The sequence below is a fragment of the Nannobrachium achirus genome (assembly GCF_963921795.1).
Source record: "Nannobrachium achirus genome assembly, chromosome: 9".
In the NCBI taxonomy this organism is placed as follows: domain Eukaryota; kingdom Metazoa; phylum Chordata; class Actinopteri; order Myctophiformes; family Myctophidae; genus Nannobrachium; species Nannobrachium achirus.
Window position 1 is genome coordinate 55,332,865 of NC_137818.1, and position 67,169 is coordinate 55,400,033.

The 67,169-nt window shown below is 42.3% G+C and overlaps 2 protein-coding genes across 8 annotated transcripts; both read right to left on the reverse strand.

The window, feature by feature from the left end:
- Positions 1–21,252: 21,252 nt before the first annotated feature.
- On the reverse strand, positions 21,253–27,043 carry LOC308291654 (uncharacterized protein). 7 transcript variants are annotated; one of them, XM_080733727.1, is made up of 11 exons: positions 26,710–27,043; positions 25,546–25,668; positions 25,288–25,359; positions 24,985–25,041; positions 24,765–24,836; positions 24,564–24,638; positions 24,371–24,450; positions 24,133–24,219; positions 23,948–24,025; positions 22,293–23,716; positions 21,253–22,182 (listed from the first exon to the last, which is right to left on the reverse strand). In XM_080733727.1, the coding sequence occupies exons 2-7, from the start codon at positions 25,652–25,654 to the stop codon at positions 24,434–24,436; spliced, it is 402 nt and encodes a 133-aa protein (XP_080589853.1). In that variant the 5' UTR covers positions 25,655–25,668; positions 26,710–27,043; the 3' UTR covers positions 21,253–22,182; positions 22,293–23,716; positions 23,948–24,025; positions 24,133–24,219; positions 24,371–24,433. The 7 variants fall into 5 exon arrangements, 6 of the variants coding, with proteins under 6 accessions (XP_080589852.1, XP_080589853.1, XP_080589855.1 ...); XM_080733725.1 differs by having other exon boundaries at positions 24,564–24,641; XM_080733726.1 differs by having other exon boundaries at positions 24,564–24,641; positions 24,985–25,038.
- A 4,331-nt stretch (positions 27,044–31,374) lies between these two features.
- On the reverse strand, positions 31,375–60,252 carry LOC308290989 (cadherin-4-like; the record flags this gene model as incomplete). The annotated part of the gene is made up of 9 exons (XM_080732903.1): positions 31,375–31,441; positions 39,154–39,397; positions 40,028–40,187; positions 40,496–40,508; positions 40,683–40,887; positions 41,331–41,385; positions 41,851–42,013; positions 59,063–59,279; positions 60,198–60,252. 9 exons carry the CDS (start codon positions 60,250–60,252, stop codon positions 31,375–31,377), a joined length of 1,179 nt encoding a protein of 392 aa, XP_080589029.1.
- Between the last annotated feature and the right edge of the window lie 6,917 nt (positions 60,253–67,169).

A 67,169-nucleotide genomic window follows, 5' to 3' on the forward strand; every position in this document is an offset into this window, starting at 1 on the left:
TACTCAAGTAACACACTCAAACACACACATTTTACTTGTAACAGAGTACTTTTACCTAAGTAGACACATTTCAGTACTTTCCCACTCGCAGCATTAACGGACGCTGCCGTTGTTGTTATACAGCGATTCGTGACCTATAGAAAACGGTGTCTGCGATGTTTTAAATAATGTTTCTGTCGTTTCTACACAGATGTTGTTTGTTTTCGGTAATTTCTTCTACACACGTTGTTGTTCATAGCGTAAGAGGATAGGATCGAGTGCAGTAGGCCATGGGAGTGAGAGTACTTTTACCAGGGAGAGTACTTTTACCTATTAAGTAAAAACATTGTGCCGTTTTGGTTTTAGAGAGCAGATAGTGGGACAGTGGGGACATGCACACAGAGACTACTTTTGTGCTTTTACTCAAGTAACACACTCAAACACACACATTTTACTTGTAACAGAGTACTTTTACCTAAGTAGAGACATTTCAGTACTTTTCCACTCGCAGCATGAACGGACGCTGCCGTTGGTGTTATACAGCGAATCGTGACCTATAGAAAACGGTGTCTGCGATGTTTAAAATAATGTTTTTGTCGTTTCTACACAGATGTTGTTTGTTTTAGGTAATTTCTTCTACACACGTTGTTGTTCATAGCGTAAGAGGATAGGATCGAGTACAGTAGGCCATGGGAGGGTTTACCTAAGTAAAAACTTTACTTGTAACAGAGTACTTTTACCTAAGTAGACACATTTCAGTACTTTTCCACTCGCAGCATGAACGGACGCTGCCGTTGGTGTTATACAGCGAATCGTGACCTATAGAAAACGGTGTCTGCGATGTTTAAAATAATGTTTTTGTCGTTTCTACACAGATGTTGTTTGTTTTAGGTAATTTCTTCTACACACGTTGTTGTTCATAGCGTAAGAGGATAGGATCGAGTACAGTAGGCCATGGGAGGGTTTACCTAAGTAAAAACATTGTGCCGTTGTAGTTAGAGAGCAGATAGTGGGACAGTGGGGCCATGCACACTGAGACAGCAGCAGCGCGTGTACTTTTTTACAGAAAGAAATTGGCAGTAGGGGCCTACCTTTTTGTGCTGTAGTTGGGCTCATGGTCGTCATTGTCACTGGTGAAGAAAAAGAGTGTTGATGATGCTCTTCTTGTAGCCGCGACTGTACTGTAACTTTCCGTTTGTGCGGTGGAAGTGTAGAGCGATGTGTTCACACCCCCGGCCCTCCCCCTAATAGCCCAAGGAAGATCCCCTGCAGTACACAGCTCAGGGTTGTGCTCCCGGCTCTACAGCACAACAGCAGCTAAACAATTGACTTAAGTGAGGGACTTTGCGAGAGAAAAACAACTGCTTAACAATGTCAAACTGTCATAAATCTAACAGCTGAAAACTTCCTATTTGGATCTTCTCTAAAAAAGTATTTTTTTTTTTTTTGCAAAGGATTAGCCTATAACTTATTGTCCTTCAGAACAGTATGGTTACAGGGGCTTCTCTCTTATTTGAATGATGCCTAAGCAGAACAGTATGGTTACAGGGGCTTCTCTCTTATTTGAATGATGCCTAAGCTTGAATTGTCTATTGCTTGCTGGATATTAAGTGTTACTGTACTGATCCCATAGCCTTGCACTGATCCCATAGCCTGGGAGTGCGGAAGGTTTATTCTATTGGCTGGCCCCATGCTGCCACCATGGCGAATCAGCGGACGGCATAGAGTTAGGGGCGGTATTCCTTACGTCCTAGACGACTACCTATGAATTGAAGTCGATGTAAAGGGGGCGTGGAAGTGGGATGCGGCTTTTGAAGGAATGTATATATAAGATGGCTTGTGTTGGAACATGTTTGAGGTATAAGATTCTTGTCTGTACAAAAACTGAAAAGCAATCAAAATAATCAATAAAAAAAAAGAAGAGAATTGACAGTCACAGACGGTTTGAGGAACAGCCCAGGAAACAGCAGGTATAGAAGGGATCAATTAGTGCTGACCTGACAGTCCAGAGTGAGATGAGATGACCTCCAGGTGTGTTTCATCACTACAGGTCAATGAACCAGCCGCCAGACTTCATCTCCTCCTCATCGATTGGCTGACAGAGTCTGTCAATGTGCGGTCAGACAACATAACCCCTGCTGTGAGAACACTGTCAGGGACCATACGCTGCATGTGCTAACATGAATGCACACATACAATAAATGCACACATGTTGCTCTTCTTGTCGCTCTCTCTCTCTCTCTCTCTCTCTCTCTCTCTCACACACACACACACACACACACACACACACACACACACACACACACACACACACACACACACACACACACACACACACACACACACACACACACACACACACACGCATGACATCTACAGTCCTTTCCTATCTGAAACACCTACAGTACAGTATATGAAATCAATACAACCCCCTAGAACAGTCTGATCCAATCTTCCCACCTTCTGTAAATGTGTTGCTGAAGTTTGGAGTTGCCCAGGTTAGGCCTTGTCCTCGAGAACAGAAAAACAACTATACCGGTTGCCTGATTGGAAGAGTTCTTACGTTATCAGCACTGTGCACCCTGCAGCATTTTGACCCTTTATGGATTATACATGTGGGAGGTTTTCAATCTGTATCGATCCCAAAAAAGCAACTTTATTTCCCCCTAATGCCAATAAAAACTATTTTGCAGTTCATCAATGCGGAGTGCAAGAGGTCATCCTCTCAATAATTCCAAAGGGAGGTATTTAACCAATGAGAAAGGTCATAAAGATTCTACATGTTCCATATCTATCTATTGCTACACCTTATCTGCTGCTATTTTTAATCATACTATACTGTATGCTACTACTATTTCACTGCCTCATACCACTTCCATAATTGAATCTGCCTTTGCACCCTGTATGCAAATTTTTTCTCTAATAGTATCAAGAATATCTGGAATATCTAACCTGTTTTCCTTGTTTCCTTGTGCCTGCCATGCAATGGGGCTTTTAAGCTGTGACATAATTTTGTAGTCAGACCGCAGATTTATTATCAATAAAAAAGAAAGATTTATTATCAATATCTGTCCCTCGCTATTTCAACAGTTCTGAGACAAAAAATGACGACTAAAGTATAATTCTACCACTTTCCTTTCAACAACAAAGAGAATGAATTAATTTCCACGCGTTCGTCTCGATGAGCTATACAACATGCTAAAAGACGGGCGCTTAAAACCTACTGATTTCCGAGTTATCGCACTTTGATAAATCTAGGATTAGATTTAGAATTAAAGAAAACATTTCTAAGACATTTTAAGTGTGCCTGCAGCTCGCTAAGTGTGTGCAACCTTGTGTAGCGGTAAGTGTTAGCATTAGCATTTTTAAATTAGCATTTGTTAGCATTAGCATTTTTTAGCATTAGCATTTGTCAAAAAAAAGTAGGGTTCCAGGGGTCGCACAGCAATGTGTCACACATCCACATGTTCGTCTCGACGAGCTATACAACATACCAAAAGATAGGCACTGTCGGAAATTTAAGACTTAAAATCTATGTTTTGATGCCTTACTATAGTTTTATGTAATTTTGGGGGGTTTGAAGACAATCTGAAAAAAAAGGATTAATTTCATATCCGCGCGTTCGTCTCGAAGAGCTATACAACATACTACAAGACGGGCGCTTAAAACCTATTGGTTTCCGAGTTATCGCACTTTGAAAAATGTAGGATTAGATTTAGAATTAAGGAGAACATTTTCAAAGACATTTTAAGTGTGCCTGCACCTCGCTAAGTGTGTGCAACCTTGTGTAGTGGTTTGTGTTAGCATTAGCAGTTGTTTGTTAGCATTAGCAGTTGTTAGCATTAGCATTTGTTAGCATTAGCATTTGTCAAAAAAAAGTAGGGTTCCAGGGGTCGCACAGCAATGTGTCACACATCCACACGTTCGTCTCGACGAGCTATACAACATACCAAAGGATAGGCAATGTCGGAAATTTTAAACTTAAAATCTATGTTTTGACGACATATTATAGTCATATGTAATTTTGGGGGTTTTGAAGGCAATCTGAAAAAAAATTGATTAATTTCATATCCACGCGTTCGTCTCGACGAGCTATACAACATACCAAAGGATAGACACTATCGGAAATGTAAGACTTAAAATCTATGTTTTGACGCCCTACTATAGTCTTATGTAATTTTGGGGGTTTTGATCACAATCTAAAAAGAAAATTGATTAATTTCATATCCACGCGTTCGTCTCGAAGAGCTATACAACATACTACAAGACGGGCGCTTAAAACCTATTGGTTTCCGAGTTATCGCACTTTGAAAAATTTAGGATTAGATTTAGAATTAAGGAGAACATTTCAACGACATTTTAAGTGTGCCTGCAGCTCGCTAAGTGTGTGCAACCTTGTGTAGCGGTTGGTGTTAGCATTAGCAGTTGTTAGCATTAGCATTTGTTAGCATTAGCATTTGTCGGAAAAAAGTAGGGTTCCAGGGGTCACACAGCAATGTGTCACACATCCACAAGTTCGTCTCGACGAGCTAAACAACATACCAAAGGATAGACACTATCGGAAATGTAAGACTTAAAATCTATGTTTTGACGCCTTACTATAGTCTTATGTAATTTTGGGGGTTTTGATCACAATCTAAAAAAAATTGATTAATTTCATATCCACGCGTTCGTCTCGAAGAGCTATACAACATACTACAAGACGGGCGCTTAAAACCTATTGGTTTCCGAGTTATCGCACTTTGAACAATTTAGGATTAGATTTAGAATTAAGGAGAACATTTCAAAGACATTTTAAGTGTGCCTGCAGCTCGCTAAGTGTGTGCAACCTTGTGTAGCGGTTGGTGTTAGCATTAGCAGTTGTTAGCATTAGCATTTGTTAGCATTAGCATTTGTCGGAAAAAAGTAGGGTTCCAGGGGTCGCACAGCAATGTGTCACACATCCACAAGTTCGTCTCGACGAGCTAAACAACATACCAAAGGATAGACACTATCGGAAATGTAAGACTTAAAATCTATGTTTTGACGCCTTACTATAGTCTTATGTAATTTTGGGGGTTTTGATCACAATCTAAAAAAATTGATTAATTTCATATCCACGCGTTCGTCTCGAAGAGCTATACAACATACTACAAGACGGGCGCTTAAAACCTATTGGTTTCCGAGTTATCGCACTTTGAAAAATTTAGGATTAGATTTAGAATTAAGGAGAACATTTCAAAGACATTTTAAGTGTGCCTGCAGCTCGCTAAGTGTGTGCAACCTTGTGTAGCGGTTGGTGTTAGCATTAGCAGTTGTTAGCATTAGCATTTGTTAGCATTAGCATTTGTCGGAAAAAAAGTAGGGTTCCAGGGGTCGCACAGCAATGTGTCACACATCCACAAGTTCGTCTCGACGAGCTAAACAACATACCAAAGGATAGACACTATCGGAAATGTAAGACTTAAAATCTATGTTTTGACGCCTTACTATAGTCTTATGTAATTTTGGGGGTTTTGATCACAATCTAAAAAAATTGATTAATTTCATATCCACGCGTTCGTCTCGACGAGCTATACAACATACCAAAGGATAGACACTATCGGAAATGTAAGACTTAAAATCTATGTTTTGACGCCCTACTATAGTCTTATGTAATTTTGGGGGTTTTGATCACAATCTAAAAAGAAAATTGATTAATTTCATATCCACGCGTTCGTCTCGAAGAGCTATACAACATACTACAAGACGGGCGCTTAAAACCTATTGGTTTCCGAGTTATCGCACTTTGAAAAATTTAGGATTAGATTTAGAATTAAGGAGAACATTTCAACGACATTTTAAGTGTGCCTGCAGCTCGCTAAGTGTGTGCAACCTTGTGTAGCGGTTGGTGTTAGCATTAGCAGTTGTTAGCATTAGCATTTGTTAGCATTAGCATTTGTCGGAAAAAAGTAGGGTTCCAGGGGTCACACAGCAATGTGTCACACATCCACAAGTTCGTCTCGACGAGCTAAACAACATACCAAAGGATAGACACTATCGGAAATGTAAGACTTAAAATCTATGTTTTGACGCCTTACTATAGTCTTATGTAATTTTGGGGGTTTTGATCACAATCTAAAAAAAATTGATTAATTTCATATCCACGCGTTCGTCTCGAAGAGCTATACAACATACTACAAGACGGGCGCTTAAAACCTATTGGTTTCCGAGTTATCGCACTTTGAACAATTTAGGATTAGATTTAGAATTAAGGAGAACATTTCAAAGACATTTTAAGTGTGCCTGCAGCTCGCTAAGTGTGTGCAACCTTGTGTAGCGGTTGGTGTTAGCATTAGCAGTTGTTAGCATTAGCATTTGTTAGCATTAGCATTTGTCGGAAAAAAGTAGGGTTCCAGGGGTCGCACAGCAATGTGTCACACATCCACAAGTTCGTCTCGACGAGCTAAACAACATACCAAAGGATAGACACTATCGGAAATGTAAGACTTAAAATCTATGTTTTGACGCCTTACTATAGTCTTATGTAATTTTGGGGGTTTTGATCACAATCTAAAAAAATTGATTAATTTCATATCCACGCGTTCGTCTCGAAGAGCTATACAACATACTACAAGACGGGCGCTTAAAACCTATTGGTTTCCGAGTTATCGCACTTTGAAAAATTTAGGATTAGATTTAGAATTAAGGAGAACATTTCAAAGACATTTTAAGTGTGCCTGCAGCTCGCTAAGTGTGTGCAACCTTGTGTAGCGGTTGGTGTTAGCATTAGCAGTTGTTAGCATTAGCATTTGTTAGCATTAGCATTTGTCGGAAAAAAAGTAGGGTTCCAGGGGTCGCACAGCAATGTGTCACACATCCACAAGTTCGTCTCGACGAGCTAAACAACATACCAAAGGATAGACACTATCGGAAATGTAAGACTTAAAATCTATGTTTTGACGCCTTACTATAGTCTTATGTAATTTTGGGGGTTTTGATCACAATCTAAAAAAATTGATTAATTTCATATCCACGCGTTCGTCTCGAAGAGCTATACAACATACTACAAGACGGGCGCTTAAAACCTATTGGTTTCCGAGTTATCGCACTTTGAACAATTTAGGATTAGATTTAGAATTAAGGAGAACATTTCAAAGACATTTTAAGTGTGCCTGCAGCTCGCTAAGTGTGTGCAACCTTGTGTAGCGGTTGGTGTTAGCATTAGCAGTTGTTAGCATTAGCATTTGTTAGCATTAGCATTTGTCGGAAAAAAGTAGGGTTCCAGGGGTCGCACAGCAATGTGTCACACATCCACAAGTTCGTCTCGACGAGCTAAACAACATACCAAAGGATAGACACTATCGGAAATGTAAGACTTAAAATCTATGTTTTGACGCCTTACTATAGTCTTATGTAATTTTGGGGGTTTTGATCACAATCTAAAAAAAATTGATTAATTTCATATCCACGCGTTCGTCTCGAAGAGCTATACAACATACTACAAGACGGGCGCTTAAAACCTATTGGTTTCCGAGTTATCGCACTTTGAACAATTTAGGATTAGATTTAGAATTAAGGAGAACATTTCAAAGACATTTTAAGTGTGCCTGCAGCTCGCTAAGTGTGTGCAACCGTGTGTAGCGGTTGGTGTTAGCATTAGCAGTTGTTAGCATTAGCATTTGTTAGCATTAGCATTTGTCGGAAAAAAGTAGGGTTCCAGGGGTCACACAGCAATGTGTCACACATCCACAAGTTCGTCTCGACGAGCTAAACAACATACCAAAGGATAGACACTATCGGAAATGTAAGACTTAAAATCTATGTTTTGACGCCTTACTATAGTCTTATGTAATTTTGGGGGTTTTGATCACAATCTAAAAAAAATTGATTAATTTCATATCCACGCGTTCGTCTCGAAGAGCTATACAACATACTACAAGACGGGCGCTTAAAACCTATTGGTTTCCGAGTTATCGCACTTTGAACAATTTAGGATTAGATTTAGAATTAAGGAGAACATTTCAAAGACATTTTAAGTGTGCCTGCAGCTCGCTAAGTGTGTGCAACCTTGTGTAGCGGTTGGTGTTAGCATTAGCAGTTGTTAGCATTAGCATTTGTTAGCATTAGCATTTGTCGGAAAAAAGTAGGGTTCCAGGGGTCGCACAGCAATGTGTCACACATCCACAAGTTCGTCTCGACGAACTAAACAACATACCAAAGGATAGACACTATCGGAAATGTAAGACTTAAAATCTATGTTTTGACGCCTTACTATAGTCTTATGTAATTTTGGGGGTTTTGATCACAATCTAAAAAAATTGATTAATTTCATATCCACGCGTTCGTCTCGAAGAGCTATACAACATACTACAAGACGGGCGCTTAAAACCTATTGGTTTCCGAGTTATCGCACTTTGAAAAATTTAGGATTAGATTTAGAATTAAGGAGAACATTTCAAAGACATTTTAAGTGTGCCTGCAGCTCGCTAAGTGTGTGCAACCTTGTGTAGCGGTTGGTGTTAGCATTAGCAGTTGTTAGCATTAGCATTTGTTAGCATTAGCATTTGTCAGAAAAAAGTAGGGTTCCAGGGGTCGCACAGCAATGTGTCACACATCCACAAGTTCGTCTCGACGAGCTAAACAACATACCAAAGGATAGACACTATCGGAAATGTAAGACTTAAAATCTATGTTTTGACGCCTTACTATAGTCTTATGTAATTTTGGGGGTTTTGATCACAATCTAAAAAAAATTGATTAATTTCATATCCACGCGTTCGTCTCGAAGAGCTATACAACATACTACAAGACGGGCGCTTAAAACCTATTGGTTTCCGAGTTATCGCACTTTGAACAATTTAGGATTAGATTTAGAATTAAGGAGAACATTTCAAAGACATTTTAAGTGTGCCTGCAGCTCGCTAAGTGTGTGCAACCTTGTGTAGCGGTTGGTGTTAGCATTAGCAGTTGTTAGCATTAGCATTTGTTAGCATTAGCATTTGTCGGAAAAAAGTAGGGTTCCAGGGGTCGCACAGCAATGTGTCACACATCCACAAGTTCGTCTCGACGAGCTAAACAACATACCAAAGGATAGACACTATCGGAAATGTAAGACTTAAAATCTATGTTTTGACGCCTTACTATAGTCTTATGTAATTTTGGGGGTTTTGATCACAATCTAAAAGAAATTGATTAATTTCATATCCACGCGTTCGTCTCGAATAGCTATACAACATACTACAAGACGGGCGCTTAAAACCTATTGGTTTCCGAGTTATCACACTTTGAAAAATTTAGGATTAGATTTAGAATTAAGGAGAACATTTCAAAGACATTTTAAGTGTGCTTGCAGCTCGCTAAGTGTGTGCAACCTTGTGTAGCGGTTGGTGTTAGCATTAGCAGTTGTTAGCATTAGCATTTGTTAGCATTAGCATTTGTTGGAAAAAAGTAGGGTTCCAGGGGTCGCACAGCAATGTGTCACACATCCACAAGTTCGTCTCGACGAGCTAAACAACATACCAAAGGATAGACACTATCGGAAATGTAAGACTTAAAATCTATGTTTTGACGCCTTACTATAGTCTTATGTAATTTTGGGGGTTTTGATCACAATCTAAAAAAAATTGATTAATTTCATATCCACGCGTTCGTCTCGAAGAGCTATACAACATACTACAAGACGGGCGCTTAAAACCTATTGGTTTCCGAGTTATCGCACTTTGAACAATTTAGGATTAGATTTAGAATTAAGGAGAACATTTCAAAGACATTTTAAGTGTGCCTGCAGCTCGCTAAGTGTGTGCAACCTTGTGTAGCGGTTGGTGTTAGCATTAGCAGTTGTTAGCATTAGCATTTGTTAGCATTAGCATTTGTCGGAAAAAAGTAGGGTTCCAGGGGTCGCACAGCAATGTGTCACACATCCACAAGTTCGTCTCGACGAGCTAAACAACATACCAAAGGATAGACACTATCGGAAATGTAAGACTTAAAATCTATGTTTTGACGCCTTACTATAGTCTTATGTAATTTTGGGGGTTTTGATCACAATCTAAAAAAAATTGATTAATTTCATATCCACGCGTTCGTCTCGAAGAGCTATACAACATACTACAAGACGGGCGCTTAAAACCTATTGGTTTCCGAGTTATCGCACTTTGAAAAATTTAGGATTAGATTTAGAATTAAGGAGAACATTTCAAAGACATTTTAAGTGTGCCTGCAGCTCGCTAAGTGTGTGCAACCTTGTGTAGCGGTTGGTGTTAGCATTAGCAGTTGTTAGCATTAGCATTTGTTAGCATTAGCATTTGTCGGAAAAAAAGTAGGGTTCCAGGGGTCGCACAGCAATGTGTCACACATCCACAAGTTCGTCTCGACGAGCTAAACAACATACCAAAGGATAGACACTATCGGAAATGTAAGACTTAAAATCTATGTTTTGACGCCTTAGCAGTTGTTAGCATTAGCATTTGTTAGCATTAGCATTTGTCAAAAAAAGTAGGGTTCCAGGGGTCGCACAGCAATTTGTCACACATCCACAAGTTCGTCTCGACGAGCTATACAACATACCAAAAGATAGGCACTATCGGAAATGTAAGACTTAAAATCTGTGTTTTGACGCCTTACTATAGTCTTATGTAATTTTGGGGGTTTTTAAGACAATCTGAAAAAAATTGATTAATTTCATATCCACGCGTTCGTCTCGAAGAGCTATACAACATACTACAAGACGGGTGCTTAAAACCTATTGGTTTCCGAGTTATCGCACTTTGAAAAATCTAGGATAGATTTAGAATTAAGGAGAAAATTTCAAAGACAATTTAAGTGTGCCTGCAGCTCGCTAAGTGTGTGCAACCTTGTGTAGCTGTTCGTTTTAGCATTAGCATTTTTAGCATTAGTATTTCTAAGCATTAGCATTTGTTAGCATTAGCATTTGTCGAGAAAAAAGTAGGGTTCCAGGCGTCGCACAGCAATGTGTCACACATCCACGCGTTTGTCTCGAAGAGCTATACAACATACTACAAGACGGGCGCTTAAAACCTATTGGTTTCCGAGTTATCGCACTTTGAAAAATCCAAGATTAGATTTAGAATTAAGGAGTAATTTTCAAAGACATTTTAAGTGTCCCTGCAGCTCGCTAAGTGTGTGCAACCTTGTGTAGCGGTTGGTGTTAGCATTAGCATGTGTTAGCATTAGCAGTTGTTAGCATTAGCATTTGTTAGCATTAGAATTTGTCGAAAAAAAGTAGGGTTCCAGGGGTCGCACAGCAATGTGTCACACATCCACACGTTCGTCTCGACGAGCTATACAACATACCAAAGGATAGGCACTATCGGAAATGTAAGACTTAAAATCTATGTTTTGACGCCTTAAGCCCTTTGCACACAGGCGCGTTTAACCGCACGGATAAAACGGACAATATCATTTTTTGAAAAGAAAACAATGATTCTCTATGACCACATGCACACCGGCTCCGAATTAGCCGTGCGACGAGTGGCTGCCGCCGTGCGTTTTTTTCTCGATCGAACCCAGTTCGATTCGTGCGTCTTGTCGCATGCGGTGAAAAACTCATCACTCCTTTTATGACTCCTTTTGGGATCCGCAGCGCCGATTCCGCACAGCATTGCACACCAAATCCAATGCGTTTTATTCATACAGCAAACGGAAGAAACGCAACTGTCCTGTGTGCAAAGGGCTTTACTATAGTCTTATGTAATTTTGGGGGTTTTGAAGACAATCTGAAAAAAATTGATTAATTTCACATCCACACGTTCGTCTCGACGAGCTATACAACTTACCAAAGGATAGGCACTATCGGAAATGTAAGACTTAAAATCTATGTTTTGACGCCTTACGTCTTATGTAATTTTGGGGGTTTTGAAGACAATCTGAAAAAAAATGGATTAATTTCTTCTCCACGCGTTCGTCTCGAAGAGCTATACAACATACTACAAGACGGGCACTTAAAACCTATTGGTTTCCGAGTTATCGCACTTTGAAAAATCTAGGATTAGATTTAGAATTAAGGACGGTTGGTGTTAGCATTAGCAGTTGTTAGCATTAGCATTTGTTAGCATTAGCATTTGTCGAAAAAAGTAGGGTTCCAGGGGTCGTACAGCAATGTGTCACACATCCACACGTTCGTCTCGACGAGCTATACAACATACTAAAAGATAGGCACTATTGGAAAATTAAGACTTAAAATCTATGTTTTGACGACATACTATATAGTCTTATGTAATTTTGGGGGTTTGTTTTGCAGAGAATGATAAAATGTTCCGGTGTATGAGACCTTGTGTTGCGGAGGATGATAAAATGTTGCGGTGTATGAGACCCTGACCAGTGTGTTGCAGAGGATGATAAGGTTTTGCGGTGTACGAGACCCTGTGTTGCGGAGGATTATAAAGTATTGCGGTGTATGAGACCCTGTGTTGCGGAGGATGATAAAGTATTGCGGTGTACGAGACCCTGTGTTGCGGAGGATTATAAAGTATTGCGGTGTACGAGACTCTGTGTTGCGGAGGATTATAAAGTATTGCGGTGTATGAGACCCTGTGTTGCGGAGGATGATAAAGTATTGCGGTGTACGAGACCCTGTGTTGCGGAGGATTATAAAGTATTGCGGTGTACGAGACTCTGTGTTGCGGAGGATTATAAAGTATTGCGGTGTATGAGACCCTGTGTTGCGGAGGATGATAAAGTGTTGCCGTATATGAGACTGTGTTGCGAAGGATGATAAAGTGTTTCTATGTATATCGAAAAGCAAGATGTTCCACCTTTTTTTCAAAGTCTTCGAAAAAAAAGATGACATGTGGAAACGAAAGATGTTCCACCTTTTTTTTCAAAGTCTTCGAAAAACCCCTTATGTCGAAACCTCCAAAAGATGATAAAGACGAGGTTTCGACATAAGGCTATAGCCATATAGTCGTCCAAAAGATCACATACTATATATAGACTTATGTCAAAAGTAACCCCCAAAAGACAACATACTATATGTCGAAACCTCCAAAAGACTTTGATGATGCTGATAAAACGTTGAGGTGTATGTGACCCTGTGTTGCGGAGGATGATAAAGTGTTGCGGTGTATGAGACCATGTGTTTACTCACTCTGCCTGACAACACAAAGATGATAGTTTTCATAACCGATAATAGATGATACAGTTTGATAGACAACATGACAGATAGATCACTATCTGACAGCAGGACACCGCAGGGAATTGAACCCCGTCCCAGTGAACCAGGAGTTCCATACCAGTGTCTTTTTGAGGTTGTCTTAACGTTGCGTTTGTGTTCTCTTTCTATTAGAGCATACTACAAGTGTTAAATACAGTAGCTCTATGTTGTGATAGTAATCATTGCTTTAGAGTGTTTGTTCAGCTCTATATTGTGTTGAAACCTCCAAAATACGACATACTATAGCCTTATGTCAAAACCCCCAAAAGACGACATACTATAGCCTCCTGTGGAAACTAAAGATTCTCCACCTTTTTTCTCAAAGTCTTCGAAAAACCCCAAAAGACAACATACTAATAGTCTTTTGCCTTTTTTGGGGTTTTGAAGACGATCGAAAACATTTAAACTTGAGCTATACAACATACTTAAAGACGGGCGCTTCAAACCTACTGGTTTCCGAGTTATCGCACTTTGAAAAATCTAGGATTAGATTTAGAATTAAGGAGAAGATTTCAACTAACTAAGTATGGCGGATTACAATAAGTGTTTTGCCATTGCATGGCAGGCAAACTTAATTACTTAAGTATGGCGGAGTACAATAAGTGTTTTGCCATTGCATGGCAGGCACACTTAATGATCAGCACTCGATAGATCAACATGCCGCCATCGCAGCCGTCTCTACTACGGCAGGAGCTAGCTTTCCATGTGTCGCCATGGGAACCAAAGCGTTCAGTAAAAGGGGTGGGACCCCGTCGCCGACGGCTGGTTGCTTAACGATTTGGACCACAACGGCAATTGCGTCATAGCAGCCGTAGTCCCGCCTCACGTTACGGTAGTAGAAACGGGTTCCTTAAATTCCCCATTGGTACCTAGGAGAGATGACCAAATACAAATCGACATTCTTTAATAGCGTAGACTTCTTGTCAATTGAGTAATGCTCAAAGTTTAACATTAATTAAGTGTGCCTGCCATGCAATGGCAAAACACTTATTGTAATCCACCATACTTATATAATAATAATCACTTCACAAAATTTCGGCATGTAATAACTGCCGCAAGATTTACACCATCCCCGCAATATATACATCAAAACGTGCGGCTCGGCCGGGAATGGGTTGCTATCACTTTTTTTTCCGATCCGCGTTACCATGGCGACGTAATTCGCAAAAAACGACGACCAAAAACCCCATTGACTTTGAATGGGGGAAATGTCGGCAAGTAATTACTGCCGCACGATTTGTGCCACCCGCCCAATATATATATCAAAATGTGCGGCTCGGCCGGGAATGGGGTGCTATTACTTTTTTTTCCAATCCGCATTACCATGGCGACGTAATTCGCAAAAAACGACGCCCAAAAATACCATTGACTTTGAATGGGGGACTAAAAATAAAAAAAACTTTGGCACCACTATGGCATACTTTTGCCTAGCAACGTAATTTAAACTTTAAGACGCTCACACGACTTTGGACTTTTTTTCTGGCCAATAGGGACGAGCTATAATTGATTAAGCCCCGCCCCTCTGTATTCCTATTGGCTGGGCTTTAAACATCCATAACTCCACTTCACAGTATGGTACCGTCTTGAAACTTGAAGCAAGAGATTGAAGCATATCTCCATATACAGTACATGGATCTCCATATATGGGTACTAGGGGTCTCATATGGGTAACTGGTCCGATATACATCACTGGCCAGATGGCCAAGACATGGCTTGTCGCCCTTAGGCATCTTACTAGTAGACTGTAATATTTATTTATTTATTTGAGAAACAAATAGGATTTGACTTCAGGCTGAACAAAGACTTATAGATCCCCATTTGGATTTACCTTGTGTATCCATGTGAGCTTTAGGGGGCTCTGCAGACAAGGCACGCCCAGTCATCCATCCATCCATCCCTCTATCCTTAAAGTTTACCCATAATTCTTCCACTGTGCTTCTCATTTCCTCTCTGATGGCCTGAGGATAGGTGGGACAGAAGGAGAGGTGGAGGGAACGGCCCAGGCCAGATGGGATCTGCATCTAATGGTCCTTTTAGAGGACTGCCTCTGGACCCAGACCAGCAGACTATAATAGTGAACAGTGGGGGAAAGTAACCAAGTACATTTACTTAAGTACACTTTTGAGCTATTTTTACTTGACTTGAGTATTTCCAATTTCCAATACTTTTACTTCTACGCCGCTACATGTAGAATCCAAATATTGTACTTTTACGCCACAGCATTTATTTGAAAACTTTAGTTACTAGTTAGTTTGCAGATATAAATTATAATATTATAAAACATACATTAAAGAAGTAGTTCACCCCCAAAATGTTTTTTTTCTATTGATTACTCACGCCAACTTGAGTTCAATAATGTTTTTTGTTTTTTGTCACGTTCCTAAGACAAAAAATGTTTTATAGTAAAATTACCCTGATGGTTTCCCCATCCAGGGCCATGCATTCAGGTCCCCTTCCGGAATCAATGGGGGTAAATTTACTATAAATACAATTTGTGTCTTAGGAATGCGACAAATACAAAAAAAATAGTGTCTATATGGCATGAGGAAAAGAAATTGCCAATCTACAAGCTCACAACGCGCCGCATCGCGACACATTGTGAGCAAGTAGACCTGCTATTTTCAAACATTTTGTACTTTTACTTTTGGCACTTTAAGTACATTTTGAACACTTTTACTCAAGTACAATTTAAATTACATTTTGACTTTTACTTGTACCAGGATATTTCTATATTGCAGTATTGATACTTTTACTTAAGTAAAATATGTGAGTACTTTTTCCACCACTGATGGTGGGCAGGGATGTGTGTTCTGCCACCATTCATTCCAACTGATCTATAGTATATCTAAAGATGCCGTCTGTCTAAATAGCCGCATTGCATTCCCTTTTATCGTCGTACATCTGCGTTGATTTATTCTGTCTCTATGCAGATTGCCAATGCCCCCGCAGTGAACCTGACGGGGTAATGCACTGCAGGGGAGAAGTGGGCTCTCGAGACAAATCATTGGGTTCAAAGAGTCAACGAGACCCACAAATGGTGCTAGTCAGACGGGCAGTGGTTCTCAAACGTTGTTCCAGGAAGGAAGTGTGGGGCCATGTTTTGATAACAGCTGCTGATAGTGTGATAGGGCCATTTAAACCTGCTATGAGGGAATCTGAAGCCTTGCGCCGGATGAGATCCATTTATCCGCCTGAGATCCATTTATCTGCCTGAGTCACCAACAGTAGGCCGCCCAGGGGTGTCATACCAAATTCTGGGCCCTGGGAACAAGGATTCACTCACATTTTGTGCTTTAACTATTGAAAAATAGCAGATATACAGTAGTATTTTAAAACAAAAAAAGTTTTTTTGAAAAGCTTAAGTTTCTATGTCAGTGGTGCTCAAATATTTTCATGTGAAGGACCCCCAAAATGGCCACGGACATCAAAATATTTGTTCCAGGGACCCCCCAGAAGCAACATTTGAGTTACAAATGTTCGCTTAAAAAGTACATATTCAAAGATTTCACACATTTTCACGACTTTTCAAAAATAGCAGATCTACAAGCTCGTAGCACGGCACTCGGCCACGCTGTGAGCTTGTAGATCTGCTATTTTTCAATAGCTAAAGACAGGCCCCTCCACCTTGGGCCCTAGTAACTCAGTCCCACCCCCCCCCCCCCTGTGATGCCCCTGAGGCCGCCTCACCCAATGGTGAATAACTGGAGTTGACCACATTATGGCTGGTGAGGGATAGAGGTGGAGTGGAGCACTGGGCCCACAGTACTGCCCAAAATGAGATTTACATTCCATACTTACATTCAAATGACATTAGGTTCCACAACTATAGAGTTGCCATCTATCACTTGCACACTCACTGTCAACATTAGCCAACCATCTGTCTGATAGGTCTCCAAAAGAGCCTCTAGTGTGGACATGTGTGTGTGTGTGTGTGTGTGTGTCTGAGAAAACAGGTGGGCAGGCGGATGCGTTGCTTGTTGTCACATGGTGGTGCTGTTCAAACAAAATGAACAGTCATAGACGTGTGTGTGTGTGTGTGTGTGTGTGTGTGTGTGTGTGTGTGTGTGTGTGTGTGTGTGTGTGTGTGTGTGAGTGTGAGTGTGAGTGTGCGCGTGCACGTGCGTGTGCGCGTGTGCGTGTGCGTGTTTAACCCAGAATCTAGTGCTCCTATTAACCCTTTTTAGCCTTGTTACTCAGAGTGCTAGACTGGCTCATAATCTTTGCAGCCTTTGAGAGATGGGCAATGTCAAGATATACAGTAGAGTAGACATCCCTGCCTTCTGACCTCAAACTGCTGAGATGGAACTTGGCGAGAGCCTTTCTACCTTCTGATTGTGCATAATTATGCAAGACATGCACTTCCATTAGAATTAGAATTTGCGAGTGAGTGTGTGTGTGTGTGTGTGTGTGTGTGTGTGCGTGTGCGTGCGTGCGTGAGTGCGTGTGTGTGGCAAAAACTTTAGAACAGTCTGCAGCACCAGGCATCACCCTAGCCAAAACAAAACAAGTCAAATGCTTACTCTTTGCAGATGACCTGATGCTGCTGTCTCCAACCAAAGAAGAACTGCAGCAGCAACTTGATCTCCTGCACAAATTCTCCCATGACATGAGCCCTTACAGTAAACCTAACCAAAATATAAAATCATGATATTTCAAAAGAGATCCAGCCGCCAAAACCAGCAATTCTTTCTAAATACAATCCCATTTAGAAGTACAAACAAAAAACTACACCTACCTTGGCCTAAACATCAGCAGCACACAACATTTCAACCAAGCTGTAAAAGACCTGAGGGACAAGGCAAGAAGGGCTTTCTATGCCATCAAAAGGAACATCAATATAGACATCCCAAATAAAAACCTGCCTAAAAATACTGGACTCCGTGATAAAAACCAATTTCCCTCTAGTTGTGAGATCTGGGGATCATCCGCAAACCAAGACCTTGAAAAATGGGACAAACACCAAATAGAGATTCTCAGAATCCAGCGGAAAACACCAAAATGCATGCAGGGCAGAATTCGGACGATACCCCCTCTCATAATCAAAATAAAAAAGAGAGCATTCAAATTGTATAACCACTTAAAAGAAAGTGACCCAGATGCACTTCATAACAAGGCACTCACACACAGAGAAACTCTAGAGAGATGCCCCCTCAGCCAACTGGTCCGGGAATTCTGTACACAAACACAAGCAGAGCCACCAGACAGACAATTCACTGGACTAAACCAAATTATAAAACAGCAGAAAGAAAGTTACCCGACACATTGGAGCAGGGATGTGCTGGCCATTGGGAAAAGCGAGACAATTCCCGAACGGCCGGTTCATTCCCGGCCGATCCAGGCCGGCCATTAGGAAAAAACACAAATAAAATGTCGGCCTTCGTTCCATTTTGGGGGCTGGGCGGCCAACAAAGTAAACTGTCACTGTTGGGCAGAAACCTCGTATCTCCAAGTTTCAAATGTACAAATGTTTTTGCAAAGCAAAGCCCTGCTTCATCATACAACGCCGTTGCACAAAAGTAGTGAAAACAGCAGATCTGCACACAACGCCTCGCGGTGCGAGGCGTTGTGTGCTTGTAGATTGGCTGTTTTCACTAGTTTAAATCATTTTTAAAATGATAAATACAAAACAAACGGCTTTGGACATACAAGGTTTCCACCCGGCAACGACAAAATATAACTCATGTACAGTAACTGGCCCACTGGCTTGTCACTTGTCATGATCTGAAATGGCAAATCTTTGAGTAGCAGCAGCGCTATAGAGAGAGTTCTCTCTCTATAGCGCGCAATGAGGGCCTCTCCAACTTTTTTTCCCGGGCTGAATCAGGGGCCCAGCACGTCCCTGCATTGGAGAGAAGCAATCCAAAAGCAGAGCAAACTAGAATGCTATTTGGCCCTACAGAGAATACACCGTGGCAGAATACCTGAGCAAGGTGAAGAACAGACTCACTTTTGGCAATGTAAACGTATGTTTTCTCATGCCAATAAAGCCCTTTGAATTGAATTGAATTGTGTGAGGACCTGTGCCGTTGTGTTGCTGTTGTGTTGATGTTGTGTAGTTTGCTGATGCTGTGTAGTTTCTTGTGCAGTTGTGTTGGTGTTGTGTAATTGTGTTGATGTGTGATGGCCAGTGTTGGAAGTAATGTGTTACTGTAACACAACTACTTTTGGTGATACATAACATTACTTCTTCCAACTCAGTAATGTCTTTCAGTTACTGATATTTAAATGGGTCTATTACTCGCTTTTATGTGAAATTATTCAACAACTTTAGAGAGGAGTATTTATTATGATCCGACTTCTACATGTCACACAAGCTGTCTGACTGTGTCTGTGACTTCCCTGGCCCTTCTCTAATGGATGAACACTTGGCATGCTGTGTGCGCCTGGCAATTTGTAGATTCCATAAAAAAGAGATGTCAACATAATTAAGTTTGTCATGATATACTGAGAGCAGGAATGGGAAAAGCTAATCAGAATTGCTGACAGCTGTAGCATGCAGATGCTATCAGGCCTCTTGTCCATGGCGATATAATGAAAGCGGGTCATTTCAACAGGTAACAGCTGTTCATGGTTAATTTGTTCAATTATGGGGAGGAGAGGATGCAGTATGGGGTTAAATTAAGGCCAATTCAAATTCGTATTCGTACTTTGCCTTTTTTTTACTCGTAAACATTTTTACCAAAAAAACTATACGTAAACAAATTAATTGGAAAAAAATATCTGTAAAAAAAAAAAAAGTATGAATGTTTTTGGGGAAGCTGCAGTGATTATAATGCCAAAACAAAAAAACAAGACAAAATACGAATATTTTCTTACTGATTTACGAGTTGTTTTGTTGGTTTACTTCATCACGAATGCTTTCATCATCTCACGCACACGAATGAAACGCTCACGCACACGAATGAACCGGCCAATAATCACGTGATCGGCAGAGAGCCAATGGGGGTGCGGCCTTTCCACTAGCCAATCATAATTCTCCATTCTTGGCAGCAGTTGCCATGTCTGGTAAAAGTGAGTAATCTGTTGTTTATGTTCCTCACATAATATACCTATATCCACACGATATTTGTTTTTAAACTATTGACTAAATTGACTAATCAATCATTTTTATACATTAAATAAAATAGAAATGCATATATTATTAATACACACGATAAAAGCACTGATAAAGGTCACTTACAGATGCTGCAAATCAAAACTAGACAATTAACCTTACCTCCGGCCCTGACCTTTTTACTGTAAATACAATATTTATTGTTTCTTATTTTTTTCTTATGATTGATGATACAATGTGCACAATAGCCTAATGCATTTTATTATTCTGTCATTTAATGTACATAGCATCCATGAAATGTGAAATGGATGATTACAAAAACAGACCATTTGGCCAAAACAAACTAGTTACTATGATGAACAGTGTTTCATAACAGATTACAGTACAACTTTGACTGTACAACCTGGATTAATGAACATTTTGCTAATAAAGAATGCAATCAATTCCTAATGTAATTTATTTACTTACCAGCAGACCCTCTGATGTTATAACCAAGCTAAATAAGTGTTCATGTACAATAGGTTATTTCACATTGATGTTAGCAGACAGTGATGACCAAGATCAACTTTAGGCTGGAAGGAAAAAATGCTACAATAGTCAAATACAACTGCACAGAATTATATTTTATTAGACAGTGGCTCCACAGTGTGTGGCAACCAAGTTAATCAAACAGATTTTCCTGCTGAGTCCCCGTTTCAATGATGTGTTCAATTGCTGAATCTTATTTGTTAGTTTCTTTCTACATGAAAACTAATTATAATAGAACTTGCAGAATTAATTGTACAAAATTATCGATGTGATTGTTTAGAGATGTAAAGGATGTTTGGAGGAGGGTTTCAGTATTTCTAATGTAGGTGTTGTAACAGTAATACAGTGCCTGGAAAGGGCATTACATAGAACTGAAAATGGAAGGACCATAGGTTAAGTGTCTGTTCAGCTCTACAACGCTCTTCAACCTACTAAGGCTAGACTCATTGGCTAAGTTGACCTCAACAATGAAGATAGATGTCCCTACTGTGGTGTCAAATTTCAACATCTCAAAAGTGCATTCTGCTGTAATTATATTAGAAATGGGCAAATAAATAATACAAATAAGCACCTAAACTATTTTCAAACAGTAACAGAGCACACATGAAACACATTAACCACTGTGTGCTGGATTCCAGGTAGTGAAGACTGTACGAGGGAGAAGGACACTTTGAGCAGAACACTTGTCGACATAACACCTGTCCAGGCAGGGAGGAACATGAACCCAGTGGGAATTAGGAACTTTGGTAACGATGCCACCCCAGAGCAAGAATATCATACAAGGTTTCATAATTTTAGATTGTAATTAGGGAAAAGCAAAGATGGGAGAGTTAAATGTTTTCATTTAGTTCTATTGTTTTAGCGATTTTAAATACTTTATTTCAGTGCATGTGTGCAAGTGCCTAAATGTGTCCTTTTAGACACAATAAGCTGGCAATTTATTTTATTACAATTTACAGTGACACTACTAGCCCCCATAAGTAACATCTGCCCATGAAAGATTGTGGTGCCTCTTTTTGAATGGACTTATTGTATCTAAAAATACATATTTAGCCATTGTACACATGTCCCCAAGCACTGAAAGCAATGTAATCAAAATCGCTAAAATTATAGAAGAAAATTAACACATTTTAACACTCATCTTGTCTTTTCTCTAATTACAATCTAAATATGAAATCTTGTAAAGGTGTCCATTCAGTCAAGTTTGCGATTCTATGTGGTGATGTCAGACGGAGAGAGAGAAAAACAGAGAAACCATCACTCCTCGTGCTCATAGCGGAGGGCGTTGTAGAAGCCATGGAAATCACTGGGCAACACCTGCTTCATTTCTTGCAGATGTTTGAAGTTCATCGCTTTAATGGTGCGGCGGCAAGTGTAGAGTGGGGACACTGTGGTGATGTTGCTCTTCTTCCTCAGTGATGGGGACTCGTAGGGCTTCCAGGCGTCTGAGTGGTCGATCTTGTACTCCATACTGCCATCAACGTTGTACCTAGGATGAATACAAGGACAGTGACAGGGGAGAAAAGTCAGGTTTTAATACTCATTAAATAATGTTTGTTTTGGTTTCCGCAGCTATGTCATTATTATGTATTCAAATACCTGATTGCTCGGAGGTCATGCACGGTGGGATCCCCAGTGACCTTTCCCGGGCAGATGGCTTTGCAGAGGTTCACCTGGCTGAAGTTTTTGAAGAAAGTGTGGTCTACATACTTCACTTGGTATGGCCTGGGATTGGTACGGGCTTCCCGGATGGCAACGACATACTCAGCTGGAACGCAGATGTCTCTGTTCCTCAGTCTTCTCTCAATCACACTGTGCACAGGATGTACTCATCATAAGAGGGATGTTCTTCGAGGAAGTGCACGATGCACGAAGCAAACTCGTTGGCAGAGAGACCAGCTTCACCCTCGTGCCATAAGTAATTTGATGCATCATGTGAAGTCATGTCATACATGGTAAAGTTATGGACACAGAGCTTGGTCTTGAAATAGAGGGATGAGGCCTGTAGCTTGGAGCAGAGCAGGAGCCCCTGAAGATCCATGCATGTCACCAAGGTCTTCTCACCTGCCTCGTCTTTGTCCTTCTGCTTCATGGCTTGTGCAGTGTCCTTTTTGTTGCAGTGCTCCTTCCATGTGGCAGCCTCAATGTTCCCAGCCTTGAACGCACAGCAGGTATCACACTGGTCTTTCTTCGGGTGAAAAAGAGAGTAATTCAAACATTAAACATTCTGGTGAACACTTGCCTTGACAGCGCCTGGATGCCATGGTCTGCACTGGAACGGATATTCTGCATGGAGGTGATTGATGGACTTGAACACAGGCTCCAGGTACATCTTAGTAGCCTGATCTCAGACTCAGCTCACTCTGAGAGTGGGCGGGGTCTCTGGTCTGGAAGCAGGCTAACATCTTAGAGGACGAGGACCGGCAGTAGTGCGAGGGAACTTTTGGAAGGTCCAGAAGGAAGGTCTTCAAGAAGTCAGACTCCTCTTTCCTTACCCTCACCCGCTTCTGCTTATCTTCCTCAGTAGGGCTTTTCCCTCTTCTTCCTACCCACTTCAAAAAAGACCACTGCTTCAAGCCTAGGGTTGACAGGAACATGCGTTGGCACACTCCGAGTCTCCTGCCATCTACGACAAGGTGACAGAAAATGGATGCCGACCTCCTGGATTTCTCTGCTCCTGTCCTCCGTCGCTTTACACTGCTCACCTCTACCAATGATGCAACATAAATCTTCCTCTCACGCCAGTCTAATTTCTCCCAGAAGTACTTGAAGATCTCTTCTCGCTTCGACTCTTCCACTTCTCTGCAGTGCAGTTTACTGGACCTGTGGCCGGCTGCAGACTGACATGACACACCCATTTTTCTTCCCTCCTTTAACACTGACTCTCTATTCTTCCTAGGCCAGATATGACTGGCCTATCATTCTACGCCTCTTCTGGATGTTGTTCTTCCAGCCCTCTGGATTTCTCCTCTTCCTACAGAGACCAGCATCAACACCTGAGGAGTCTTCTTCCACCTCAAGTCCTATATTGTGTCACAAAAAGAGAGAAAATTTGTCATTCAGACCATTAGTGTGCGAGTCTCTCTGTGTGTATCTGTGCAGCCCCTTGCGTGCACATCTGTGTGGGTATGTACATGTGTACTGTATGGATGTGTAGTTGAAAGAAAAGAGTTAAATAGCAAACATGCACCATGCAAGATACTACATTACACACATGTGCATCAATGTGTCCATATTAATAATGACAACAACACCTTCATTTCCAGATTCCGATTCACCAGGAGAATCACCATGTTGGTCACGTTCAGGTGTCCAGTTTCGATCAAGCGGATCTGGGAAAGAAAGAGGAACAAACAGAATGCACACGTTGACATAATTCAGTGTTGCTAGGACTTTGCATTCTTTGCTCTGGCTGACTTAAGCCTGGTTGTAGACAAACCTTCTTCGTCCCCACTTGTGTCGTCATCCTCAACTCCTTCAGAATCTTCATCCTCCACATTTGAGTCCGGCTCAACTCTGTCTGCACCTAAAGAACAGAAAAGAAATATGAGATGTTCTCACATTAAGTGTGAGGCGCTTTCTGGTCATGTACAGTATGATTCTGAAGGAAAAAAATGAAAATGCAACATTCAGCAGTCACTATTTGTGTTTATTACAGTGATTATTAATAATAATACCTTCATATCCAGATTCAGCAGCACCAGAAGAATCACCATGTTGGTCACGTTTAGATGTTAGGGTTAGTGGTCGAGTGGATCTGGGAAAGAAAGAAACAAAATGAATGCAATGTTAACACACCTGCAATTCAGTGTCAGGCTTTGCTCTGGCCAATAGCCTCGGTTCCCTGGCACTTGTTAGTTTTACACCAACCTTCTTCTTCCCCACTTAAGTAGTCATCCTCAATTCCTTCTTCGCCTCCCTCATTTGAGTGAGGCGCAACAACTTCTGCTGCAGAAAAAGAGAAGAGACTGAATGTCAAATAGAAAACATGCAGCATTGACAATAATGCAAAGTGTCACATGTGTGCGTCATGTTTTTGTATGAAAGACTCTATACAGCTATTAATATTACCTTCATATCCAGATTCAGCAGCACCAGGATTATCCAACTCTAATTTAAGGTTCCATGATGAATCAAGCTCATCTGGTAAAAACATAAGAGGAACACAATGTACAGTGAATGCAAAGTAGAAATTACATTGCCAAGATGTTGCATCCTTTGCCCTTAATCTGTTTTACCACAAACCTTACTTCTCTCTCAGTGGGTGTGTGTGCGTGCGACAAAGACAAACCTTCAATCTCCTCAATTGATGAGTCCTCCACAACTGCTTCTCCTGCTGCTTCTCCTGCTGAAAGGGGAAAAAGGTCACACGAATTAATGAAATGGCTACTTTTTAAGATTGTGATACTACAGCAGATACTGATTAACAATTTGTGTTAAGGTAATAATACTATGTTTGAAACTAGTACAGCAACAATTCAAAATGGGTACTTAGTGCATGTTTAGGGATTTGTAACTAGGACAGCAGGTACAATACAAAACCACACATATGTGTTTCTATGCACTATAATTCATAACACACCACACCACATACCTTCACTCCCAGATTGAATCAAAACAGCTGACCCAGCACTGGCAGCATCAACTTGGTCACAATCAAGTGCATCTTGGAAAGATACAGATTATCATTAGAACACTGAATACAGCAGCTAATTATTGTAATTCATGATTAAAACACTTTGATTTCCAAATTAATCACACAAGTTGCACCACAGCCAGAATCACTACACACATCATTAAACTGAGCTGACTTATTCCTATTTTTCTTTCTATTTTTTTTTATCGCACAAACCTTCTTCGCTGCTTTCACTGCTCTCTAGTACAGTCTCTGCCTCGTCATGTCTGCCCCTGACATACTTGACGCTAACCAAAGCACACAGCTCCTCCATAGAATACATCATCCTGAAATGTTATACTGAAAATAAAAGGAGAATACAGGGTTAAAATCAAGGGTAACACAATGGTGTAAAGTAATTAAGTACATTTTCTTAAGTACTGTACTTGAGTACAATATTGAGGTATTTGTACTTGACTAGAGTATTATCAATTTCCAATACTTTTAATCCACTATATCTCAGATCCAAATATTTTACTTTTACTCCACTACAAGCTGAATTATTTCCAATTTCCAATACTTGTACTCCTCTATATCACAGATCAAAATTATTGTACTTTAATACACAACAAGCTGAGTGCCTTTGGAGTACTTTTACTCCAATGCAAGCTCACAGTGCGACACATTGTGAGCATGTAGATCTGCCATTTTCAAAATATTTGAAATGGGACATTCTGCATAGAGTACTTTTACTTTTGGCACTTTAAGTACATTTTGATGCCAACACTTTAGCCATTTTATCAAGTACATTTTGAATTCCAGACTTTTACTTGTAACAGAGTATTTCTACATTACATTATTGATATTTGTACTTAAAGTAAAAACATTTGAGTACTTTTACCACACGTAATGGTACGTTTTTGTCCAGATGGAACCAAATGGACCCTTTATGGACCCGTTAAGGGTCCATTTGGTTCCATTGACACTCCATAGAAGTTGTTGTGCTGGCAGCTTAATGTAATGGTACGTTTGTGTCCAGATGGAACCAAATGGACCCTTTATGGACCCGTAAAGGGTCCATTTGGTTCCATGGACACTCCATAGAAGTTGTTGTGCTGGCAGCTTAATGTAAGGTATAAGGTAAAGGTAAATGGAAAACCACATGGCAAATTATTTGATCGATAACGCCAGTTGCGGTGGGTTGACGGAGGCGAACCATGTTTGAAGCAAAATCAGTGTACGACGCTGCTTGTTCAGAGAACAAACAGACAACACAAACATCAGAGAACAATACTTTCCTTGAATAATAACAATTCACACGACGCCAAGCACAATCGTGAACATGATCGTTGGTATAACCTAAGCATACAGTTCTCAACAAGACATTTGGTGATACTTTACCTTGTAATAATGTCGAATTCCGTGTCGTTTAGTGAAGAAAAAGTTTGTTGCTCTGAATCATTCCCCTCCTCCAGTCCTTCTTCTCCCGCGGTTAGATACGCGTAGTGTGATGGACAGGTTGAACATCCAATGGTGATGTCGTTTCGGAGCGTATCTCCGTTGGCTGTTGGATACGCGGTGTGATGGACAGGTCCCACATCCAATGGTGATTACTGTTTCAGCGTATCTCCCCGCCCATTACATACGCGGTTTGAGGGACATGTCAAACATCCAATGGTGATGCGTGTTAAATAGCTTGGTCAATAAAACAACTTTCCATTGGCCATTTACACACCAGCTGATACTAGCAGAGAGGAGAGTGAAAAGTAAAAATCCATAATAATGGATTTACGTGGTTTTCATTGGACAGCGACGATATTCTGTACTACTAACCATGTTCATCTTTTTCGATTAAAACACATGAATCATGACATGTTTACGTCTTGTGAATTATATCAGCTTTATTCAAATGCATTCAGACAATACAGGCAATATCATTTCAAGGCAATTAGCCTTTTATTTAGGAAAACAATAGAATGTAGTCTTGTATCAGCTTTATTCAAATGTATTCAGACAATACAAGCAATATCATTTCACATGCAATTGGCCTTTTATTTAGGAAAACAATAGAATGTAGAGTATTGTATTTTGGGCGGATTTTGTTTGCATATTGTAAATTAAATTGAATAAGGTTCTGAATAATGTAGGTGTAGCTATAGAATAGGCAAAGACAAATGTGTGTTGTGAATAGAATCAATAGTTTCCTTCCCAATAAAGTACAGGGGTGTGAGTTTTCCTGAACCAAACAGTCGTCAACCTCCCTCACCACGAAGGACCACAGAAAGTTTGTTGTTCCTTCTTGGAGCTCTTTCAAGAGGTTGAATTCTCAAATCTGATTGCTGCTACATCCTGCCATCGGAACCCTGATCGGCTGATGTGGTCCATGTCATCACAGTTCCTGAAAGAAAAATAAATGTACCCAAGACAAGACTATGTATATTATTAAATGTATTTTTATGTATGGTAAGAACAGATATTTACTGTTACTATAGCTATCATTTTACAATGTTAATGAAACTGGACTTAGTCAAAAGTAAAGTTGTTTATTGCGACCGTAGGTCGCATCTTACTACAGAAAGCTGCTCGAGGTGTCCGTGCGTCCGTCAGTCACACCTCACACGTCACACTTTTGGCCTGCTCATATCTCGGCCACCGTTGGCCCGATCCATGCCAAAATTTCCACACAAACTCCTTGCCTGCCAAACTACAACCTCCAAGGACCCCCGGAGTTCCAGGGACCCCCAGGTGTAAAAAAAATACCAAATGTGCAAAAATGACCAAATGACCACCCCAACGGAGCTGCTCACGGGGAATTCCTGGGGACCACCCACTCCTGGTGCTCCAGAACGGATGCAAAAGTGGTGGCGCCCCCAGTGGAGGACCCCCTGCCACTGCAGCTCACATAAAATGCCGTAACTCAGGCTAGGAGCGTCCGGGAGAGCCGGGGCCAGTACCTATTCGTCCGCCAAGGCAACGCGGACAGCCCACCCCTCATTTCTCACATGGCCCTCTTCTAGCGCCACCTACAGGCCGATTTTTAAAACACATTTTTGGCCACTGCTCCTACAGTTTTGGCCCGAAAATCACTACACAGTATGTCTACACTCATGTCATCAACATGGATCAGGAAGTTTATGGAATAAAAAATGTTTGCCCTATTTGTGGAGATAAGTGACCTACGGTCGCTTATCTCCCGATTAGGGAGTCTTACTGGTAACATGTACTGTGTAGACTATTTTTACTTTAATTAAAGAATACATTTAACCAAATGAACCTGTAAAGGTCTACACTCAGATTGAAATTAACATTGAGGATTTTTACTCTATTTGTACAGATTGTTTGGTCCCCATATACTCGTTTGATAATCACCAAATTAATAAGAGGTAATAAGAATTGACTTGTATTATCCCACATTCCCACTGACCCCCATTTAGGCCAGTGACCCCATAAGAGAACATTTTTACGGCTCTAGCAGTGATTCCCAACCATTTTAATTTCAAGGACCCCCAGTTTGACATCCATTAGGCTACTGACCCCCCATTTAATAGCATTTGTATCTCTGAGACCCCAACTTATATTGTAAAATCATACGTTAGCATAACTCAGAGTGTACACATGGAACCAAATACAGTTACATACCCCTAAGGGTCCATTTGGTTCCTAACTATAATTTAGCTGGGGACCCCCTGGAACTCCCTGGGGGTCCCCGGACCCCACTTAGAGAACCAACAGTCTGATGATGTAGTAGCCTATTATAGACGGAGCTAAGATGCTAATGAGGCTAGCGTTAATATTAAACTTTCTTTACATCAAATAAAGACCCCGGACTAAACCCTAAAAGACACTACTGCTAAGCACATTTAACAAACGTTTTATTAGATAGATTGCTGTATTTTATGATAATAATAGCGACGTTATCTTACCTTTCTCTGTCGGCTCTGCTGTGAAGACTGTAGCATAGTTACATACGTTTCCCATAAACAACAGAAAGCAGAGATTACTCACTTTTACCAGACATGGCAACCGCTGCCAACAATGGAGAATTATGATTGGCTAGTGGAAAGGCCGCACCCCCATTGGCTCTCTGCCGATCACGTGATTATTGGCCGTATTCATTCCATGCATGCATTCGTGTGCGTCATACAGATTCGTGTGCGTGAGATGATGAAAGCATTCGTGATGAAGTAACCAACAAAACAACTCGTAAATCAGTAAGAAAATATTCGTATTTTGTCTTGTTTTTTTGTTTTGGCATTATAATCACTGCAGCTTCCCCAAAAACATTCATACTTTTTTTTTTTTTACGGATATTTTTTTCCAATTAATTTGTTTACGTATAGTTTTTTTGGTAAAAATGTTTACGAGTAAAAAAAAGGCAAAGTACGAATACGAATTTGTTTTGTCCTAAATATAACCCCATAATGCAGGCTGAGATTCTTTCACAGCCCAAAGGGACCCCTGTCCTGTCTCACTGTTTCCCCTTTGTGAAAAAGTAATCACATTTGTTACTAAAGTAAAAGTACTGTATCAATGCTACAATGCAGAAATAGTTAGATGTAAGTAAAAGTTAAATTCAAAATTTACTTGAGTAAAAGTACAAATGTATTGGTATCAACATGTATTTAAAGTAACAAAAGTAAAAAGTACTCGTAATGCCAGAATGTCCCATTTGAGGTTTTCAAAAGTAGTAAAATCTTTTGAAAATAGCAGATCTACAAGCTCACAATGCGTCGCGAGTAATTAGAAACTAAAGCTTTTACTAAAGTCAAAAAAATGTAGTGGGGTAAAAGTACAATATTTGGATCCGAGATGTAGTGGAGTAAAATTGGAAATGCTCAAGTAAAGTACAAAAACCTCAAAATTGTACTTATGCATGAAGGAAGCATGAGGTCAGTCCGTTGTCTCCCCAGGCGCGGCAGAGGGAGTGCAGAGCCCAGGATTACATAGGCAATTGGCACTGGGTGAAAAAAATGGGTTGCAAAATCGTGGGATAAAAATTATTAAAAAAAAAAAAGAAAAAAAAAATTGTACTTAAGTACAGCAATCAAGTAAATGTACTTAGTTACATTACAACACTGGCTTCTAGAATTTAGATTGTGCCGGACCAAAACACCCCACTGGCTTTATATAATAAAATGAAGGACAATAGACAATGAAGTCAATGCGAATTACCAGTGGCCTATTCAATTTCAGTGATAATCAACTCTCATCTTTGATAGTAAATGCCATCTCACAAGGAAAATACTGCCGATGCTCTATTCAGTCTACTGGGACCATATGTGGCAATTGAGATAGTTTTGCCATATGGCCAACATCATTGGTGTATGCTCATTGGTTAACCTAACGACTCTTAAGCGTGTTGAATATAACAACATGTGCACGTATGCATTTTATATTAGTATTAGTATACACACACACACACACACACACACACACACACACACACACACACACACACACACACACACACACACACACACACACACACACACACACACACACACACATTTAGAACGAAAAAATGCAATTATAAATCGAATTCAAAATGTCTCAGATGTCTGAAAGATAAGTAATGTCAAGTCAGATTTATTTTTCTCAAACTGACATGTCTGATCCAATGAGATACTACATAATCCGAACATGTCCTGACCTCAGCTTGGCAAATCCTGAAAGTTTCACACATCAAATGACAGGAATATCATTATTTATTTGTGAGATAGAAAGGCAAAACGCATGAAATGCTAAAGAAGGTGAAAATGGGACTTCCTCCTTGCAGAGTCATCTACAGTACTATGACTAGATCGTCAAAAATATAGGTGTCTGACAAGATCTGACTCTATATTGACACTAGTGACAATTAGTTGAGACGTGTTTGGCAGATGCAGCTGAACGGCTATTTTTTTTATTCTGCCTAAAAGGTTAAATGTCTGTTTACAAAGTTAAAAAGATCCAAAGTGCCATGAAATATTTGGGGACGCTGACTGCATATCAAGTGCCTGCAACATCTCCAGCAATTTGCAGCAGAGAGACTTGAATAGGATGAGTTTGTTGGCAAAGTCTAAAAGCCTAGTTGAAGTCCCTCAGGCAGTCGAAGGCCCCAGGCCACTGGCCCAGTCCAGATTCCAAATAACTTCTGGTACCCAGAGAGTACAAGAGTACCACAGCATCACTCTCTTCCTCTCCTCATAATCTTAAGGGTCAGGCAGGGTAAGAGCACGGTCCCACATGCCTTTCTTTATGCATCGTACAGCAAACACAGCCCAGAGACTTCAGACACAACCATGTCCCATGTCGTCTTCCGGGTGGTGGGCAGTGCCGGCAGGAGTTTCTGTAGTTTGTTTGACCTGCATTTTGAGTATTGGCTCACTGCAAAATACAAGCAAAATGGCTACCAGGTGGGGTAAAGCTGGCATCCTATTGGTTGATGCCTGGTCCAAGTTCACCAATGCTGAACTCCTGAAACTGTTGACTGTTGATCAAAAAGCATAAAATTGTCCCCTTAAAAGTAGTTGGATACAAGGCATGTTAAAAGATACAGCAAGGGAATTGATGCTGATGTGCATAACTTCATAAATGAGAAACTCATTGAATGCAAGCTCAGGAAATAGAGACAGACAGGAGAGGAGGAGAGAGAGGGAAAGAGACAGGAGAAGAGAGAGAGAGGAGCCAGAACAATGTTTGATTGGGCTTATGCCATATATGGGCATAAAAGTGATTCTTTTAGTGTGACATCACAGTGAAGCCTGAGCGTGATGTCAGAGCAGCAAACCCATCTGTTCAGAGTGGTTCCCCTGACGTCACAGTGACGTCAGAGCATTATGTCAGAGCGTCAAAACCATAGAACCACAGACAAACCCATAGAACCACAGTGTCAGGCGTTATAGACGCACACATAGATACACACATATGGACAAGCTGTGACCGTTCACATACTAATCTATAATAAAGGACCAGTATCTTGTTTCTGCAATGCAGCTTATTTTTACGTTTTGCAATTAGTTTCCACCTACTGTAGCTTGCCTCTAACCAGGGCCGACTGGGAGAAATGCGGGGCCCTGAGCGAAGTGTCCCCCCCCCCCCCCCCCCCCCCCCCTCCCCCCGCGGAATTTTTTTACTTGCACGCGCGTGCACGCGCGCATGTGCGCAACCGATTTTCTGTGGCTGTGCATCTATAAATGGTATGGAAATGGAATTAAGCAGCAACTCTACCTCTAAAACGGTAAGACAGAAGCATGTTTATTCTGCTGCTTTTATTGTACACGGCCACAAAGCAGACTCCTGCAGAATGAATGCAATAGCTGAATGGGACCATGTATTTACTTCACTAGGCTATCAATCAGACACAAGATCGTCATGTTGTCAGATGAGGGGATTCCTCATAACTTTGTAGAACTTTACCCTGGCCTTACCTCGCGCAGATATGATGCTCTCTCTCTCTCTCAACTCTCTCATAAGTAAGTAACGGAAGGGAAGGGAACGCTGAATCAAGTTGTAGGATCCCCTGTCTCAAGACTAGATACAGTAAATCCCATAGCCCGAGGGGACAGTCAGCCGTTTCACTGGTTGTTGCTGGTTGTCAGGGAGATATCACAGCCAAACGGTTGACAGGCTCTGTCTCCGTCCTGCAGATTGCGGTGTTTGTCTGATTTAATATGAAAACAAAACTAAATCAATTAACCAAGCCTAGCGCGGGGCCCTTGCAGGTGCGGGGCCCTGAGCGACCGCACCGTTCGCTCTACCCTAGAATCGGCCCTGCCTCTAACCCCTGAATTGCTAGCTTCAGCCATTTAAAACTATCTTTGTTACGATTAAAGGGTCAATTATGGGGAGGGGAGGGTGTTGTCATTTGCAGGGTTTTCTTGGTTGAAATTTCTACCAGGCCAATCAATGGCGGCAATAGCAAATTTGGATCCTGTAGCATGCTGGGAGCTGGGGATAGCCAGGACTGTTCAAAGCCCAGCCAATAGGAACAAAGAGGGGTTATGGCCTAGTTTACTATAGGCCATGACTGGCTTTCGTGTCTAGACTACGATACACGCTGAGGAAGGCTTGACGACGAAATGTGTCCATCCATTTACAGAATGTTGCAAAAAATAGGAGATCTAGGAACAACTGGTTAGGAGAGGACTTAGAAGTATTTGCCTCTGCAGAGCATATCAACAAGATGAAGACAAGGATCTACGTAATATGATACCTTGTCTGCAGGGGTAACAAAATAAGCAACTTTGCAAGCCTCAAATCCGCTGGCTCTGAAGTAATATGAAGCACTGATTTATGGTGAGCTCTGACGGAGATGTCCATCTGTGAGTGTGTGTGTGTGTGTGCGTGCGTGCGTGCGTGCGTGCGTGCGTGCGTGCGTGCGTACGTGCGTACGTGCGTGTGCTCGAGATGAGTGTGAGAAAAAGAGGTGCAGAATGAGAGAGATAGACCGAGAGTGTGGGTGTGTGCGAGCATACTGCAACTTATGTGCGTGAATGCATGTATAGGGGGTAGGCTACTTGGAGGTAAAGCTTTTTGGGGGTGCTTTACTATACTATATCAGTCATAAAACATACCAGCTGTCAATACCAAAATCCTGCATATCAGATTTGAATTGATTTGAATAAAATGTCTAAAGTGGTGCTACAGTGCCCTCCTCTGGGAACAATCTGCACGACAATAAACTACTGTAGGTACTAGAGATCTATTTTTTTAAGATCAACATCAACTTGAAGAAAGTCATGCACTGAGTAGGAGCAATATGTCTATTGACCAAATGGTAATTTGGTAGATTTTGTTTTACTAGATTATTCACTGGCTGTATTTTTTGTCATATGACTCAAAGGGGGTGGGGGGGGGCTAACATCACAAGTGTATTAACGAAATTGACAGGCTAGATTATGTGCATTACGATGAAACAGAGACGTACAGCATACATTCATATTTTAGCTTGAACTCTAAGCTTACATTAGGTATAGTTGGCATTTGGAAGAGGAGTTAGACTGATTAGATTCAAATCAAATCAGTCTGAGTCTTTTGAATTAAACATTCTAACTATGTGTATCTGCACATAGGGAGCGGCATAGCTCAGGGGTAGAGAAACCGTTATTAGAGCACTAAGGGTTCCCGAAGGGTTCCCAGTTCGAATCCGGGCTCCCCCTGAGTTAATGTCGAAGGGTCCTTGGGCAAGACTCTGAACCCCTAATTGCTCCCAGTGAGTAGGTTGGTGCCTTGCATGGCTTCCTCCGCCACCGGTGTATGAATGTGTGCGTGAATGGGTGAATGTAATGCACAATCTCTGTAAAGCGCTTTGGATAAAAGCGCTATATAAATGCACCATTTACCATTTATATAGATAATAATGAGTCAAGCTATAAATTCCACCCAAAATGTGTCTGTCCTTCGTGTTTCTTGAAAACCATTGAGCCTATCGGCTTCAAATGTGTGACGCCATGGACTAGGGTGCTGGGCACAAAGTCTTTGGGCATAACAGATTTGCATCAGGGATCTCCCTATATGGCCATAAAAGGGACACAGGCAAACAGTTGGGTACAACGCGTTCCAGAGTAGGTCCAATGTACTTTCTGTATTGCACTTTTTTATAATTACTTGAAGTAGTAGCAAATACAATTAATTCTCAAACAACTCCAGAAGTAGCCTGGTTCAGTTGAACAGAGCATCAATTTACTGGCTTACATTTTGTTTTTTACAGGCACTAAATAGTCAAGGTAGTAACAGGCAAAGGCCAACATGTTTTCAACCACAACAAACATTTACATTTTCACCCTGATGAAGACCTATTGTGGTCAAACATGTTGGCGTTTGCCTTGTTAATAAAGTGCTTTTATACACCTCTGACACTTTTGACTACTTTTAACCTCTTATTTCTCCTGTGAGCACCCGCTTATGTTGTTTTCTTTAGTTTAAAACATTGTTGAAACAATGTGTTGAGTGCAGGTAAATCTTTGATATAACATTTTGAATTAGATTACCTTTTTCATGGACCACAGCATGTCAAGAAAAAGATTGCTTATCGCTATAACGTGATCTTTTCAGATATAATTTATTTTCACCTCCAGCTATAACATTATTGCGGGAGCGTGTCGCTGTTACTACATCTCATCTTTTCGACACCCGACTCTAACCCTCACCCTAACCTTAACCTCCGTGGAGTGAGTCGCTAACCCTCCGGTCGAAATGATGGGCATTCGCAAAAGCGAGATTTCCCCATTATTGCCTCACCAACCAGCTTAGCCACCAGCTAAAGCCCAACCAAAATCCCTCCGTTTGTGTTTTTCATGCACAGTATGATGAAAATGAATGATTTCACAAGAGTTCATTGCAGTCACATCATCGGTCAGTGTCAATGATTGGTTGCACTTGCACAAAAATAATATTTGGAGCAAAGTGGGAGCATTTTCAATAGTGGTGTTGTGAGGACGTGATTAAATATCCCTGTTTATTAGCAGCCGGAGCAGATGGCTATTCATTACCAATCACCATTCCGGATTCTAGTGCCCAATCCGTTTCATTTATCTGTCAAATTGTATTGCTGCAGATCAACAGATGGCAATAGAATCTTATGCTTGGGGGATTTATGTAAGACTTCATGATTCAAAAACAAAAGTGAATAAGATACATGATGGTAAATAAAGTACAGAGGTCAAGACTGTGAGATTGGAAGTCACAAAACAAAAATATATTTTTTGTTTTAAAAACAGTACAGTACGATTTGACTTGAAATATAAATCATTCCAAGCTTGAGGACAGAGTAGTTCTTCATATCCACGTGGAGATAATGAACTGGTTCACTACAGCTCCCATATCACAATGTCACTTTAGGTTTCTCTACCCTCTTTATAAAGAATTAATTTTGGATTTGTGGTTTGGTAATTATAGTTACACTGCCTCTGTAGACCAGGAGGACCCAGTAGTGCATGGTGTTGGCATCATTCGCCTCTCTTTTTGTGAAGGACACCAGCCAGCCGCCGGGTCTAGAGAGGCAAGTGAAGGACGGTACTGTAGAAACATTTCAGCAGAAATAGAGTCCTATGGATGGATGAGGCCATAGAATCTTGCATCCATCACCACCAAACCCAACATATTCACACACCCAGGTTATATCTAGTACAGAGTATGGCGTAAAACATGCAGAAGACCTTTCCTGCATCAGTGCAAGGTGATGCATGGCCATAACCTTAAAGGACAACTTTAGTTTTTTACAACAAGGGTTCATGTTTTAGATTGTTATTAGAGAAAAGAAAAGATGAGTGTTAAAATGTTTTCATTTACTGCTTTCTATCGTTTTAGTGACTTTGATGATTTTGATTTGCATGCATGCCCCCATGGTTGGGGGCATGCATGCAAGTGGCTAAATATGTATTTTTAGACACAATAAGCCCATTCCCAAGATGCACCACAATCTTTCATGGGCAAATGTGACTTATGGGGGCTGGTGTAAATAGTTAACAAAGAAATTGTCAGCTTATTGTGTCTAAAAAGACATATTTTGCCACTTGTACGCATGCCCTCAACCACTGAAATCAAAATACTAAAATGGCTAAAACGATAGAAAGCAGTAAATGAAAACATTTTAACACTCATCTTTTCTTTTCTCTAATTACAATCTAAAATATGAACCCTTGTTGTAAAAAAACTAAAGTTGTCCTTTAATGGAGAGATAATTAAAATAATGCAATGCTGTAAAAGGCAGAAAAAGTATTATATTATTATTATTACCCATAACATATTGGATGTCTATAATAATAGACGATACCAATTAACAATCTGGATAGATGACTTGGTGTATGTAAAAAATGGCAGTATCTTAACGGACGGATAAGCAATGATTGTCATTGATCAAAATATCCTAATGTCCCCTTTGAAAGATTTTGAGTGTTTAAAATCTTTTAAAATATAAAAATTCAGTGGAATAGATATTATGATTAGTCTCTTGGGTAATGACATTCCTTTTAAAGACAACAAATTGTCTTCTGCAATAACCGGCATCAGTGAGGTGTTCTAACTTCTATGCGAGCCAAACATTTTCAGACGAATGAAGAAGATAAGTCTGAAGGGAGACAGATTGTGATTGTGGCCAAATCCCTTTCTTAGGCTCAGCTCTCTCCTTTACTGTGACAGGGACTGGCAATGTGGATAGTACATCAAAAGTCTGTTGTAATAACACTGAATAACCCCCCCCCCCTTCCTCCTCCAATTCAAATAAGATAGAAAGAAAGAAGGAAAGAAACTACACATGAACGCAAAGACGTTTAGATGATTAGTGCTCACATCATTTAGCATATACTCCTAGAAGTGTTTGATGTCATCTACAGTAGTAAATATATTTTGTAGTATTAGTAATACAGTGTGTATTTCAAATAGCAATGGAAAGGGAAGTTATTTATCAGTTTTTATCAAAACTCAGCAAAGCGGCTTACAGTAGGTGCAAAACAATGAGTGCTCAAAACGAACACAACTGCTATCAAAGCCATTAACAAGGACACATAATATAAAAAGGCTAGATGGTCTTGAAATCTGGTTTAAATTAGGACCGGGACCTACAATTAACAGCGGTAGCCATGTTGATGCTGTTCTATGAATAGACGATTTCATCCACTTCTACTGGAGGGCTCGAGAGACACTTTTGAGAGGAAGCTGAAATGCCTCCGCCTCCTCAGGGATACAGTGGGTGGCCAAAATACCATGTGTTTGTTGTGCAGGGGTTTTTACCAGACTGCTGGAGAAACATCAGGTGTGTGTGACAAAGAACGACAGAGAGAGAGACAGAGACAGACAGACAGTGAGAGAAAGAGAGAGGGGGTGAGTTTGGAACGGATCAAGGCTAACAGCTGCCAACACCTCAAGTGTGAATGAACTGTCATAAGCCTGTCAGTGTTTTCTACCATGAGTGTACCAAGATCGCAAGCACACACGTGAGTGTGTGTGCGCGCGCGCGCGCGTGTGTATCTGTGTGTGTGTGTGTGTGTGTGTGTGTGTGTGTGTGTGTGTGTGTGTGTGTGTGTGTGTGTGTGTGTGTGTGTGTGTATTGTGATAACAGCTGTCACATAAACAACACTCGAGCGTTGCTTCTGCCAGTTTACACTACTTAAGCTTGCATACTGAACAGCATTCAACTCATAATCACTTTGAACGCTAAATCAATGTAAAGTGTGCATGGAGAAATAAACTAAACTAATGAAACTAACAAATGATGAGGGTTTACATGTTTCCAACATGGAAATTTTGATTTGAAAATTTTACTGGAGGATTAAACACTTGAGATGCAGCATCTCGTCTTCCAGAGTGTCCTCAGGCTCAATTGTGGAACATGAGAAATATGTTCCACACAGAGCGAGGACATGTTCCTGATCCTTGCTTTTCAAAGGTCCATTACGTTAGGCCCTTAGGTTTGGGTTTGGGTTTATGTTAGGGGAATTAGAACGAGTTTGTGCCCACACTCATTGATTGCTAAAATGCGAAAGTCGTCATGTTTTTTTTTAGTTTTTTTTTTTTTACCTTTTTATGTGATCGCCAATTTTCGCGCACGCACGAGGCTGCGCGTGCACACTCGCTAAATCCGCGTGTACGATGCCATACAAGGACGATCACAAAAGGATTCATGTTAGCGCGACCAAACTTTAGCAGACAAGCTAGCAAGAAATGCTGCAGGCCATGTGACAGGATCCAGAAACAGAGAAAAGTTTTTTTTTCTGCAACCTTTTGAATGGGTGCCAATGCAGATCCGGATCTCGTTTCCGTCGCAGAAAGGAAGCACTTTATTTTTGGCACTTCGGCGATTATCTTTTAATAAATGTAATAAATATGATAGTTAATAACTCGGGAAACTCAGGCTGGGCAGTTGACATTGTGAAAAACTCTGGGAAATTGTCTCCGGGATGGGGGACCAGAGGCCGGATGGGATACTGTGACTCAGGGATGATGGGGCGTTGGTCCACCCTGCGGACACCTGGAGGCTTACTGATGATGTGCTCCAGAGAGTCTGGCTGCTGAAGCTGGCTCAGGTCGTCCTCAGGGTCGACGAGAAGCTGCTTTGTGTGCCTCTCCTTTTCTCTGCGCTTCATCCACACCACGAACAGAAGCACCAGACCTGTAGGACACAGCCACCATGTTCAGCTTCTACCAGGTGCTCCACACATCTACTATCACACTGGGCTGCCACCCCTCAACACACAAATTGAGAGAAAACACACACACGCACCCATGCACGCGCACGCACACACACAAAGACACGCACTCCATCAAGTTTTAAATTCAGCTGGAAAGCAGGACAGCTGCAGGTGCAGTTCTACATGAATCTTAAATCTGTTTGAAAAGTGCATGAGTTCAGCAACACATGGGAATAAAGATGCCTGTCAGCGTAATGTGTTTCCAAGACATATAGCAGATATTTACCCTAACAGACAAAGACTTGTATGTCAAGTTGTCAACAGATGCAGGAGAGGATTTCAACCAGCGGGGCATTCATCTATAATACAAACTACTGTACTGTTTATGTGTTACAACCTGCTGAATGTTTTATGACGTCCCAATATGCTCTGCTTGGAAGACATGCCAATCAAAGAAAATCACTGGCAACTTTAACATTATGACTGTAAGTGTGTGTGTGTGTGTGTGTGTGTGTGTGTGTGTGTGTGTGTGTGTGTGTGTGTGTGTGTGTGTGTGTGTGTGTGTGTGTGCGTGTGTGTGTGTGTGTGTGTGTGTGTGTGTGTGTGCTTACTGAGAAGAATGATGATGCAGATCAGTATAGAAATGATGGCTCCAGTGCCCAGCCCGGCGGCAGCCACAGCCCCCAGGGTGGTACAGTCTCCGTTCTCATCGCAGGGACACACCTTCAACCTGATGATGGACCTGTTGGACAGGGGAGGGGAGAGATGTTGCTACCGACAAACAAACAACAACAACTGGAGTATTAGTTATTATTCTGGGAAAAGTGTGTCACAGCTAAATGCTTTTGGTGAAAGAGAGATACCAGTCATAAAACACTCCCTCAGAGGCAATACTTTATTAGACAGTTTGGCAGACAAGCTGGCTTCTTTCAGGATGAAAATAAACTGGAGAAGATGAGACAGACCTTTATTGATCCCACAGGGGAAATTCAGTTGTCATCACAGAAGGCAGCTTGTCTGCAAAAATGTTGTCTATAACACTAATTGCATTGGATTTATCAGTGTGCCTCATCTCTTACCTTGCTGATGCTCCTGATAATCAGCACCTTCAAGCATCAATGCAATTCAGGTGCACGCTTCTATTTTATTCAATCAGCTAAATGCTCATAAAAGGGGCACTGCAGTACAGATCCAAGCTAATTTGTTCTCGTCTGAGTATCTGTTACTACAGGCCATACTGTATCATCCGGGTTATGGTCCAGTTACGTCGAGGGGAAGCTGGGCAGCTCGAAGACGAAGGGCCCTGCGTTGGGCTCGATGTCCGTGTTGGCGGCCGTGATGTTGGCCCCGTTGGCATTCCTGTTCAGCCGCTCACAGATCTGAGCCTCCTTGGGCACCAGCGCCGGGGGGTTGTCATTAATATCTATCAGGTAGATCTGCAGAGTGCCCGTCCCGCTGGCTGCAGGAGAGCCTGGAAGCATGGAGGAGAGCAGGAGGAGAATATGAGGTGTCCATGCCTGTGTGGCATGGCGGTATTTATTTAACAGTTGCCAACAACGCCACCTAGGGAATTGCACCCTAGGAAATAGTTTTGAGGAACCTAAATCTAAAGTAAACCACCTGAGACCACATGATTACTCCCCACAAGGTTCGTTGTACAATATAAGGAATATAGGCAGAGACATGGTGTTAACAAGTACAAAATGTTTTATTTACTATAGTATACTAATCATCAGCAATAAAATGTATTCAAAGGGTTAAACATCAACAGTGAGTTACTACAAAACATTATACAACCGACAGGCCAGTACTGGGGGAAGGAGGAGAGGTGGGCAGGCCAACCGACCCAGGGCAGTGGCTCCCCAACACACACACCACTACAAGAGCAAAGCACACACAAAAGGGGGGTGTTACCACTACCACTGGGGCGGCCGTCACCTGGTCCCACTTGGCTCACCCAGCACTGGTCCTGTAAAAGAAACAATAATTAGTATCTCACATTAAAATACAGTTGTCAGGTTGGTGTTAAGTCGATGTGAACAGGGGTTTCGTGGACATTAGACATTAAATCAGCTCGATAAATCCAAGGCAAGGGCCATTGTCATAGGTGACATCACTCCAGGCAAAGCAGCAGTGTTTGTTACTCCTCAGGCCTGGGAATATACAAGCAGCCGTGTTAGCCTAGCCTTTAATATAGTAATTAATAATAACACAAGAGACAAATCTAACCTACCACTCACTCCAGGGCAACACACACGGTTGGTGTCTTGACACCCTTTGTGTGTTCCAGTCAGCCACATACACTGTGGTAGAGAAGTGGGCTTGTGGAGGGATAGACAGCTACACACAGGGACTAAACACAAGAAAGAACGGGTCAAGTTCATGACCATAACCAATATACAATGCAGGCACTCGCTCGCTAAACAAGACATACCTGCACTGATGCATAGTAGGTGAACATACTGGAGCCCAACAGGCCAGCTCCATCCAAGGCAACTTGGTCGATGACGCACACACAGGGGAAAAGTGTGGCAAGCTGCAGCCCAAAGGGCCAGCTTGGTTTAAGAGACCTCCAGTCTCTGAGGCCGGCTACAGACCTAAAGGCATAAAAACGAGTGCGAGTCGTGTGGGGGAGGCGGGGGGCAGGCACAGCACAATGCATTCCGGATGGGAGTCGAGTGGTTTGAAGTCGAGTGCGAGTCGTGTGGTGTTGTGTGGTTGCGTCCAACTTGCTCACGACTCGCACAGAGACAGTTGTAGGCGAGCACTGGGGAGCAGACAAGCTGCACTTGATGAGACAGAAGGCAGGGTTCAGCTGCCAACCAATAGGAGAGAACCACCGTTCTGCAGCGAAACTGGGCAGAGCACACTTGTAGTCCACTACACTACAGTGCGTTGAGCCTTCGGTCTGCAGTGATCATCGCGCTGTCTCTCCTCTTCCCTCGTTCTCCTGGCCATTTCAAGCCGCTTCTCCCTCCTTCTCCTTCTCCTCGCCACCAACACCGCCAATACAAGCGCCCTTTTGCGTCCTCTAAACAACATTTTGCCCAACAGGTGTCACCAAGCAGCAGCAGTACTGTCCACCGACGCCAACTCCAAAAAGACTACACGCTCGAAATCCACTTACACTTCCGCCTCTCGCTGGACGGCCCACGTCCGCAAAGCATTGTGGGAAATGTATTCTTTTTTGGAACAGACTTTCCAAACGGAACAGACTCGCACTGAACACAGAACGTTCCAGTCTGAGTGCGGCCTGAGGACACTGACAACCAAATGAGAGAGAATCTAACCAGGCAGGGGGGTGTGCTGTTTAAGTATTGTAGTCAATCAGCAGAATGATTAGTGGGAGGAGGATGGGCCATTGGCAAAGTGGAAGCCAACGCCCATCCTGCTACAATCCATCCCCTCCAATTGTGTCGTTGCCCCGACGATGATACAATTAAGCAGTTAAGCTAAGAAACTCAACCATTACTGGTACAGAATTTGACGCTGAAGCCCATCAGGCCAGCAACTAGGATCATACATACAACGCTGAAGCCCGTCGGGCCAGCTACACTAGAGACACAAAGTAGTATTACCATACCTTCATGTCACCTATACTAGATGGGCGTCCCTCCGTGAGAGGTGGCTCCCGGGTGCTTGGGAAGGGGTGGTGCAGGTCCTCCAGGTACAGACACCAGCATGGCCATTGCCCGTGTGCACCTGAACCTCACCATCCCCACTCCCAGCCCAAACTGAGGCCTAGCCGAAAGGCAAAGTTGCCGCAAAGTGGTCCATTTAAGGCTGCCACCTCAAAACTTCCCTTAGAGCCAACAACCCTGCTCAAACTTATCACCACCCGGTCCCTTGACGGGAGAACCTGGGAGCGCCACAAATACTAGTCAAAACGTTTTGAAACCTGGCTGTTCAGCTCATTTCGAGGTGAACAAAATTTTAAGACTGTAGCCCAACAGGCCAGCCATCGTACCTCCTAAAACCATGCCTGCTCAGCTCTTCGAGGTGAACAAAATTGACGACTAAGCCCAACAGGCCAGCCATAGAACTGTTTAAAACCATGAATGTTCAGCTCTTCGAGGTGAACAAAATTGAAGACTAAGCCCCACAGGCCAGCCACTACGAGACACCCTTGACGGATTGTCTGCTTTAAAATGTCAGTATCTGAAGGGACACAAGTAAAACTATCTACAGCTATAATTGTCCAGCTCTTGACGAGGTGGGCAAATACTGTCCGGCTCTTTACAGAGTGAACGGCAAACACAACTTTAACACATATAACTGTTCAGCTCCTTCTGAGGTGAACCAACTTGAAAGGACTCACTTATCCTACAGGGGGGGGGGGGGGGGGGGGCTGTCCTATCCACCAACAAACGCTGCTGCTTTGCCTGGGGTTACAATACCCATGACCAACCGCCTTTGTCGTGGATTCATCAACCTGATTAAATGACGTTGCCTTTGCGGTGTGAAATCCCCAGTCACATCAAGACTGCCTGCTCCAATCTGACAATTGTATTTACTATGTATGTGAGATACTAATTATTGTTTCCATTACAGGACCGGTGCTGGGGGGAGTTAAGTGGGACCCGGTGACGGCTGCCCAGTGGTAGTGGTAAACCCCCTCTTTGCTGTGGTACCTTTTAGTGTTTTTGAGTTGCTGTGTGTTGGGGATCCACTACCCTGGGTCGGTTGGCCGGCCCACCTCTCCTCTTTCCCCCAGTACTGGCCTGTCTATGTACAATGTCCTGTATAAACTCACTGTTAACTTTTAACCTTTTGGATGACTCTTATTGCTGACAATTAGTAAATGATAGTAAATAAAACATATTATACTTTTGTTACAACCATGCCTCTGCCTATAATTCTTATGCTGTACAACGAACCTTGTGGGGAGTAATCATGTGGTCTCTGGTGGTTTACTTAGATTTAGGCTCCTCAAAACTATTTCCTAGGGTGCAATTCCCTAGGTGGCGTTGTTGGCAACTGTTAAATAAATACCGCCATGCCACACCTGCACAGAACTTCTCATTCACTATAGGGCTGTAGTGAATGAGCGGCTCTGTTCCAGATGAAAGCTGAGAGTTTGTATTTGTCAAATGAGAGATTGAGGCTAGAGGAGACTTTCTGCGTTTGACAGAAATACTCTGACAGTTTTGTATTCCACCTCTTTCCCAAGCTAAATAAAACCCTTCACTTCTGGGAAAATCTCGATTGTCCGGTTAGGGTTAGGTTTAGGCATAGTTTTACTGAGGTTATTATGGTTGGGTTAAGGTTAGGTTTAGATTTAGGCATAGTTTTACTGAGATTAGGGTTAGGTATGGTCAGAGTAATGGGACTTCGGAACAATGGGACGTCGGAACAAAGCTAAGCACACGTCAGCAATGGAATCACAGTCCCACAGGAAACAGGATGTGACGTCATTGAAAAATCCGGATCTGCATCTGCTTCCTGTTTATTTATTTTTTTCACAGATTTCTTTTTTTCTCTGCTTCCTGACTTTCACTGCATGTGCAGCCAAAGAATTGGGTGGAACGCCTCACTTTTTTTCCCACGGAAACACAGAGACAGTTATTGGTTAAATATTCTTGGCAGTGAATGAGTTAATGATGACTGTAACAGTAAAACAAGTCCACGTCCGGGTGGATTATTCGACATACGATGTGAGGCCCCAAGAGGATGTGTTTGTACACAAAGGCCCATCTGTCTGCTGTTTTATCACTTTTCTGAGGCTTCTGAGAGAGTTCACTCTTCCGTGCCGATGAACATGGTCACATGCATACAACATACACGCACGCAGGCACACATGCCGGCAGAGACAAATCTCAAAGCTATGTGCATTGATTAGACAAAAATACTGCATTGGTATCAGCATTTTGTAATAAAGAACAAAAGCGAGGGAGCAAGAAAGCAGAGTGATAAGTGTACCGATGTGCCATTTCAAAACTTCACGTGCCATGCCATTGGCAAGACAGTGTATTTGCAGGGGATTTGTAGAAACATGTGATTGTAGATCAGCTATTTTTGCTAATTTCTGCAAAAATAAGCTCTGTTCTCCAAATAAATTAGAAAAGCAAAACAGGGAAAGAAACCAGTGAAAAGAGCATTAAATACTGAAGTTTTGTAACAGCACATTTGTATGTGTATAGGTACATGTATGCATGTTTATGCATGTTGTTTGTATAAGGGGGGGGGGGGGGGGGTCTGTTTGTGTGTGCACATATTGATGGTAAAAGGATAGCTCTGAAAAATAGAAAGAAAGAGACTCAGAATTAGTGAGTCGTGAACAGTGTGAGCAGCAGAGCTGTTTATTGAGCGTGTTTCAGGGGTTGGCAACCCTTGGCTGCCTCCAATTAAGAATACATTCCCCACCACGCCGCACCAACCAATGGCTAGAGGGGAACTATAGTGGCTGAGATAAAGACACATACAAGCAGACAGTACGATGTACGCATGCAGACACACCATATATAACGTACACACACGCAAGCACACACGCACACACACACTTGAAGAGCTCTGTATGGTTCCGGTTTGTTCATCCCAGCCATGCATGGGATGGGGGACAGGCAGAAGCAGCTTGCTACAGCTGATAGCAGAATTATGGGGGTTTTAACCAGCTAAATAAATAATTATGTCCGCGTAAATTCCTCAAAAGGCAAGCAAGTTGAAAAAAGGGACTTCTTGGAAAACTGGAGTTATGTTCTTTGAAGACAAAACAACAACCACAACAACATAGGACTGCTTGAAAGTAAAACGTTGTAGGTGTAAAACAGATGGTGCAGGAACATGATAATAATGTCTTCTTTTCACCAGACTGTCCTCCTGTATCTCTGCCCTGTCCCTCAACCCTCTCAGTCACTCACCACCACCCTCTAAGTCTTACTACAATCCCCTCTCACATAATTACATCCTAATTGCATCAGACTAAAGGACTTCTCTCTTGCTTGTTTTGTTTGCCCTTAGTGCTGCATTTGATACTGTACCATTGACCATCACATCTGGTTGCAGAGACTAGAGCATCTGGTTGGCAATAAAGGAGTCATTCAGACCAAAACACATGTAGGTATTGTATTAGTTATGAGAGAGCCTGCAAAATCTAGCAACAGGGGCAGCTATGAAGAAAATCGACTAAAGCAGGTATGAAGGGGTATGATGAGAGGCAGATTTAACCCTATATGTGTTTTGGAGCTAAGTTAGTTTGAGTGTTATCTGTCAGATCAGTTTGTACAAGCTAAATACATGAAAAAGTTAGATACAGAGACCGCAAGGTTTTGTGCTTGGACCAACACTAAACATCTGACATCATAGATGTATGACGTCATAGACCACATGAGACTGACACAGCTATGTATAGAGCGTGACATGACATGAGATGTGACGGACGGACAGGATCTGAATGCGAACTATGGTCGCAACAATCACCATCGCTGTGAAACCAAAAGGATACACTCCATAAATTGACATTGTTATGTGATGATACTCAATTATGTACAGTATATCGGTGAAGCCAGATGAAACAAATGAGCAAACTAAAGTGTCTTGACACACCTTGTTGTGATTTGGCACTATATTAAATTTAACTGAATGATAATTGTGTATATAGTGTTTTATGATTCTGCATTGCAGGCTATAATTGTATTACATGTGTGTTATAAATATGTGCAGGGGAGGAAGGAGTCTCAAATCTCCTTACACACAGAAGCCAGCTGAGCTCAGACATATGGGCAAAGTTAAAGAATGGATAAAAGTTAAAAGTTAAAGAATGGATAAAGAAGGACAGTTTCTAGAGCAAAAGATTGTGGGAGGGAGAGAGAGACAGACAGACAGACAGACAGACAGACAGACAGACAGACAGATATAAAGGGAGGATCTGGTTACATTTTCAATAATGAAATTATGATGTGAAGCTTTCTAATCCAACCATCCTTTTCCCTCACTGCAAAAACAATGCTGGAATTCAATGTGACATGCTCTCTGAAATTGTCATTTACGCACATATGCAAACACAACACACACACACACACACACACGCACGCACGCACGCACGCACGCACGCACACAGACACACACACAAATGCACTGCGCATCACCGATAAGGCACTTTTTGAGGAAGAAAGCAGTTGCTTCTTGCTTGAGAAAAAAGGAAACTGATTGAGTTTGTGCTCGGCTAAGCTAAGAATCATGGATTCAGCCAGCTCTAAGCCAGCTGTACTTTTCTCTGAACCAGAGCCAGCGAGCCCAGACTCCATGTCCTCTATGCTTCTGGAACCACACAAAGTTCAGCTTGGAGTTTGGTTTTGTCACTGATTAATGAACTGTGCTTTCATACACAGATGAAAGGATAAAAGTTGTATGGAAAAGAGAAGGATACGAAGAAGCACTCCTGTAGGACTGAACAAAGTGCCTCTGTCTTTCGTGTTTTCCAGATAAACGCTGGAAAATACACTGATACACCAATAAATACATTTGAATTGAATTGAATTGAATTGAATTGAATTGAATTGAATTGAATTGAAACAAACATGTAGAAAGAGGCTTCTTACCATTGTCTGTGAAATACATTTAACTTTGTATACTGTACCTGAGTGTGCACAGAGACACATCAATAGAGAAGTTACTAACAAACCAAATACATTTCCTTTCATGCTTTGTGACTGTAGGAGCCAGTGAAGAATTAAACCATAGACCATTTAATCATATAGAGGTGGGGTGTGTTTGTAGGCGTGTCATACCCACCCCACCCTGACTTCTATATGGATAAATGGTGTGAGTGTTTGTGTGTGGTTGCGCATGCGTGCGTGCAATCTACAGTAGGTGTGGGTGGAAGAGGTTGGGTTGGAGCAAAATGTCCTAAGCAGTCTTGGTCCAATAGGACAGCAGGTAGGAGGTGAAGACATCAGCCTGAGCTAGCAGGCGGTGGAGGAATCTCCAGGATTTCAAAGTCTAATCTCACTTCCCCTGCAGTACTTGATCTGCTCTTTCTGCTCTGCTCTTCCAATTCCATGATTCCATCTGATCTCTCCGACCCTCTACCCGCCTCTCTCCTCGTCATGTGACCTGAACCTGTACTGCCAGTGGTGGGAAAAAGTACTCAGATTCTTCACTTGAGTGAAAGTATCAATACTGCAATGTAGAAATACGACTGTTACTTTAAAGGAGCTATAGTCAACTTTTTCAAGAAAAAGTTGACTATAGCTCCTTTAAGTAAAAGTCCGGAAGTCAAAATGTGCTTGAGTAAAAGTACTTAAGTATTGCTATCAAAATGTACTTAAAGTACGAACGTACTTATTATGCAGAGGGTCCAATTTCACACGTTTTCAAATGTATAAAATGTATAAAGAAATCATTTGAAAACAGCCAATCTACAAGCTCTCGATGCGCATTGAGAGCTTGTAGATCAGCTATTTTCAAATGGCCAAAATATACTGTATAGGGCTGGAGTGTTTTAATAATCAAATCTGCAAAGTAACTAAAGTTTTCAAATAATTGTAGCAGATTAAAAGTACAATATTTGCCTTTAAGATGTAGTGGAGTAGAAGTAAAAATACAGCAAATTGGAAATACTCCAGTAAAGTAAAAGCAACTCAGAATTGTACCTAAGTAGGAGTAAATCTGTGTACCGCCTCAACCCTCTATCTATTGTATTCACAAACATCCTCACCCTCCATCTCCTCATCCTTTTCTCATTTCCTTTGCATTTCTGGGTTCATCGCCTGCAAACCCTGGCGGCGGCAATCGTACTCATGAACACGCAACATCAGTCGCGTGCCGATGACACTCTGGCCTGCACGCTACAACGTTTCCACATCTATCTGATTTCATTTAGTCAAAGTCAGCCAGGGGGCCACAAAGCAGTTTTGTTATGTGATATGTTCAACTCTATCTAAATTGAAATGGATTTGACCTCAACTTGGTTTCTATATCCTACGTATCAGGTCTGCTCAGAGCTAAATACAATCTACAAACAAATACATACAGATAACCTATTTATGCAGGTGCATTTCTACCATGGTAGGGGTGGGTGTGTTTGGCGGCTGATGGGGGGTGGATGGGTGCCGATGTGGAGGGTGTAATCTCTCCTCTCCCAGTGGTGTATAGTAACTACAGTAATTTACTTAAGTACTGCAGTTTGGAGATATTTCCAATTCCCATCTCGGATTCAATATTGTACTTTTACTCCACTACATTTAGTTACTTTGCAGATATAAATTATAATATTATGAAACACACATAAACCAATTTAACCCTATTTTTTACCTTGGCTATTTGAAAATAGCCGATCTACAAGCTCACAGCGTGTCGCATCGTGGTGCGTTGTGAGCTTGTAGATGTGCTATGTTCAAACATTTTGTACTTTTACTTTTGGTACTTGAAGTAGCCTACATTTTGATGCTAACACTTTCATACTTTTACACAAGTACATTTTGAATTCTGAACGTTTACATGTATCCAGGCACGTGCACACATAGACATCAAAAGCCCTTTATCCGTCCGTAAAAAGTGCCCTCTCCAGACCATGAATGCATGCAGTTTTAACTATGGCGGAAGAAACGCAAATGTCCTCTTTCCATACATGCTTAGTTCAGTGTGGTATCAAGCACCGAAAATAGCCGACCTCCAAGCTCACAGCAACATTTTGTGAACTTGGAGGTCTGTTATTTTCGATATTTTCACCAAAAGGCTCTTTTAGAAATGTCAGACCCTGCCTCTCTAATATTCTCTGCACGTCCCTGGCCTACACTCCCTAGGTGAGCTGAGCCCCGTGGCCGCTGACTGTCAGACTGTGAAATGACTGGCGGGGCTGGACCACGTCTAGTACAGAGGGGTGAGGGATACAAGTGTAAAAGGCAGAACGAGACAAATTAGAGAAACGAGGGGAACCTCACAGACACTGGTTGAAGCACAGTAATGTGATCTAAATGCACAGAATAGAATGGAGAAAACAACTGGTAACAAACCTACACCCACAGCTTTAAAATAATCCCGATATATAAAGTTCCGCCTAAAGTCTTTGCATTGGTTCTTTGAAGCGCTTATCCTATTACACGGTTTGGTTGAATGCTTGATTCTGATTGGTAGGGGCGGACTGGGCATCTGACATATCGGGTATATGACCGGTGGGCCGACTATACAAGTGGGCCTCTGGGCCCACGTTTTCTTTTCTTTTTTTCTTTTTTTCAATAAATAAATAAATAAATACATAAATAATCTTTGACACCATTTTAGGATTAGCATTTTTAGGCTGGGCGGCAACTAAGTGGAAAGGGCCAATCCGTCTGTAGCATAGCCCCACAGAGTAGAGAGTCATCACATGATTGGCCCACTGACTTGTCTATCATCTGAATATTAGCCTTGTAGCCCAATCACAGGCTACTGTGGCCCAGGAGTCCCACCCAAACATAAAACAGCTGATACAAGCCCACAACGTGTCGCAGCCTCGACGCATTGTGGGCTTGTAGATGCCAGGGCCGAATTTGTGTCCCAGTACGGCCCTGCTGATTGGTCAATCGCTGTAATCAGCACCTCTCTATAACAGAACGATGCCTAATCAAAGGCTCAGAGCACTTGCTGCATTCAGGCTGCACTGCATGAATGTTGTGTCATATCCAATGTGAGAGCCATGTTAACAAACACACGGTGCCATTTACAACTAAATGTTGCTCTCAAGAATGTTTTTTAAACATATTTGAAGCGAGAAATAGACGATGCGGTAACAGAAAATGGATTGACCAAAACGTCCTTGTTTTCCAAAGCGACCGTGTTGCGCTGGGGGGACACACATTATTAATTTTATTGAGTTGCCGTGTAAAAAGCGGGATAATGTCTGATCCCTTACTTAGAACTGCCTAGATGGTGATTCAACGGTGGACAGACGGTGGGTGATTAGATGTCACAAGCGTAACAGCCAGACTTACGAGGCGTACCATTGCTCCCGGCCACACAAAACCTGGCACAAACATTGTTCAGGGGTGTGGCATGAGAATTGTCACACCAGTGGGCACAAGTTGACGAGGACTTTGTTCCAATCCACAACATACTTGACACAAACACTGCTATGAGAATAGCCAGGGGGTCACGGTGTGTCCTAGGCTAGGTACCCTCACAAAAAAAAAGAAAAGAAAAAAAAAAAAAACATTCAGTAATCCTGGTCTCTAAACTGCCTCCCTCTGGCCAGCCGGGGCGCCTGAAGGAGGGGAAAGGAACTGGGTGGAATAACGTGTTCCAGGGGCCCACACCATTGCTCCAATCCGCACTAAACTTTCCACAAACACTGTTCAAATGTCTGGCATGAGTAAAAAAAAAACTAAATTGCGCACATATGGGGGTTTACAGCAGTGTTTAACACTCCAAATGGCAATAACTCTGTGGGCAACAACATTTTTCCAATGTGTTTCCACCCCTTCCATTGACTGAATTAAGATTTATTTCACCAGACATACGTATCAGTTGGCGGAGATCTTTGATCGAGGCCCTGGTTTGAAATCAACCACCGCCTGGTCTCGTATATCTTTCCTCTCTCCCTGCCCTTGCTTTTACTGTCTCTTTACACTGAGCTTTATCTGAAATAAAGCATAATCCTTGTATAAATACTGTATATTATATATATATATATATATATATATATATATATATCCCTCTGATGATAATGAAAAGGTAGAAAAGGTCGGTTCCCAGAGCCATGCAGGCCTATAGGTCCACCATTGCACTTTAATTAAGTCTCCCAAACAGAGCTCAATGCAGATGTAATAAAACGCATGTGAAGTAAATTAAGCACATAATGACCCACCGACTGGGCTAATTTTCCTTGTCATTTAAGAGACGATCCAATGTATAATTAGCCTTGTTTTTTCTTTTTTTCCCAAAGAAAGCAGGTTAAGGGCAGGACTTGGTGCCATATTTCTTCAAAGGTTTCCTCTTCATTACTTATTTAGTTCCAGGGTTTTCAGGTGGCTTTCAATTACACGGTAGGGCTAATCGGACAATTAGAACAAGGTTTTTGGAAGGAAGCTGCAGTGTTGTTGTTTACAAATCCCCACCATTAGCAACACCGCTGGGGGCGACTGGCAGTCAGTGGCCAAGACTAACTTTTAATGAAGTGTTTTCTGTTTAGTTGGAAAGGTAAACACTTCTTGTTTACTCAGTGTGAGGGTTAGAAAATACGTATTATATTTTTCTATTCCTTCTCTCACTTTATTTCAAATGCCTCCCCAAGCAGAGGCCTACACTGAAGTTTGTCTCGTTTGGGGGTCGACGTGTGAGTGTGTGCATGGGGTGAATGGATGATTAAGGCTGGCAGATTTAGCAAGCAGCAAGTGGGAGGTACGACATTTATTTTTCAAACCCATGACCCCCGAGGATGAAAAATACATGTCTCAAGCTCAGGCATGGTGTTGTGGGTAATCATTTATGCGAGTGTCTCTGATCCCATGTGGACCTGAACGTGCAGCATCTGACAGCTGATGCATGATACCTCACTCTGCCCTCCTTCGTCCCCCACCTCCACCCTGCCCTCCCAGTCCAAATGAACCCCCGACGTCCCCCCAGGACACTGTCCGTCTGCTTCCCCGCCCCCCTCGCCTGATGAGCACCTGTCGGGTTCAAAGCACCACCTGCACTCATCTCTCCACCGCCACCACAACCATCAGGTCCGTTTCACTTTACTTTCCACCTTCACCGCTCTCTAAATCTTCATCGCTTACTGTAACTCCCACCATCCATTTTAGAGAAAGATATCTACCTCCTTGTCATTATTCGAAGAGCCCAAACATAAATTAGACGCAGCATAAATGTTGTGTCACAGGCATCTTCCCATCTTCCCATTGCTCATTCAAATAACGAGATATATCGTCTAACTTTTTGATGAACGGGGGCAAAGTTACATAAATTGCCTCCCTGGCACTTTTGCTGTTATCAGGTCTGTGGGAAGGATAAGGGTTGGCTTGGCTTCCGACCAAGCCTGAAGCACTGAGGAGAAAAATAAACAGACTCTAGCGTGGTGTGCAGGAGCTTCACCCCACAGCTCAGGGGCCTTGTGTTTAAAGCAGGGGCCTTCAACGTTTTCAGGCCAAGGACCCCTTAGCTGAGAGAGAGATGAAGCAGGGACCCCCTCTACATATTGTATAAATGTGTGATGCAGATTTTCATCGATTTCAGTCTATGTTGGATTCATGTTAATGTGTATTTTCAGACATTTAACCTCTTAAGCCCCAGGGGGGTCCAGGGGCAAAATCCGCCTAAAATGTGTGCCCAAATTGGAACAGTTATGGGCACAAAACTACAATGAGTATGGCTACACTTGGCTCAACAAATAGCAGCTAACCCCTGAAAATTCATGAATGCAGTGTAAAATATCACATTCTTCTCACCAAATTGCCCTGCTGTGACCATTTACTGAGGAAAAGATGACTGAAAAAGAGCTCCGCCTATGGAAAATGTGTATTCTGAGTAGTGAATGAGCCTCAAGACCTCATTGAAAACATATATAATGAATTGAGAAAATGTCCACCAAGGTGTCATCAATTGATATGCAAAATTTGATGAATGTGCGGACACACATTTGGAGAGAAAATGCAAATTTGGAGACAAAATGTACCCAAACATGCTAAAGGACATTTCTGCAACAACTTACAACCCAGGTCCCTTAAATTATGTTATGTGAACACAATAGAGTATTTTTCCCATCATATTCACCCTGTTTTTTTGCAGATCTATCATTGTGCATGGTTTAAATGTATAAAATACCCATCAAAATAGCATTATTTTGACTCCTAATGGAGCAATAAGAAGCTGCATATCAAAAACTGTGACTGAAATGTCATGACCTTTTCACTAGGGGGCACTCTGCATCAAGCCAGGGACATAGAAAGAGCGGATGTGTTCTCTTCTCATACACCATGCTTGTCAGCAGCTACGTCATAGCTATGCTATGCTATGCTGTTCCAGACCCAAATCAGCGATGTCACTTCCTTTTCTGTGAAAAAAGTGACGTTACTGATGTATCCTTAGTATCTTCATGAAGGGAAGAGAACAATAACATGTAGCCTGCCCAGACGAATTAGGAGGAGCTCACAAAGGATAGAGACGCGTGCGTCATGCGTAAACGGGAAACTGAGGGAACCAAGCTTGCGGCATTACGCAGTAACCTAAATCGGGCATAGATTGGACCATGACGATCCTAATCCCATCGTTAGAAAGCTCTGGGGCTACAGAATCGATCCATCACAACCAAACATGACTCAAATATATAATTTTGTCGTCCAAGGGGTTGAAAGTACGAGTGGTCGGATAACAGTTATTGGACGTGACTCGCTGTCTGTCATGTTAGTTTTCGTTGTAAGCTCACAGAAAGCAATTCCTAGTATGGAAATGAATCATGAAGGATATCTCTCATCAAATGAGGACTGGAGACGGGCATTTTTGGAGTTTTTGATGGAGTAACACCGTAAAAAGGAACTACAATTTGCGCAAAAGTGTTTTTCTGCAAACTTTTTCCGCTTACGTTTCCGACGCTGGAGAGATGAGTTTACATCCTATCGACTAAAGGTTGGTCTTGTTCGAAAGAGCTGAATCTCCTGATGCGTTTCGATACCAAGGTTGTTTGTCTAGCTTACGGGAAAGTGTTTCTATGAGAGATTGCATGTAAATTGTTCTTATATTTCTGGCGTTTGTAAATATTAGACACTATTTTTTAAGATATTATTTATTAGACTAATGTATGGATGGAACATACATTTGCAGCACATTATATATGCTATAGGCCCACTGTAGCTGAATCAACATCGGAATTGTGGTTTTATTAGGTCTCTATTGATTTATTGACTGGTGAAAAGTGGTATACGGCCATTGCCCCCGCCGGCGGGGGCAATGGGGCTCCACTTAAATCGTCGATATTTTGTAAACTTGACCTATCACTATATACTTAGTCTGCTCTTTTTCCCCTCTACACCAAACCTCTTACCCGAAAATAGCCGATCTACAAGCTTGTGAGCTTGTACAAGCTTGTGAGCTTGTAGATCTGCTATTTTTGGCTACAGTTCTCAGAATATGAACATTAGGGTTCAAGTGTTTAATATAAAAAGGATTGGAAGATTTGGAGGACCCCCTGTAGTAACTCTGAGGACCCCCTAGGGGTCCCGGACCCCCTGTTGAAGACCCCTGGTTTAGAGTGTCCAAAAGACTGTAAAGATCCAATGCCTCCCTGATTGACACTCAAGGGTTGGATTGGTGTCATGTCCAGAGGATGTACTTCTACAGTACTTCATGGCAAGGGCATGCATCTGTCAAGCTGCCTCAAGCTTCTTGCCCTATATAGCATAGCAGTGTATTTCGTACCATTTTGTTTCCCCATCTCTGGTTCCACAGAAAGATAGCCCATTCATTTGCCCCATAGAGATTTACAGTATATTTATATTATATATACATTATTTTAAGCCTGGAACCAATCCACCTAGGATTGATTCCTGGTGAATCATGACCATAAAACATTTGATTCAGTGTCAGAAACATCCTATATTAAAATCGGCTTAAAGGAGAATGAGCAGACGGGCAGGTGGACCGCATTGTGACGCTCATATCACAATGACTCGGTGTGTTGTCTAACTTCAAAGTGTTGAGAGGGAGAGGGAGAGAGAGAGAGAGAGAGAGAGAGAGAGAGAGAGCGAGCATCTTCCTCAATTATAACGTACACACAATTTATTCTAATTACTGTGAAATTAGCTGGTAAATGTGTTTACATCTTCTCCCCAGAGAGCACAGGAGGAAAGGAGCTGGTGGAGTTTGTAGGAGGTATTAATGTCACATACAGACTGTACACAGACCCAGCTTTCTGTCTGGCTGCGTCCACAGAGCACAGTTGTTATCAACAGAGTTGGTACCAACCCTATCCTGATAACTTCATCAGATTATAGAGGTACAGTACACACCCAAGATAATGGATAACAATCTGGGCTGCCTCATAAAGACAAACTGTGTGTGTGTGCGTCCGTGTGTGTGTGTGTGTGTGTGTGTGTGTGTGTGTGTGTGTGTGTGTGTGTGCGTGCGTGCGTGCGTGCGTGCGTGCGTGCGTGCGTGCGTGCATGCGTGCGTGCGCCACATTCTAGAACTTGTCCTAAAAGTGTCATAGCTGTGTCCTCTGACAAGATTTAATATGAAAGCCAGGGATACAACATTGTTAATGTGCTTTTCTCTTGGAGATTATTGTATTGCAGAGAAACAAAGACAATACAGCATTTCCCAAGCTTATATATTTCTTTCCCTGACCTTTAATCAGTGATTCTGTTTGGCTCTCTGCGTGCGGGCCCACCTGCATCGTTGCTCTGCGATGAGGAGGAGGAAATATCAATACTTGGCTCAGATGTATTGCTTTTATATTTTCCCCCAGCTCCACTGTTCCATGTTCTGACTCTTCTGAACGAAGAATTGTTCTCATGGGAGCAACGTTGTGCTCTTGAAACAAAGGCTGGGATCAAGGAGGGTATGAAGAGGGTGCACGATACCTACACACCATACCATGTGCAATATACAGTAGATAGGGGTCTTCAACAGGAGGTCCGGGACCCCTAGGGGGTCCTCAGAGTTACTACAGGGGGTCCTCCAAATCTTACAATCTTTTTTATATTAACAACTTGAACCTTATAGTGTCCATATTCTGAGAACTGTAGCCAAAAATAGCAGGTCTAGCATTTTCAGCAAAGAGGTTTGGTGGAGGGGAAAAAGAGCAGAATAAGTACAGAGTAAAATGTCAAGTTTATTGGGTAATGATGGCTCAAGTGGTTAAATATCTGAAAACACACTGATGATTGTGCTGTCAAACGATGAAACTATATGGAATCTATGAAAATGTTGTGGGGTCCCTGCTTCATCTCCCTGTAAACAAAGGGGTCCTTGGCCTGAAAACATTGAAGAGCCCTGCAGTAGATGCACTGACTGGAGCTGGAGGTTTGATGGAATGCATTTTAGTCAATGAGAGCTGTGTGGACAATAAATGGACAATGTAAGTACATTACTTACAGCTTCAGTTTGTCTCCCAAATTGCTAAACTTAACATAGCTTTTGCTGAGGTGATTTAATGGAAAACAACAGAGAACCACCCCTACAAAGATACCCAAGGTATAAACAACAAATCATATATTAAGTATATAAAATGGCATGTTGAAGTTCAGAGGCATTAGTGGTTCCACAAGCAAGTCACTCCATTACTTAGTAGCAGGTTTTAAAGAGTCAAGAGGTTCTATGTGGAAATGATACAGCACTGCTGACATTGGAAAGATATTTTACTTTTGAATACTTAATAATGCTTAAACTTAAGTACTTACAACACATACTATTTGACCAGGTATACGTATCTACTATGCTTTCAGTCATGTAAAAAGGTTGATGTACTGAGTGTGCACCGCTAACAGCATTGCAGGTGGACTTTCAATTATGTTGTCAGCACGGTGGAAGGCCAGCTGGTCATTTAAAGGTTGGTTTACATTTAAAATCCATAGAGCTTTAACATAAAGACAGAACGCTGCAGGCATAGACAAAAAGCTGTGTCAGGCCTTTGGGCTATGGCCAGCCGTGTGTGTGTGAGTGTGAGTGTGAGTGAGTGTGTGTGTGTGTGTGTGTGTGTGTGCGTGCGTGCGTGCATGTGTGTGTGACCCAGATATAGTGCTCCTATTAACCCTCTTAACCTTGTTACTCGGAGTGCTAGACTGGCTCATAATCTTTGCAGCCTTTGAGAGATGGGCAATGTCAAGATATAGACCCATCCCTGCCCTCTGACCTCAAACTGCTGAGATGGAACTTGGCCAAGCGGTCTTTCTACCCGCTGAATTTGCATAATTATGCAGGGATGGTTCACAAGCCGTGCACTTCAATTAGAAATCTCTGTGTACAGGAGGAAATGTATGTATGCACGATATAGCACCTGGCCATTATACTGTGGAACCTCACTGTTCTAAATGCTGCAAGGCTGGAGGTCATTTGAAGCAGGAAAAACAGGGTAAATATACAGGGTAAATCCCCCACACTGACGTGGGGGGGAGTGTCAGTGTATGTATTTGACCTTTTGAACGATTTATACATACCGGTATTGCATTAAAAACTAGTCCACAGACGTACCGTTACGCACACAAACTAATAACTATATGCAGACTTTTGGGTTCTGCATGCGCTCTCTGTATGCATAGTTAAACTTTCGGGGAGGAGCGATGCTCATTTCATCCTGTTGGCGTCATGGCGTGTGGTGTGTTGTGGTGTGTGACAACCCGGTCATTTACAACCTGACGTCGAACCGTTGCCACAACCATAAGAAGTCCATGTTTACGTTGTGTCAACTAAGGCGTAGTGTGCTGCTCCACCTCAGTAATCCATCTCCCAGGTGTCTAGCACATTGACAATAAGCATCTCCCGACATACTTATTTCTAATTATCCAAAATACGACATAACTTTCAGATATGAGCTATACTTGTTTGGTGAGATCTTAGATATACACTAGTATGTTTAAAGAGGGAGATGAAATGACAACGTCCTAATCGTTTAAACACATGAGTCTGCGGCAAGCATTCAGCGAAAAAAGCAGATATACGTGTCACAAAGTGATCTCTACGTGTCACAAAGCGAGTAATACTTATATGGTGTTTAAGTGGTTAGTCCAGTTAGTGTGTACCTGATGGTCTGTGGCATCTGCAGCCTGTCTGGGTCGGAGGCAGAGAATGTTGTCAGGCTGGTGCCAGCAGGGACCCCCTCCTCAAAGCGGATGTGCTTGGGGTTGGTGGGGAAGTAAGGTGGCTCGTTCACGTCCTGGACGGAGATGGTGACGCCGGCTGTGGTCTGGAGCGAAAAACATGCAGTAATCCTGGTCTCTGCATACTGCCAGCTGGGGCCTGATGGAGAGGAGAGGAACTGGTTGGAATAACGTACCGTGTTGGCTTTGTATCGTATTGGTTTAAAATGCTGTAATCGGTATCGAATCGTTTCGCAATGCAAATAATTGATTGTATGGAAACTAAGTATGTGTGCCTTGTATTTGGCAATCTTAAGACGAAAAATGAAAAAGAGGGGTCTAATTACCTTTCCATTCCATATAGATACTCTTGGTCTCTAGATACATTTGTGTAATCTCTGTGTTCATGTCAAGGTGGGTTTATGTGTTGAAATATAATGTCCATGTATTTGCTAGATAATCACAGCGTTTACTTCCATAATAATAGATTTTGTACATGTTTTACACAGATTTAATTTCTTTGCTAAATCGTTACTATATCGATTTTAAATCATTGAATCGAATCGTATCGTATTGCCATGAATGAACCAATATCGTCCATGTATCGTATCGTTAACCAATAACCATGTATCGTATCGCTGTTAAAATGTATCCTTACACCCTTAACTCCAACTATAGGGCCACTGAGCTGGAACCTCTAGGTCATTATAATACCAGATGACACCTCATCGAAATCATCCACAGATGAACTTCTTATCGACTCCTCTACCAACAATCCACCCCCAAAGTAGTAGCAGTGACCCTGTGGTACATCCTCAGGCAGCCAATCAACAAGCTGTTCCATGCTCAAGGATCACTGGTTAACAGCCACTGGTATTCAGAGAACAGGGGGTTTTCACGCACGCACGCACGCACGCAGCCTGAGGGAAGGATGCGAATGAGGGATGAGAGTTCAATAACAAGGCCTCAACCTGTTGCCCACGAGCAGACAAATCTCATCACTCCCCACATCAGTGATTCAGTGCGCTGCATCCCTATCTGTTGCAACTTGCTCTGACTTATCCTGAGATCCACTCACTCTCTGCCTTCCCTATTCTGCCCACTCCTCTCCTCATCTCAACTCGAGCTGTCATCCTCCACACTTGTCACAAGCTGTGATTTACATATCTTAATGAGTCATCCGAGCGGGGGCGGATGGTGTTTATGTGTTTACGTGAACGCTTGTTTGTGTGCCGACGTTATTACCAGCGAACACTGCTGTCTCATGAGCTCCCCAGAGAGCAGTCTAAACGTGTGACATGTTCTGGTTGAGACCTCAGCCCTTGTTCAGAGAGGAGCCGGGGTCCCTGCTGGGAGACTGCAACAAACTCAGATGTCAGTGCAATGTAGCCATGTATCTCTGCCAGCAGCCACAGAGGCCCTGGTAAACACTCACAGTAGAAATACCAACGCAGAGCCTTCCAGTGACTTCTCGCCTGCCTATCCCAGGTTGTTTGATGAGAAGCCGATTAGTGTGGGTAGCCATTCCGGCTCCTGTTCCCCAGAGTAGAGTCGAAGCCTTTTTTTTGTTTACTCTCTGAGACAGTCTGTTCCTCGCTGTTCCCGTGGGAGTCCTGTCTCTTATTTTATGATTTCCTGATAACTTCCCATGGGTCACTACGGCAGCTTACAGCTGCCCGTTGAATTTTACATCAGGGGCTGAGTGGAGAGGAAAAGATTATAAAAGGCAGTCATCTAAAGATAATGAAGAGAAGCAAAATGCCAGTGCTCGGTGCTCTGGGCGCTGTGGGAATTAGAGAGGTGTTATTGCCTCCTTTTTAAAACATTATTGTAATACAGTCTATGAGAATCATATAGCAGGAACCTTGAACACAGGAAAAATACCCCAGGGTCGTCAGGTATGGGTAAATAATCAAGTTATTTACATGAAGCACCTGCTACATTCTAAGCACATCAGGGACAGACAGGCAAATACACACACCTGTTCTGGTGTACACATACTGTACAGTACAGGAACGCACATGTGTATATCTATAAACAGTACAAATTTAAAGCATTCAAGACTGGTCTAGTTTCAAGATAACAAGATCGTTATTTTTACATTATACAAGTATATCCCTCTAAGGCCCACGGTTGTAATATTACAACGTTTGTATCTTATCCAAAAAAAGGTTTAAATCATTTTATTTTAGCTCCCCCTACCACCTAAACATCACCATTGGATTCTATTGTTTAGTATTACAATGCCATTGGCCACAATATTTGCATATAAATACCCCCCACAGGGGCTGACATTCACACCCGCCACACACGCTGACATTCCAGAGTTTTGACGAACAACATCTCACTTTTTCATGGAAGCTATTCCTCACAAAAACATAAGTAAAATGCTTGTACTATTTTTTTTGGTGATCATTAGAATGTATAGAACATGTACATATGTTATTATTGTGAAAAATATCCCCCATATGTAAATTAGAGCATGATTTATGATTTTTGATTTATGGCTATAAAACCTTACAAAAACATTTTTTTTTAAACATTACATTTTCCTCTTAATAGGACTCCTACAACCCCATCTGATCTTTTTAAATTTTTTATTTCAAGTATTTCTATATTCAGGCCTTAGAGGGATATATGAGTAAATTCTTCTTCTTTTGAGTACTTTCAGCCAGGGCTGGAATAACCCTTTGTGGAGGCCAGTGCTACGACCCATTTTGGAATAACATTGGCCTCAATATAAAGTCTTACAAAACTAGACTGTACTCTGTCAAGGTGCCAACTTGCTGCTTGTGCACCAGAGAGCATTCAAGAAGGGTGATGAGTGCTGTTGAGTGATTAACGCTGTTAGTGTGTTGTTCAGATTAAGATGAACTGCCCTCATTGGCTAATGTAAGTAACATACATACAGACAGCAAGTGCGACCTTATATCAGGTAGCACCTGTTGGTTGGTGGTGATGTCACCGATGACGCTGCTCCCTCATTGGCTAAAGGCCCTTCTCCATCATTGGCAAATTGGTGCCAACACTGCTCCCTCATTGGTTAATTGGAGCCACATACAGACAGCACTCATCACCCTACTTGCTCGCTCTGCTGGCACAAGTAAAAAGCAAAACAAAAAAGCAATAAAATAATTAATAAGACTAAAAGTGAAAATGGGCAGAAGCATTTAACAGTGTGTTTAACTCTACCAGAACAAGTTATTACAAGACAAGACCGTGTTGTTGCAGCCATTTACCACAGCAACTACTACGTTATGGCACATCATGAAACAACACTGCATTTGCAAATGAGAAATCAATACCTCATTTCCTACAATGGGTTCAGCAGCTATTGTGTTGCAAGTCTGCACGCTTGTGTGTTGCCTGTGAAGGACACAGCGATCTCCAATCCCTCATTTTGATATTAGGGGCCCTATTTTGACAGAGTTCTTATTCGTTAAAAAAAGTGAACGCAAACACTTATGGTTTTAGCCTCGACAGCATATTTAACGCATGGGGGAGTGTTCATAATAATATGTTAATTAAGGGGTGCAATGGTCAGACCTGCTTTTATGCGCAAAAATAAATGTATATTTGGCCACAAGACAGGGTGCGCCACCTCTGAACATTATAATTTCCAAATATTACTTGAGGAGTGTACATTCTTGTTCTGTACCATCCGTGACTGTATTGTCTCCCTATCAAACAAGATCAAGCTAATACACGACTTCTGGGATTTCTATCCATGCACGCCTGTGGCCATCAGTCACCGATGTTTATTTTTCGCTTATATCTTTTGTACACAATACAGCCACGACTGGTATTGAAAAAGAAAGTAGGGATCCCAGGTAATCTGTGGACTTTTTAATTTAAAAGATCGGTTGAGAATTGAGTGAAATATGGAAGTGTATACTTATTAGCCTATAACGGAGATCTCCATCTAAGGCAACTAAAGTGTTAAGAACTGCTTTTTTTAATGCCATCAAAATAGGGCCCAAAGGGTTTTTTCAAAGGAAAACCACCATAATCTGTCCTCAGATGACTCCCTGGACTATTTCCGTTAACAATCCTGACGGGAAAATGCCACTCCGACACAACCACATGACACGATATGACACCACTTTATGTGTGAATACTGAATACAATACAACATTAACCTTTATGGGGTGGGAGGTGGGCGACTGGTTGATATTTTACCAAAAAAAAAGACAGGTGCTGGATTGGAATTCTGAGGTAGAGCGTTGCTGCTCAAAATCTTTGAAGATTAGACATCACATTAAAGACAGCTACTTTGGTGTGCAGATTTCACAGGCTCAATTTCACTTGGCATCTTACCTTGCCCATGGTGACCATGCCGAGAGAGAGAGAGGGAGAGAGGAGAATTTTAGTACTACAATGGTGCTTCAATCAGTCTTCATCTTGGCTGGAGCTGCAGCCTTCCGGGATCTTTCACAAGCCTCTCTCTCTCACTCTCTCTCTCTCTGTCTATCGCACGCACGCACGCACGCACGCACGTCGCACGCACGCACGCACGCACGCACTCCAGTGCCAATGGCTCCACTTTCCCCTCCATTCTCTAATGCCATCCCAGAGAGCAATAATATTCCATTGTGTTAAAAGGCATTAGGGCAGAGGAGGATGGAACGTGTGGTGACAGACAGAGGGCTGCAGTGACAGAGGCTCAAGCAGCTGTGTAAGTCTGTATGAGAGGTTTGAAGATGTCCTCCTGCTCCACAAACACATGTGCTTTGTCCTGATAAGCCTGATGAAGAGTGAAGCTCTGTCTGTCGTCTGTCTGTTCTGGTGGGATTGATCAAAGCTATCCAGACTCAGGGGATTAAAGCAGAGAGAGAGAGAGAGAGAGAGAGAGAGAGAGAGAGAGAGAGAGAGAGACAGTGACAAGTACCGAACCCATACTTCGTCCATCAACCCAGCATCCTCTTCGTCACATCACATCGTAACAGGCTTGTGTGGCCTGTTGCGCCCCTCAAAGTCACAAGTCACAGAGACGCCATGTTGGCAAGAGGCGTGAAAGAGTCACTGAGCTGCTTATTTGAGTGTAGGATATCAAATAGTATTAAAGCCCCCTGACCAAACACTCCACCAGACCATAATACCCTGCCTGGCATCCCTCAACATCAGGCCAGCAAACAGCCCACAGCAGCGGGCAGATTGGGTATCTCTCTCAGGGGTGTAAAGTAACTAAGTAAATACTTGTAACAGAGTATTTCTACATTGGAATATTGATACTTTTACTTAAGTATCTGAGTACTTTTCCACCCCTACCCTGGTCTCAGTTAGGACACCTGGTTAATAATGCTAACAAACCTAATTAAACAAGATGGCAAAACAGATTGGAATCAGCATCATTGCTATTGTAGTTCATACTCTACCTTGTACCGGTACAAGGGCTGGAGTGTTGCATTGCATCACACAGTGTCCCTGATGAGACGATGATTCTATTTGAACCTCGTCATGTTAGAAACCACAAAATGTCCCTGTGCCTTTGACTGGTACCAGTTCACTTTAATAATGAACCAGGTGTGAGACCTCGTTCATCAGAGACTAGCAGATTCTCTGATCTGATATTCATCATTCCTCTCTTTCTCTGATATCATGTCGCTCACCATGAAACAAAAGGAGAGGCACGGGGACGCAGCGTTCGACAAAACACTTCATGCCAGCGCAGCCACCCACCCACCTGTCACTGTGTTGGCAGTGGAGGAACTAGTGGAGGAGGAGGAGGAGGAGGGGAGGTGGGAAGAGAGGGAACATGTGACAAGGAGCCTCATCATGGGGACGTTGTGGAGATGACATGTACTGTACGAAGGAGGCCAAGGCACAGCGGTGGTACTGCACAGGCATTCCCCCCTGACTGCATGCTTTCACACACAACCACAACATCCTACTATACTGACTGCATGCTTTCACACAACATCCTACTATACTGACTGCATTCTTTCACACAACCACAACATCCTACTATACTACATCCATCCCTTCATGACCCTGAATCCTTCATTCACCCCTCAACGCTCAGTCCTTCGTCCCCTATCCCTCCATTCTTACCCTCCGGACTCTCTATACATCCCTTCTGCATTATATCATATAGTGCAATAAACGTCTTTAAATCCATAACATCAAATAACTCATTTGGTATGGTCTATCTACTGTATAGGTGCAAAGGCATAAGGGAGTACACACACACACACACACACACACACACACACACACACACACACACACACACACACACACACACACACACACACACACACACACACACACACACACACACACACACACACACACACACACACACACACACACACACACACACACACACACGCCGCCCTGAAAAATAGGACAGCTTCTGATAGGCGTGATTAAATATTAATCATCAACATTAAAGACAAATCCCCCAAAACTTTCTATTTCTGGGACACTTCACTTTGGTACAGTTATGTATGAGGTTCGCTGCAAACAGTAAACATTTGCATAATGGCCCTGCGTTCTCAACAAAATGTTTTTTATGTTACCCCACTGCTAAACTGGATGATTTATGAGGGGAGTGGGTGAAAAGTGCTCTGCTCATCACAGCTCCAAGTCCTCCACTAAAGTTCATCATCAATATCCATGATGGCATTAACTTGTTTCGTAGCGATGATGGAAATGCACTTAAACACGCCGAAATACAGTTAGAGAATACCAATCTATTACTGGCCACTGTCATCCATATGCTGATGTCACAAGAGAATCCTAATGTAGTCGAGAGGGGTGCGGGGTGGGGGTGGTGAGTCAGGAAAGACTTACAACGATCCATGTCTGTGATTCATCACTGCTACTGTATAAAACAATTCTTCATTCTCATCCCCTCCTCCCACTCTTTCCTCCTTTCTTCTTCTTCACCATCATGTCCAAGGCGCTTTACATATAGATTGTGCATTACATTCACCCATTCACATACACATGCATACACCCATGGCGGACATCGGGAGCAATTAGGGGTTCAGAGTCTTGCTCAAGGACACATCAACACTAACTCTGGGGGAGCCCGGGATCGAACTGGGAACCTTGTGGTTCTCCATACGGCCGCTCTACCCCTGAGCCCCTGCTGCCCTTCAGTGTACCCAATGGTTTGCATCTGTTAGCTTCCTTGATGTGTAATATCTTATTGCGACCGTAGGTCGCATTTACTACCAAAACCTCCACCGGCTGTCTGTCAGTGAGTGAGTGAGTGAGTCAGTGAGTCCGTCACACTTTTGCCCTGCTCATATCTCTACAACCGTTGCCCCCATCCATGCCAAATTTTGCACACACACTCCTTGACTGCCAAACTACAACCTCCAAGGACCCCCGGAGCCCCAGGGACCCCCAGGTCCCTGGGGGACCCCCAGATGTAAAAAATGACCAAATGTGCTCACACGTCACACTTTTTCCCTGCTTATATCTCCGCACCCGTTGACCCGATCCATGCCAGATTTTACACACACACTCCTTGCCTGCCAAACTACAACCTCCAAGGACCCCCGGAGCCCCAGGGACCCCGAGGTCCCTGGGGGACCCCCAGATGTAAAAAATGACCAAATGTGCAAAAATGACCAAATGACCACCCCAACGGGGCTGCTCGCGGGGAATTCCCGGGGACCACCGACTCCTGGTGCTCCAGAACGGATGCAAAAGTGGTGGCGCCCCCAGTGGAGGACCCCCTGCCACTGCAGCGCACATAAAATGCCGTAACTCGGGCTAGGAGCGTCCGGGAGAGCCGGGGCCGGTACCTATTCGTCCGCCAAGGCAACACGGAGACCCCACCCCTCATTTCTCACATGGCCCTACTCTAGCGCCACCTTCAGGCCGATTTTTAAAACACATTTTTGGACACTGCTCCTACAGTTTTTGCCCTAAAATCACGAATATCACTACACAGCATGTCTACACTCATGTCATCAACATGGATCAGGAAGATTTTGGAAAAACACATTTTTGCCCTATTTGTGGAGATAAGCCACCTACGGTCGCTTATCTCCCGATTAGGGAGTCTTACTGGTTTTTATTTTGTTGCTTTTTG

Coding starts and splice junctions, on each gene's coding strand:
- LOC308291654 (XM_080733724.1), bottom strand. CDS start 25,654: ATGATGTATTCTATGGAGGAGCTGTGTGCTTTGGTTAGCGTCAAGTAT. Junction 24,220..25,287: donor GATTCAATCTGGGAGTGAAG/GTATGTGGTGTG, acceptor TCTGTTCTTTAG/GTGCAGACAGAGTTGAGCCG. Junction 24,026..24,132: donor CACAAGTGGGGACGAAGAAG/GTTTGTCTACAA, acceptor TTTCTTTCCCAG/ATCCGCTTGATCGAAACTGG.